Source organism: Coenobita brevimanus, chromosome 92 (assembly GCF_032717465.1).
Source record: "Coenobita brevimanus isolate Jiangsu-jjx chromosome 92, ASM3271746v2, whole genome shotgun sequence".
NCBI classification, from domain to species: Eukaryota; Metazoa; Arthropoda; class Malacostraca; order Decapoda; family Coenobitidae; genus Coenobita; species Coenobita brevimanus.
The window spans coordinates 9,319,486-9,391,574 of record NC_137045.1 but is presented as its reverse complement, the minus strand read 5'-3'; the positions used below and the strand labels follow the sequence as shown (position 1 = coordinate 9,391,574).

The following is a 72,089-nucleotide window of genomic DNA, read 5'->3' as shown; positions in this document are numbered from 1 at the left end:
TTTTTTTTCTGTAGAAGGGATCTGTAGTAGTGAGGTGGTTAGTGAAGGCCATATCTAACTCCTCCAGTCTTTAAAATCTGTAAGCTGAATAAAATCGTCTGGTGGCTCAATCGGTAGAGAGGTGGCCTGCAATCCTACCGGACCCAGGTTCAAATCCCTGCTGGGGCAGGGAACAATTTAAGGATTTGAATTTCTTGTAAAGCAAACTTTACCGATCTACCAGAAGACCCGCCGACATGTAAAAATACCCCCGCTAATACCAATACACCAGTCCTGCATGAGACAGCCCTAGCATGTATTCAGTATGGACGGTGGGTGAAGTGGTGACATGTAGAGGTGTATGATATGTAGGAGGACTACTGGGCCTTGAGAGCAGGCTGTGAAGCCTATGCCCAGAGTCGAGCACAAAAAAAAAAAAGTCGCCGTATTCAAGGGGTTAAGAAGACAAATGGCCTAGACGAGAATACTGAAGTGTAATATTAAAGATAAATCGCCAAGGGAAAGGTGCTGGGAAAGCCACCTAAGCCCTCCATATTACGAGCGTAACTCTTGGCGGGAATTCTTATGTGTGTGGGTAGGCTTGTAGTTGGTGGTACGTTATGTCGCAGTGTGTGGGCAGATATTTACTCGTGTTGAGTTTACTCGGATTTTATTTATTTGTTTATGTGTGCATTTATTTATTATAATTACGGTATTACCTATTTTATTATTATTATTATTATTATTATTATTATTATTATTAATCATCATCATCATCATCAGCAACAGTAGTAGTAGTGTAGTTAGTAGTAGTAGTAGTAGAAGAAGAAGAAGAAGAAGAAATAGTAGTAGAAGTAGTAGTAGTAATTGTAGTGATATGTAGCCTTCATTAGCCCTTTTACTGCCAACTGACTCATAAAACGGAATAAAGTCGTTTGGAGGCAGCATGAATAAGAATAAAAGAAAATTCTGGTTCTTGTGTGTCTCGTTTGTATCGTGTTAGGATATGGTGCCGAGTGTGGGGGCAAATCTACACACGAGTCGCTTTTACCACACCATTTTATTTTTTTTTTTTTTTCATTTTTTCATTTTATTTTTGCTTTTCTCGTGATGCTTGTGGTATTTAAGACCCTTTGTGTTGCTTGCAGTCACAGGCCACTCCCTTGATGCTTGTGAATAGGCACACACACACACACACACACACACACACACACACACACACACACACACACACACACACACACACACACACACACACACACACACACACACACACACACACACACAGTCGTTTAATGTGTGTTGTTACTGGTATCACGTCATGTCCCCGAAGGTAAGGTAGATTTTTTTAACCCGGTTTTTTGTTTTTATTTTTACTTTTATTTATTTATTTAGTTATTTATTTGTATTGTGATCAGTGTGGGATACGGGTTCCTTGTAGTGCTGGCAGTCACAGATCACTTCCTTGTTGCTTGTGGGTTTGTGTCAGGTGAAAAGTACAAATCTTAGCAGCTTTTGTGGATTTGTGTCATGTGAAAAGTACAAATATTAGGCATTTTTGTGGGTTTGTGTGAAGTGAAGAGTACAAATCGTAAATACTTCTACTTTCCAGCAGCCTCGGAGCCCTTCATACAGATGACGTATTTTTTTTATTATTACATTTATAGTTATTACAGCTTTATGTAGCTTTGCAGAATTTTCAGACTGGAGAGATTAGAGATAACCTTCAATTACCTCTTCAAGAGTTGTCTTGAAACTTAAATAAATCTTCTGTAAGTAGCAAGAATAAATAAGTAAAAATCGTATACATTAATTTTATAAAATGAATGTATCATCGTATTAAGAGGTTAATGATTTCCAAAGTGATACACAAGTTTATAAAAAGTGATGCAAGCATATGGTAATGAAGGCTGAGAGAGAGAGAGACAGAGAGAGAGAGAGAGAGAGAGAGAGAGAGAGAGAGATGCTAATAAGTAGAAAATAATATGAAACCAGGGTGTGCAAGTGATACGGAAAAGAGGGAGAGCTTCCAGATTTGAGGGCGAACTCTGAGCTTGACAATGCAGCGCTCAGACAACCAGGAAATAAAGTCGGGCGCTAGTTCCTGCCCTGCGTGGGGGGAATTTACTGCCCTGGGAGAAGAAAATACCAGAAATTTTTATTCACTCTGGAAGGCTGGTGAGCGCTTCCATCTTTGCCTTGTTTGCGAAGGGCTTGGTTGACTTTCTGTTAAGGTAAGAAAATATATTCTCCTAAATTCATGGCATGTTGTGTGCTCTCTAGGAGAGCGATAATTTTCATCTGTTTTGTTTGGTCGCTGTTACTTTTTTTTTTTCTTTCAGAAAGAAGGTAGCTTTAGATCCCAGAATAAAATACCTTAAAAAGTTGCAAGTAGATTACTATTTTTTTTTTTTTTCAAGCTCAAAAATTCTCCAAATTCATGACCTTATTTGCCCGTTTAAGAGCAGAAATCTTCACCAGGTTCATCCAACGTATATATTCGCTGAATTACATTTTTCCTGAAAGAATGTACCATAGTTTTTAGTAACTGATTTTTTTTTTTTTTTCAGGATTAATGTAGCTTTTAGTCGCTGCATAAAATACACGGAAATCTTGCAAGTAGCTTATTTTCCTCCCTCAAGAGAGCCTGATGCGAGCGTTGTTGAGGTGGCGAGCGGGCATTGTTGCCGCATCAGCTGACATAATGGCGGGAAAGGGACAGGCGAAGTGCAACCTCCTGTTCGGGCTTTTATTGCACCATAAAAAAGCCCTCTCTCTGCGCACAGACCTTGCTCGTCGTGGCGTGGCGAGGGAAACTGGCAAAAGCAAATTGGATTATAGGCGGCACAAGGAAGAGGAGAGAGAAACGGAAAGCCTAAGATAAATACCGCGGGAGGGAAGCAGTCCAGAGGGCTTTTTGGCGGGAATCTGCAGTTTATGTCCCATGTCAGTAACACTCAGTCTTGTCGCTGTCTCTCTTGCCGTGTGATTTTAAAATTACTCACGTGTTTTGGATTCCTGGAACATCCCATCATAGACGCATTGTTTATTAGCAAGTTGATTTCTGGTTTATTTTTACTTCTGGTGACGTCGGAAAGCCGCTAACAGGTGTTTTAATACGCGGCTTGTTATTCGGGAGGGAGTGTTGCCACTTTACTGACCTTCAGGCAGCTGGAAATTTGTGCTGTGAAATTAACAAAACTCTACACTACGATCACCATTTTACTCGTTTTGTTGCATTACTACGCTTACCATTTTATTCGTTTTATTCTTGCTGTACTACGATTACCATTTTATTCGTCTTATTCTTGCTTTCTCCAAACGTATTTATTCAACGTATGGAAGGTCCCTCGCGCTTATGAGGATAATAAAGATTACAGTAGGACTATATGTAACCCCGCCAGATGGAAGTCTCTCCTAAACAGAACAGCTTAGAGAGGAAGAACAGGGGATGAAGATGGCCGACTTTAATAGTTAGATTATCGCATGGTATTGTTGTGAAGTGAAAGAACAGAGAGAGAATTTTTGGTGTTTTTTTTAATTTCGTTTTGTCCATCCTTCTAATAGGACTGACTCCCTGGACATTAGTGATGCAACGTTGGACTTGTTCCTTTCAGCCCATTAGAGAGGCAGGCCCAGGTGTGTGTGTGTGTGTGTGTGTGTGTGTGTGTGTGTGTGTGTGTGTGTGTGTGTGTGTGTGTGTATTTACCCGTGTATGTATGAAGTTTGTGCATGTGCGCTCGTGTTCGTGTATGAATGAATGTATGTATGTATGTATGTGTGTGTGTGTGTGTGTGTGTGTGTGTGTGTGTGTGTGTGTGTGTGTGTGTGTGTGTGTGTGTGTGTGGAGGGATGTGAACGGATGTGTGGCCATAACTCCTCCTGTCTCGCCTCTCACCACTGCCAACACCACGCCACCACCACCAGTACCACCGCAACGCCCAAATACTTCCATCACTGTCCCCACCACCACCACCACCACCACCATAACAGCAACACCAGACTTCACAATTACATCCGTACCACAACTGCTACTCTACTACAATTACTGTCACTTCACTACCATTGCAGCCACATCACCAACACTTCTGTCACCACTATTTTGTTAAGACCACCAAAACAGCAACACCACATCAAGAACTCCGTAATAACAGCATCACAACAACTGTAAATACTGCATCACATCAGCATCCTTGCAGCAGCATCACGACATCACCATCCAAAGAAGAACAACACCATCGCAACCCTAGCACCACCACAACAATACCCACCGAAAAGCTCCATCAGAAGACCAACTTCATAACACCAGCACCATCACATCAGCGCCATACCACCAGCATCTTAACACCAGCACCATCACAACCACAGTACCCCGGGAAAAGCCCTATCACAGCTAGCCCGTATTTCCAACAACACAAGAGCACTGCACTCACTGAGGTTCTCTGTCATGATACTTCTTACCCCTCCTCTCCTCCTTGTACCCTTCGCCTTCCTCTCTCCTCCCATCCTTCCTCTTCTTTCCCTTCCTCCATCCTCTCGCTCCTCATTTTCTTCCTCCTTCCCCTTGCCCCCCCCCTTTCCTCCTTCTTTCCCTTCACTCTCAAATTCCCCTTTATCATTTCCCCCTGTTCCCTTCTCTTCCATCCCTATCTCCCACTGTCTCCTGCCTCCCCCTTCTTCCTCCAACCTCCCCACACCCCATTTACCTTCTGTCCCTCCATATTCCCTCTGCCCTGTTCCACTGCACCTTGTACCTCATCCTGGTAGCTTCTTCCTCCTCCTTCTCCCTCTACCTCCACCTCAATTCATCCCCATCCCTTTTCCTCTTCTTATCTTTACCCTCCCTTTCCCTCTCTCCCATTCCCCCACCCTCTGTCTTCATCCACCTCCTTTCTTCCCCCTGTATCCTTCATCTCGCCTTCATCCGTCTCTTTTCCTTTCTTTCTCCCCCCCCTCACATCATCCCCCTCCTCATTCATCTTTCTCTTTTTTTTTTCCTCCCCCACCTCCTCCTCCCCCCTTCTTCCCCCTCCTCCATTTCCTTGTTCAGCCTGTTCTTTCCTCCTGTCTCATTCATCACCTCTCCCCCCCCCCTCTCTCTCTGATGAAAGCAAACCCTAATACTGTTAAGAGTGAACCACCTAATAGTGACCTATGTGTGTGTGGTCTGTGTATCTTAATACTTAGAACTGACTACACACACACACACACACACACACACGCAGAGATAGGTCGATGACGCTTGCTCGGCCTGGAGTGTATCGGCCATTAATTCAAACTCAGTGTTGGTAGTATAGTTGGTATAGAAAACAAAAAAGACATACAGTCGGACAGATACATGTTTACATAGACAAAGTAAGGATGGATGTGAGCAGGTAGTGAAATGTGGGTTACGATGTACGTCGAGTTTCAGCATTCGCGGGTGCTCCTGCAAACTCTCTCAGAAGACAGCAGAACGGACCAAACTGGAGTGTCAGCTGTTGAACCCTCAATGGTTGCATGTGCAGAGATGCTTTAAATGCGCTTATAGGATCGAGATTTTGTTAGACATTATTAATTAATATTTGTGTGCAATTTTGCAGTGTTCAGTATAATAATTTCAAAATAACAGCGCTGAATAGTATCAAAATTTTAAAATGTAGCGTACATCATTATTGTTCTGATGGTGAGAGACAGTTTGAGAGTTGTGTGATATAGCCTACTGAAAATAATTCCCATTAGTGACGAAAAACAAAAGAACTGAATACCGTCGCCAGTATATGTAATGTTTGTATTCATTATAATGGATGGAATTTTTGCATAAGAACTCACGTTATATTGAATCGAGTAGGCTGAGAGTGTCAGAAAGGTACGCCAACCTACATATCAGGATATGACAATGAATAACTTAAGGATTGTTATGATCATTGTGACCTGTGTTAAATAATATAAAAACTGTATAACGTTGCCTACATTCTAAAGATTGCATTTGTTTAGAGTTACTGAACTGTTCAGTATTCTTATTCCGTAGAATACACTGTGATGATTCCTTAATATTGCACAATATGAAACCACACTGCACTGGGGAGAGTTTCGAAAAGGTAAGTAAGAAAATGATTTGCTAAACGATAATGAAATTAATCTGGGAAAGAGATTAGTGTGACACGCATTTATATATTTATTTTTAACACCAGAATCTTTTCCGTAGGGTATATATATTGGCGAGAGTCACGTGCAGCCACTGTCCTTTACCATAAAAGAATGCTGAGTGAAATCGATCAAATATCATTATTAAGGCCGTATGCATAGGAAGCATCGCAGCACCTTGTTCTTAGCGATATTATTGCACATTACACTTAACATTGTCTCTTTTGTTCTTTATGTAGTTTTAACATCAACATCTTTTACATTAGTACATTACAAAGTGGTGCTGAGGTGTAGTGTACCTTGTAAAATGCTAAAAGTGGTATTCTGAAACATCCGAAGCCACTTAGGATATTGACCTCAGATAAAATTTAAGTAATGAAGTAGTGTAATACAGTACTAGTTGTGTGTTGAGCCACACAATGCGCATGTCATTCTCAGGCGTGTTGGGATGAAGCATGGGCTGGGGAACCTCGGGCACGGCCTGTGACCGACTCAGGTCTTGTTTTAGCATAGTTTTTTTTTTTTTTTTTTTTTTTTTTTTTTTTTTTTTTTTTCCCCCGGGCCGTCTCAAGTCCGACGCAGGACAGGCTGAAGTTCAAAATGGGTCCCAAAGCTTGTATTCTTGTCGGTTAAGGAAGCTCCTTAACATCTTTTCCTGAGTGATTTATTTCGCTTATTGCACCGTGCTGCCCCATTTTGTGTTATAAAAATCCTTCATACTCTACATAAATAACGTACAAAAGGATGTTGACGAGCCATATCCAGAAATAAATCGCTAAGGAAGAGTTGTTGGGGAAGCTTCCATAACCACGAGAATACGGACCCAGTTCTCGTTTTATAGGGTGATTCACTATTCTAAGGCCTCAGAATAACGCCAATGTATCATCTGTTAATGAACGGGTTTACATGTAACTTCGTTTTTATAAACTTCCCTCTGTTAGTCTTTTACTGCATTTGAGAACACTCCGACATTTGAACTTTCAGAGACATATGCTGGAAATGAAATACGCTGTACTGTCCTCTCACTAGTACATCACTGCGTGGGCAGCATTTTGTCAATGACATTAATTCAGTGATCATGCCATACTTGCTAAATGACCACCCAATTTTTGTTTTCCTGATTTGGCTGAACATGTTTTCTTTGCTGTGTGGACATCTTGTGGGGAAATTATTTGAAAACCTGCCCGGTATATCTGATTAGCTAAAAGAAAACATCATGAAGGAATGTAGCCACACCAGAGGTTAAACTGCACCGGAAATTCGATGTTTTAGAATACCTGGTTTAATTGTGCTTCAACGCTGAATGAGACTGCTTTCAAATTTTTGTATAATTGTCGATAAACTTTAATATGAAACTAATTATCGAATTTCATGTATATCGATTCATTGATAAGGAAAATATTGGAATTATTTTTGGGTCTCGGAGTACTGAATCACCCTGTAGTATAAAGGCATATTAAGTCGAATTTTCGTGGGTTTATCGGTCGCATCATCATGTTCTTTTTTTTTTTTTTTTTTTTTTCTTTTTTCCTGTTATATATGAGCCACCTTGCTTCAATGACGTATTTTTATTTGTCATTTTTGTTACCTGGGGACATCTGCATTCAGTTAAGAACAGATCTCTCGTAGCAGACGAGTGAGTTTCTTTTAATTATTCAATTACCAGACATCCTCCCCGAGCTGAATAAACTAATATGGTGGTAGTTGCAGTGAAGTATGCTTGACGTGTTTGAGTTTAAGAGCGTAGGATGGTCGCTTGTATGTTATTTAGATGTATGTATTTATGTTTGGGCTATTTTATTTTATTTATTGCAGTATCGACAGAAATTGTTTGCTTAAAATACGTGGACAGCTACAGGAAAGGAGCTAAATTACGAGAGTACAATTCAGGGTGATAAAGTTCTGTCCACTTTAATTAACTCTAACGTAGCAAAAAAAAAAAAAATCATGAATGCTGAATTGTAACTGTAGATGAACGTTAGAATGATGCTAATCATGAAGAAGTGCTGTGAAAGAGAATATTGAGATATGGTGTGGTCGTAGTCCATTACTAAGCAGCGTGAAATAAGTCGCAAAACGACGAAAATCTGGAGGTAAAAAGAGTATAACGCCTTTACATTGACGTATTAATTATTCTGTATTTATATTTGACTGTCCCCAATTCAGTATATTGATTTTAGTAAAGGCTGCTCGGATTCTGGGCTTTGATTTAGTCCCCCCTCGCCTCTCCTCCCCCACCCCCCGTCCTCGCTCCCATTCCCTTGTCGATGTGGGGAATTGGCAAACCAGATTCACAAACGACGTTAAACTCGTTCTCAGATTGTGCCAGTGCGTCGCTGCTTCACACACACACACACACACACACACACACACACACACACACACACACACACACACACACACACACACACACACACACACACACACACACACACACACACACACACACACACACACACACACACACACACACACACACACACACACACACACACACACACACACACACACACACACACACACACACACACACACACACACACACACTGACGATCACGACCATCAGGTGATCCTGACCGAGCCGGTGAATTACACACCACTCAAAACACAACACCCAAGCGAGCGCGGGTGTAGTAAGCGGTGGACAGAGACATGCAAAGCTTATCTCAATCTACCAGTCTTTGCCAACATAGAAAAGTGAAAAATAGAAAAATTGAAGAGTATACGAACTTTTATCGCCAATTTACATGCAGTTAACACATAGCCTACATTGCTGTGAAGATACAAAATTATTTAAAAGACTAAAATAACCTGTGTTTTGCTAATCTTTCATTTAGGAAATTGATCCAGTTGGCAAAGTTTTGTTGTTTATGATTCAGAATAAGACTGCGTTATATGTACCTGGGTCTTCAAGGTGGGTAGGTAGACAGACAGACAGACAGATTGATAGATGGGTAGGTATAGATAGACAGACCAGTGAAGTGATTAGCAGACTTATGAAAGAATGGAGGAACAAGAAGAGAGAAATTATGAGATAGGAGACTGGAGATGAGAAATGGAGGAGAGAAATGGGAGACAGAATGAGTGACATGGAGGAACTAGGAAAGAGAAACCGAGAAACAAAAGAGAGAAGAAAAGAGATGGAGGGAAAGGCAGAGAGAAACTGAAAGACAGGAAGAGAGGGGAGGAGGCTAGTAGATAAGAAGCAGGGAGGAAAATAGAAGGAAACGTGATAGAGTGGGTTGTGAAGATAGACTGGGTGAAGAAAACTTAAGGGGGAAGGGAAAAAAGAAGCTAGAAAAAGATGAGTATGATGAAAAGCAAAAGTGAGAGAGAGAGAGAGAGAGAGAGAGAGAAGGGGGGGGGAGAATGTTGGAACAACAGAAAATGAGAATGGGGAGGCAGGGTGGAAGTAAAAAAAAAAGAAAAAAAAAGAAAAAGAAAATGGAGCATGAGGGAAATATGCGCTTACTAAGAGAGAGAGAGGGAGAAAGAGAGAGAGAGAGATCAGTGTAAAGAATAGTGTAGTAATGAAGAAAGGAGGGAAAGGGAAGAAAAACGGTGAAAATATAAAAGAGGAAGAGGAGATAAGGAAAGGAAATAATGAAAAAATACGTGAAGATAAATAGGTAAGATATATGAAGAATAAAGGAGGGATAAATAAGAGCGGAAGTAAAAAAAAAAAGTTGAGGTATGTAGAATGAAGGGAGGAGAGAGAGAAAGGAGGGAGAGAGGATGATAGACTAGAAAAATGGAGAGAAAATCAGATGAGTGAAAGAAAGATACGAGGAAGGAGGGGAGGAAGGGAACGCAAAAAGCAAGATTATGTGTAGAAAATTCAGCAGTCATTTAAGTGAAGAAGATTGAGCGGGAGGAAGAGTAAGGAAGAGGGGCAGGAGAAAGAGCGAGGTGGAGGAGGAGTAGGATCAGGGGAGGAGGCAGGGATAATGAAAAACACCTTGTAGAGGAGGAGGGGGACGAGGGAGGAGGAGGCGACACATATAATTAAAAGTACCAGCCAAGGGAGCATGGGAGGGAAGGAAAAATAGTAAATTGAAGAAAGAGCATGGTTAAAAACAAAGGTGGCCAAAATGAAAATACTGGAGGAAAAAATAGGATGAAGAAGGGAAAAGATACAGTGGGATAAGATAAAGAGCACGAAGCAAGGGAGAAAATGTGGAAAACATTAACCAAAAAAATAAAAATGAAGAGAGAGAGAGAGAGAGGCCAGGAGACTAGAAAGGCCACACCTCATCCCACAGTGACTCTCCGGCTAATTTACTACAGATTTTTTTTTTTTTTAATAATGAAAGAAGAGGGCGAGAAAAACACACGGAAAAGGTAGCGCAAAAAAATTAATATTAAACTCGCACTTCTTCCTCCTCCCTCCTAACCTCTCTCCATCCCTCCTCCTCCTCCTCTTCCGTTCTTCATTTAGCTGTGGACACGAAGATTAGAAGTGATGGGGTGGGAGTCTTGAGTCTGGGAACGATTAAGTATGTTTACAAAAGGGCCTTAATTGCCATTTTGCATATAATTTCTTCGAGGAACGTTGCATACATTATCTCCACTTGCTTTAGCCTCATGTACGATGGGCTGAACAACACATCCATTCGTTAGAGAGAGAGAGAGAAAAACCTACAGAAAGTTTTACATCATATTTCTCTGATGAACATGGCATACATTACCTAATTTAGACTCGTCGACGATGGATTTTAAAAAATCATTTCATAGGTTCGTGTTTTGCGCTTTAGTTTTAAGATATTGTTAGGTTCGTGCACGTTCGAGTAGTGGGAAAAAATACTTAAGGCTTGTCTACGATGGAGTAGAAAGTAACAGGTTCGTGTGCACAAGAGTAAAAAAGAAATCTAGTTTCGTTTACTCTGCTGTACAAAAAAAAAAAAGAAAGAAAAGAAAAAAAGGTCTACGCAACAATAAGAAAAATATTGAGCTCGTCTATGATGGATAAAAAAGGGGGGGGGGGAATTCTCCGGCCTCGTTTATGATGGAGTAAAAAAATCTTAAGGCTCGTCCGCGCAGGAGTATATGTATTAAAAAATAAGAAAGTAGGGTCCATAACTTAATTTTCTACCCGCATTTGATTAACTGAAGTGTTCCGGTAATTTATGTATGAAAGCTAATTTGTTGTTGGATTTTTTTAAGACGTGTTTGGTAATTCCCTCTGACAAGAAGAGTATGTTTTCACCTGTGTTTGTTTGTTTGCGTCTTTGTTTTTCTGTTTGGAGGAGTACTCAAAAACTAAAAGGGAGGATTGGACTAAATTTGGTGGGTAGATGGCCCATGCCCCAGGGAACAATCGGTCAACTTTTGGGACCGATCTGGATCTACTATACAGATTCTGGATCCGGAAAACATTTTTTTGCGAAACCCTAATAATTTATGAGAAAACCCAACCTATTATGAAGAGGGGTTTGGAAATTATGTTGCCCTTGTCTGAGAGATGCGGCCCACTGAATGCCCCTCTAGGAACTTGATTTTTTTTTTTTTTTTTTTTTTTTTTACATTTTTTCGCCCTTTTCTATTGTCCTGGTTATTGTATCTCCTTACCACAATTCGTGCTCGATTATTATCAAAACGTCCCGTATTCCCGTGGGAAGTTTTCTTGTTTTTGTCAGTAATATTATTATTCTAGGGAAGGTTTAAAAATCGCTGTCATTTGCATACCGTTTGAGCTACAGCCTTCAGTCTTTGTCATATTACAGTACTGGTTGGCCGCCTCGTCTGACCAGATATCATATTTATCCGACTACCAGAACCCGGATAGGATCGATAAAAAAAAAAAAGGTGACCCTAAAGCTCGACCACTTAAGTTTGAGGACTGAAATTTTTTATGGCATATACGTAGGACATGGCTAGAATACAATGTTTTTATATTTACGGTAGTCCAGATCGGATCATTATGTCTTCTAAGCTGACTAGAATCGTCAGTAGCAAGAATAAAAAACAAAATAAAATATTCTTGGTATGAGGTTATGAAGGAATTAAAGGTTCCAGAAGGACCCCATTAAAAACAAAATTCTTATTACGTTCCAGAACTTTGAATTAATAAAATGGGTGTTGCACTAAAGGGACCAAACGTAACCGTTAAAGTCTTACCTACCCTGTACTTTACACACACACACACACACACCTTTTTTTCCTTTTGCGCTTTTGTACTCTGTTCTCTTTAACTAGGTATGAAATATACATTGTTCTTGTTCTTGACTCTTGTTCTTGGTTTTGTTGTTGTTGCGATTGTGCCATGGCTTTGTTATCATAAATTGCTAATAAATTGCTGGTATTGTCGTTGCTGGTGGAGTTGTTAGTGGTATCGGCCTTCATCACATCAGGCCTGGCAACACAGACTCCATGGGGGATGAGATTAAAACTTTGGGCCACTGGGGCAAGAGTTTGGGGAGGGGGGTTGTTATTCAGCCCCCTCCCCTCAAGCGTTACTAAGTAGGGGAGGGGCAGGGGGAGAGGGGGTAAGGAGAGGGTGGGGGGTATGTTTCAGGCCCTCCAGTGTCGCTGAGTGTTTTTCCATGCAACACAACCCCTTACTGTGGGGTGGGATGAGGGTTGGGTAGGGAGTATTGTAGGGGGAGGGAGGTTGGGGAAAGTGGAGGGGAGGGGATAGGGTAGGGGGAGAGTGTAGCACAGTCTCTGAGAAATTTAGGCTTCCTTGTTACATCCTCTCCCCTCCCAGTTTGTCTCGTTTTTTTTTTTTTTCGTTTCTCCTCTAGGTTTTCGCTTTCCGTTTTCATTTGTTTGCACCCTTTGTGTCTTATTTTCTTTTCTCTTCGTTGGAAGTTTCTCCTCCTGTATCTTTATATATTCATGCCCTCCTGCCTTTTTTTTAGCTTTATTCTCTCTCTCTCTCTCTCTCTCTCTCTCTCTCTCTCCATTTTTTTTTTTCTTCAGAACTCCCATCCCCTCTCCTTACCCCGAACTTTACCCAGGCCTCTTAAAGAACTCGAGTTTAGCACGGCAGAGAAAAGCCACCCGTTTTAAAGCCGCAACGATCGTAAAGCCAGCAGCGAGTCACCCACAGTAACAGTAAACAATGTCGTATTTTTTTCCCCCGCCCTTCCCCTGCCGCGCATACTGGTGGCGGGGAAATTTCCTGGCTTCGCGTTTTTATCAAGGAGCCTAACCCGCCCCCTTTCCTTTCACTTCGATTTAACGTGTGTGGGTGTGGGGGGGGGAGGGGTTGTGTGTGTGGGAGGGAAGGTTTGTTTGTATGGGGAGGTTGAGGGGTTAGTTTGTGTGTGTGAGTGTGTAAGGGGGGGTTTTGTGTGTGTGTGTGTGTGTGTGTGTAAGGAGGGTTGTGTGTGTGTGTGTGTGTGCAGGGGGTTGTGTGTGTGTGTGTGTGTGTGTGTGTGTGTGTGTGTGTGTGTGTGTGTGTGTGTGTTTTATTCTAACCACTGCCAGTCGACGATTTTATTCAGCCTAGTCACTGGAGCCTCAGTGTTAACGCCGTGGCTGCGATGATATCCTTTTGAAATTCATTCCTGTCATCTCCAAACGATTTCTTCCAACCTAGTGAATGCCTCTGAAAGCTAAATCCAATCCCTTCAAATCGAGAAGTCTCTCACAAGTTAAGTAATATGTATCATGTTTGTGTTAATAGCGACAGTATTAACACTTTTGCCTCCTGTGACCCACTCTCAGATGAATAAAATCGTCTGGCCGCAGCTGGAATGCAATATTGAATTCTATCACGACCCGACCATGTATGAGAGGGTTAAGCAGTTTGCCGGATGTCAGAGTTCTCTCTCTCTCTCTCTCTGCAGCTTTGACGTACGGAAATTTTTTCTTTATTCATTGTACCTTCAAAGGATTTTGTTTTATTTTCCATACATCACAATTCAAATACAGGCTTCATTAACCCCTTCCCTACGAGAAACCTCTTCAGAACTGCCAAAGAAAAGTCGTCTGTGGGCAGCAGGTATAAAAGGAAAATCGTGTACACAGGCCGAGAGCTGGTTAAGGTGAAGAAACTTTGTAAATATGGCACCTGGTTGCCTTGCCTGGCGTCATTTTCCTCGCCCGGGAAGCGTCCGCGCGTTTCTGCCAAACTTTCCCCTAAAGAAATCATAGGAGGGTGAAAATGGGAAATAAATGGCGGCATGACGCGGGAGAGACGCAGTATTTTCGCCATTCCGGGAGCCGATAGAGTGTTGAGAGAATTCTTTAGCCCGGGAGTTGCTTTTGTTTATATATAGATTAGCGGTTGAGGCTGTCAGGTGGGGTGGGCGTAATTTTGTAACTATTGGACTCTGGTGGCAAACTTAGCACTCGTGCTTTCAGGGGAGAGGCGGGGAGGCGTTTTTTTTTTTTTTTTTTTTTTTCCATGTGACGGATATTGTTTTAAATGCAGGGTACGCTACGCAAAACATTTTTACACATTTTGGTTTTCTTGCAGTGCAGTAATTACAGGAAGACAGAATGTATACATTACATACGAAAATTAAGACATTTTGCAATAAAGTTTGTATAGTAATGAAACTTAACTAAAACTGTTACCACCATTAGTTTTGCTTCCTTATGTAAAAAAAAAAAAGAAAGAAATAGCTTCACATATGTAAGCTACTTTAGTTGTTTGCACTTTGGTAGATATAGTAATTTATAGTTATGAGACTTAAAAATTGTAAATATTTAACAATATTATAGCCCAACAAAGCTTGACGTATCCTCGATGTCTTGAGAGATGTTATAGTTTTACGGGCATGTTGGTGGAGAGGGACGCCTTCACGTGGTGACACCGACATAACCGGGAGGCTTAGCAACCTGATTACACGAACGCCCCTCAACTACTTCCCTGCCCCCCGAAAAGAGAATGATGGACTGTAGAGGAAGGGAAGAAGGGTAGATTAAGCCTGCAGTCCACCGAGGTGTTTCTTTTTTCTTTTTCTTTTCTTTTCTTTTGTTTTTTTTTATTGAGTTATTATGTCTTGGTAGTTATGGAAGGCTATACAAGTGAGCTAAATAATTACCCTGTCCTTCACTCTTGCCTTTTTCCTCCCGTCTTTTCCTCTCATTTTGTTCCTCTTTTGTTCTTCTTGTTTCATGTCATTTTTTTCTCCGTTTTCCTCTCCTTTGTATCACTTTTTTCCCTTTTTCTCTTTTTCCCTCCCCTTCTCTCTTTCCATGTCCCTCCCCACTTTTCTCTCCTTCCCTTCTTCTCTCCTCTTCCCTCTCCTACCTCTTTCACCCCAGTTTTCATCATCCCTGTACCTCTCTCCGCACCTCCTTTCGCCCATGATTCATTTTTTTTTCCTAATTTTTCTCTCCTCCCTTTTCCCCTTATCTCTGTTGTCTCCCTCTTTTCTCTTCTCTTTTCTCTCTCCCTCTTCTTTCCTGTGTCTCTTGTTTCGGCATTTCTCCTGAATTTCCCTCCCCCTTCCCTTTTCCTCTCATCTCTACTCTCATTCTCATCTCTCTTTTCTTTCTCTTTTGTCCATGTTTTGGGATTTTGCCTCTCTCTCTCTCTCTCTCTCTCTCTCTCTCTCTCTCTCTCTATCACACACACACACACACACACACACACACACACACACACACACACACACACACACACACACACTTCCTTTCATCTCCACTCTCTCATTTCTCTCTCCTTCCTCCACATCATCAGCTTCCTCTACCCCTTTCCTCCCCACCTCCTGGCCTTTACTTCGCCTTGTCTCCTCTCTTCCGCTCCACCGGCTATATTTCCGCGCCCCCGCCTACCTCATTCTCCATTTTCTCATTTTTCTCCTTTCCTTTACTCCCGAATAACCTTCCATTCATCATCCGCATGATCAGTCTCTCCCTCCTCCTCCTCCTCCTCCTCCTCCTCGTACTGTCATTAAGGTCAGTTCAGTTTTCCTGCTTCTTAACTTTGGGTAAAAAAAGAAAAAAAAAATTGTTTACCCCTTTAGTCCACTGACGTATTTTTCCACTTCATTCTTACTATTTATAGACGATTTTAATGATCTTCGGAGTGATTTTGGAACTGGGAAGGTAAAATATATCTTACTTATCCCTCAGTAACAGAGTTTCTAAAATCGAATGAAATTGTCTCTAGCAAGAATAAAGTGAAAAAAAAAAAAAAAAAGTCATCGGTTAAGCAAGGGGGGGGGGGATCAGGAACTTTGGCTTCCTTGCGCACCGAAAATATTTCTACTGTTCACTTGGCCTCTGGGCGTCTGAATAAGGAAATCTATACGCTGTTCACTTTGACCAGGCGTAAAATTGCAGTCTTTCCATCTTACAGTGTTGCAGCAATAGAAACACTAGGATATGATGCTCGTCACGAAAAAGCGCCATAACAAGGATCTACAGCCCTAGTTTTGTCGTATTCTGCAGTCTAGCTACGTGAAATAGGCTGCAACAGGACGAAATTCTCCGCCAAGTTAAGGTGGGTGAACTGAAGGAATATGACGCATACGAGTAGAAGGCAGAGATCCTTAAGTGTCCATATTCTTCTTGGCGTGAGTGGCTTCCTAGCTCCTCATTCGTAGCGACTCTTTCCACATACTACATTTCAATATTCTGTTGGATTTTTATATTTTTTTGTTGACACTGCGTGGGTGGCAGCGCAGGGATACATAATGGTGTGATGAGAGTAATCACCGAGAAAGAGACACTTCGTAACCACAAACAGAAGGTAATTTGACGGGCGGGAGTGAACAGCGTTGTTTTGGTGGAACGGGTCTCCTATACTCTGTTCACCTTGCCCCAGATTGTCGTCCTGGTGCATATTTATCTCGCGCAACTCACTGGCAAAATAAGACAATATTGTGGCTCTACATCCATTCCATATTACTTCTTCGTGACTAGCATCATATTCTGGTGTTAATAACGGTACAGCTCTGTATTCAAGATGGAGAGATGGCGGTTTTAAGATAAGTTAGAATAAAAATGATATTGCCAGGCCCGACCTTTCTCGGGGTAAAGTAATTAGCAGTTGGTAGTCTTAATGGAGAGGTAGACAGAGTACGTTGAAGACAACGTCAAAACCAAGTAACGTAAATTTGGTGAAGATCGAAGGTATTGGTAGGGTATACAACGCGGAAAAACAATATAGGCAGTAGTTTTGGCGGGCTGCGGACTGTACCGTACTTTCAAAACAAAATCGCCATGACCCCGCAGCAGTTTGCCGGTAGAGGGAACTGTATGGAGAATCTGTTAACTCTTGCTATACATGTGAGGACTGTGCGGTAAAAAGGTGAAAGTGCTTTTGTGATTGTCCTGTGGTTGTGCGAGTTGCTAATGAACTTATGTGAGAGAAGACGAACTTCCCCCTTCCTCGTTTGCTGCGGCCGTTTCCCATCCCGTTTGAGTTGGAAATGGCGTAGTATTGTTCGTCTCATAGATAGATAGATAGAGAGATAGATATAAAATTTGTGTGTGTGTGTGTGTGTGTGTGTGTGTGTGTGTGTGTGTGTGTGTGTGTGTACCATTCCGTGTGAGTATTAAATAGTGTAAGTTACCTGTTTCATAGAGAATGCTAACCTCTCTCTCTCTCTCTCTCTCTCTCTCTCTCTCTCTCTCTCTCTCTCTCTATGTATGTATGTATAATATATGTCACATATAAATATCTATATACGGTATATATTTTATTTTTCATGTGTTTTTAAAGAAGTTACTGGTTATTTATTATGCTTTTCCTCTATTCGTTTTGCTATCATCCCCACTGCTGTACACTCCTTAATCTCGTCGTTCCCCCACAGAGGATGAACACGTAGGGGGTCGTGAGTCCTGTTCCACCTGCCCCTACTTCCTCAACACCCCCACCTCCGTCACCACCTCATGGGGCAGACCCGTCAACCTCACCTGTGGCGTCAGGAACATTGGCGACGGACAGGTGAGAAAGGGAAGCGCATCATGCACATCATTATGTGCTTATAATTTAGCCGAGCTCGTAGTGGACACAGATGATATTCTTAATGAACAGGTGAGATAGGGAGTTCAAATTGGACAGGTGAGATGTATAATGATACACAGGTGGAAGAAAAGAGTACTTGTACCTGAGCTCATAATGGACACAAGTGAGAGGATGGATATATATCAGAAAATACCTTTTACCTGAGTTCATGATTTCTTATCTGAGATCATTTAATTGCCTGAGTTCATAATTTCTTACCTGAGCATATTATTTATTACCCGAACTTATGATTCATTGCCTGGGCTCATAATTTCTTAACCTGAGCTCATAATTTCGTACCTGAGCACGTAATGGACACAGGTGTTATAATGGACAGGTGAGAGGATGGATTTATTACCTGTAACTCATAATTAAACACCTAACCACATAATGTATTGGTGATGAAAAAATATATATATATATATATATATATATATATATATATATATGTGTGTGTGTGTGTGTGTGTGTGTGTGTGTGTGTGTGTGTGTGTGTGTGTGTTTCATTCTTGCTACTTCTAGATGATTTTATTCAGTTGAGACACATTTTGAACTAGGGGGGGTTGGAAATGGCCCTCACTAACCCCTTCACCGCAAAACCTATCCACTAAACTTCACATAATCGTCTGGAGGTAGCATGAATAAATTACCAGAAAATATCAATTGATTTATTAAGGTTAACACAAACCTTTTTTTACCACGTAGAAGTCTAGTTTTATTCTGACAACCTATTTATTCTGCCAGCATCAAGTAGTTTAGTTTGTGACGCCAATCTTTGCGGCACGTCTTGCATTTCGTGACGTCATCCGTATCACGTCATGTGCTTGCTGTGATCATAAACCCCTTCAGTACCGTGATATATTTTATAATATTCCAATCGCCAGACGATTTCGTTCTGCTTGGGAAGGACGTATGGTAGTGAGGGTGTTTGCATAATACTTCCTTTGATATCATAACTGGTTTATCTTGCGACCTTATATGCACCGTTACTTATGTACTTTGACAATTCATATATACATTGCCTTCATTATATACACTGATTTTTATGCTATGAGTTACTCTGATATAATATACATCGTGACATGTATTGTGACATACACCCTGATTTATACTGTGACTATTCTGTGACCTGTATACTGTGATGTATTCATTAATTTGTATGCTACTGTTTCTGCTGCAGCGTCATATACATATATTGTGACAGGCATATGCTGTACTGTACATTCTTCTCAGTTCCTTCCAGTCTCCCAATCCCCTAGACCCCCAGTTCTCTCCTTATCCCTAGGCCCCTCCATCCTCTATTAGTCTTTACTCCCCCCCCTCCGGCCCCTCCCATCTTTCATTCCCCCAGTCCTCTCCTGTTTTTCTAGTCCCAAATCCCCAAGAACCCAGTCCCCAAGTTTTCTCCTAGTCCCCGATGCCCCAGTCCCCTCCTAATCCCCAGTCTTCCAGTTCTTTCTTCATCCCCAGTCCCTGTTACCAAGTTCCCCAGTCCTCCCAGTCCCCAATCCTCCCAGTCCCCTCCTAGTCCCCCACTCCCCGTGCAGCAGAGGACTGGAGTGCTCACTTAGTTTGACAGGCGGCCCAACTTTACACTCTCGCCCTCTTTTTCCTCTCCACCATCCACTTCCCCGCACTCCCCACTCTTTCCCTCGCCTGCCCTATCTTGTTTCCCCAACCCCGCTTTTTCCCCACTTTCACCACCTATTTCCCACTTTCTATACCTACTTCTCCCCACCTAATTTCCCCTGTTCCATTCTTTCTTTTCCCTTTGTCCCCATTTAGTCTTTTCCTCACGTAGCCTACCCGCGTACATGCCCCACCCGTTCCTTCCCATTTCTCACTCTTTTCCCCCTCCCCACCCTCTCTCTCTTCCCGCTTTCATTATCTGTCCTCTGCCCCTCTTTTCCCACACCCTGCTCTTTTTAAGCATACCTAGCCTCTCCCTACTCCCACCTGTTTCCTCCACCCTCAAAGTCTGATCATTCTCCCTCCCCTCTCCCACCTCCTCCCACTGTCTCTGTCCGTCCCCGTCCTATCTCTCCAGCCTCTCATCCCGCCTATTTTCGCCATTTCCCGTCCTTTCCCCAAGCTCCTCATCCCTCTTTCCTCATACCCCCACTCTGTTTCCCCGCCTCTCTTCCAAAACTATACACTCACGTCCATTTTGCCCTCTCCTCCCCATTCTCTCTCTCTCTCTCTCACACACACACACACACACACACACACGCACACGCACGCACGGGCGCGCGCACACACACACACACACACACACACACACACACACACACACACACACACACACACACACACACACACACACACACACACACACACACACACACACACACACACCGTTTCCTCTTTCCCTGGCTCTCGCTCTCTTTCCCCTCCCTCCTGTCAGTTTTCCCCCCACAACTGTCCTCTTCCATCGCCCTCCCCACCGTCTTACCCCCATTTTTACCGCTCTTCATCTCGCCCTCTGTTAGTTTTTTGTCACCCTTTTTCCGCTTTCATGTCCATTTTTTCCATCTCTCACCCATTTTTCCACCGCCTCCACCCCCACCCTCTTTTTCCGCACCACCACACTCTTTCCCTACACCCCAACCCTCTTTCCCCACACCTTCACCCGGTTTCCCAACACTTCCACCCGGTTTCCCAACACTTCCACCCTCTTTCCCCACACCTCCACCCTATTTCCCCAAACCTCCACCCGTTTTCCCCACATTCCCTCTTTTCCCACACCTCCATCCTCTTTCCTCACTCCCCCACCCCCACCTAAAATCCCCCCCCCCACACACACACCTTATTTCACAACCCTCACCCTCTTTCTCCTCACACCCAACCTGCTTCCCCGCCCCTACCCCTCTTCACCCCCACACACACACCCACTCATTTCCCCGTAGTACCCCTTTTTTTTTTCTCTCTCTCTCCCCATACCAGTCCATTTTCCTCGTCCTAACCCTCCCCCCCCATTTTTTTTCCCTAATACGCCAGTTCTCTTTTACTTACTCTTTCTCCTACCCTAGACTCCCCCAATTTCAAATCCTCTACCCTTATTCTTTCCGTCAGTCTGTTTCCCCCGTCTCAGTATGTTCCTTTTTTTCTCCCTGACAGTCGTCCTCTCCTAAACTACCCCGTCCCAGTCTTTTATTTATTTATTTATTTTTTTTGCCAGGTTACCTTCCTTCCTTCATCCATCTTCGCTCGTCCTCCCTGCTTCCTTCCTCTCTGTTTCCTTCCTTCAGTCCCTGCTTGCTTTCTTTCCTTCTTTTTCCTTCCTCCTTCCTTTCTCCTCTCTTTCATCTTTCCAGGTTGCCTCCCATCCTTCCTTTTCCCTCCTTCCTGCCTCCTCTCTCTCCTCTCCTCTTTTGCAGATTGTTATCCTTCCTTCTTTGTCCTCCTTCCCTTCCTTCTTCCTCTTTCCCTTTTTCTCTCTTCTCTTCTTTCCCAGGCTGCCTTTCTTTTCTCTTTGTCTTCCCTCCTCCTTATTCATTCCCTCCATCCTTCCCCGTCTCTCTAGTCCTGCTTCCCTCCTGTTCTTCCCCCTCTCTTTTCCCCTCTTTCCATTTTCATCTTTTTCTCTCCTTCCTCCTTTCTTTTTCCTTTTTCTCCCCCTCTGTTTCGTCTCTTTCCTTCCTTCCCTGTATACCTCTCTCTCTCTCTCTCTCTCTCTCTCTCTCTCTCTCTCTCTCTCTCTCTCTCTCTCTCTCTCTCTCTCTCTCTCTCCGTATCTGTATCGCTTATCCGTTTTCACACCACACCATATTATTGTCATGCATATTAGAATAGAGTGCACTTTATTGCTATTTGTTTTTCATCTTTTCCTACAAGGCTGCCGGGATAGCATTTCTGCACAGCTTGGTTGTTCTCACTTTTTTGTGCCGGCTTTGGCTCTCATCATCATCATCATCGTCGTCATCGCAATCCTCCTCCTTCTCCTCCTCCTCCTCCTCTGATCTCAATACATCACCGTTCTTCCTCCCCCCACCCCTCCAATAACCCGCCTGGGCTAAAGGAGCGGGTAAAATGATATGTAAATGTACACACGCGATTAATTATGTTTGATTATATTATGAATGTAATTATGGAAGCAGGAGAGGTGGGGAGGGAGGGGCTAGTGACTGCTTTTGTTGTGGAGGAAGAGGAGGGAGGGAGGAAGGAAAGGAGGGAGGGAAGGAAGGAAGGAAGGAAAGAGGGGAGAAGTAAGGGAGTATGAAGAAAAGGAAGGAAGAAGGGAGGCAAATGAAGGGTATGAAAAGAGAAGTGAGGAGACAGAGAGGAAGCTGAGAAAGAGGATGAGAGAGGGAGGGAGAGGAGAAATAAGGGGGGATGAAAGGCAGGAAGGGAGAAAGGAGAAGGCTATCAAGGGAGACAAATGAAGAGAGAAAATGGAAGTTGAGGAAGTGAGGAAGCTGTGAAAGAGAAGAGAGGAAGGAATAGGAAGGGTGAAGTAGAGTAAGGAAAAGAAAGTATTGTTAGGATGCCTAAGAAAGGAGAATAAAGGAGAGATTTGGGAGGAAATAAAGAGAGGAAGATGAGGAAGGAAGGTAAAAAGATTGTGTGAAGATGAGATTCTAAATGTGATGCAGATAGGTGGATAGAAGTTAGGGGTAGGAGGGAGAGAAAAAGTGGATGAAAAGATGTAAAAAAGGAGGGAAGAGTTGTAGAGAGAGAGGGAGGGAAGACATGAGGGAGGTATGTAGAAAGGAGAGAGAGAGAGAGAGAGAGAGAATACTTTGGGAGAATAACATTCTTTCATTAAATGTAAATCTTCTGGCGTCCTTAAAGCCAGAGTTTGGTATTGCTATTCTCTCTCTCTCTCTCTCTCTCTCTCTCTCTTTCTCATATTTAGTAATTTGCATATTCCTCTGATGCTGAAACAAGAACTCAAAATTAAGGTCAAAATTTAATAAAAGATTATATTACACCCACCGGGACAGCATACTTTCATCACTCCATCAGATCCCACCTTGCCTGTGAAAAATTGCTGCGGGTAGAATTAAGACAGAATTAAGATCACGTTCCTCATCTTAACTGCTGATCCGTTAGATCCGAGTTAGGGCACACTCCACCATACTCTACAGTAGACAGAATTTAAATCAGTCTTTGTTAACTTGAATGGATTTGATACACTTGAAGGGACCTAAAAAAAAATGAAAAACCTGAATTATCTTATTTCAAATGTCACAGCAATTTTTAATGCTAACCTTTGGCTCGCGTCATATTCCCATTCCTTACCTTCACTTGCATCCCTCCTGGGACCCGTCATTCTTACCATCCATACCATACCCCCGCACTTACCTTCCTTGTCTTACCGCTCGTCTACTATTCATACCAACCTCACACCTACCATTCATGTCATCTCTGTCTCATCCCCACATCTACCAGTCATACCATCCCTGTCTCATCCTCACACCTACCTTTTGTATCATCCTTGCCTCACTCCCACACCTACCAGTCACACCATTCCAGTCTCACCCTCACACCTACCATTCATACCATCCTTTCCTTACTCACACCTACAATTCATACCACTCCAGCCTCACTCCACACCCACCATTCATACAACCCCTGCCTTACCTTCACACCTGCCATTCATGCATCCTTGCTTCACTCCCACTCTTACCTTTCATTCCACGCTTTCCTTACCTACACACCTGTCCTCATTCCCACACATACACTGCATACTGAACCACCCCTGCTATTTCCACCCCTAATTATTTACCTGCACTTAACCCCGTACTTCCCCTGCTGTCCCTTCCACACCTTCGAACATACCTTTCCTTCCACCCCAGTTTGTATCTCTAGTCCCCTTGACACTTGTCCTTCATACCTCCCCTCCTGGTTCCCCCACTCCTTCCACCCCTCCCTTCCTGCCGCTCATGTTGTTCCCTGTCTTTTCCATAAGATGGAAGGGTGCAAGGAATAAATGTGTTGGGAGAGTTGAATGATTCTTTGATCATGAAGGAGGAAGTGCAAGAGACAGTAAAGGAGATGAAAAAAGGGAAAGCTGCAGGTATGGATGGGTGTGCTGTGGAATGTCTGAAAGGTGGTGGAGCGACTATTGTTCACTGGTTAGTAAGATTGTTGAATGTGTGCTTTGTGCAAGGTATGGTGCCAACTGACTGGGCTAGGGCTTTTGTGGTTCTGTTGTATAAAGACAAGGGTGATAAGTATGAATGTACTATATAGCTTTAGGGGTATAAGTCTGTTGAATGTTGTAGGTAAGGTGTATGGTAGAGTGTTAATTAAGAGAGTTAGAGGGTACAGAGGGAGTGATTGGTGATGAGCAGTGTGGCTTTAGGAGAGGGATGGGATGTGTGGATCAGAATGTTTGCTGTGAGACAAGTGTGTGAAAAGTATTTAGCTATAGGCAAGGATGTGTTCTGGGCATTCATGGATTTAGAGAAAGCATAAAATAGAATTGATAGGGAGGCTTTGTGGACTGTTTTAAGATTGTATGGACTTGATGGTAGGTTACTAAAAGGAGTGAAAAGTTTTTATGTAAATAGCAGAGCGTGTGTAAGAGTGGGAAATACCGTGAGTGATTGGTTTCCCATGAGAGTGGGGCTGCTGCAGGGATGTGTGATGTTACCTTGGTTGTTTAATATTTTTATGGATGGTGTTATAAGGGAGGTGAATGCAAGAGTTTTAGGTGGAGGTCTGAGTCTGGTGAATGTTGATGGTACAGTAGAAAGTGGAATCTGAAGCAGCTGTTGTTTGCAGATGATACTGCACTGGTGGCTGATTCAGAGGAGAGATTGAGACAGTTGGTAGAGGAGTTTGGAAGGGTGTGTGATAGGAGGAATTTGAAAGTAAATGAGAATAAGAGTAAAGTGATGAAGTGTACGAGGTCGATAGATGGTAGGAGGATGAATATAGTTTTGAATGGTGAGTTGCTTGAGGAGGTAGAGTGTTTTAAGTATTTAGGGTCACATGTTGCTGTGGATGGAAGAACAGATGCAGAAGTGAAGTTTAGAATGAATGAAGTAGGGAAGGTGCTGGGAGGAATGAAAAAAGCGTTTAGATGTCATTCGCTTAGAATGGATGTAAAGAGAAGCCTGTATGAGGGTGTTGTGGTACCGACTGCATTATATGGGGCTGAAACATGGAATATGGGTGTAGCAGAGAGGAAAAGTTTGAATGCAATGGAGATGAGGTGTCTGAGGAGTACGTGTGGAGTGATGCTTATGGATCGAGTGAGAAATGGTGAAGTGCGAAGGAGAACTGGAGTTGTTATGGCGATGGCTCATCAAGTTGAGCAGAGGGTGTTGTGATGGTTTGGGCATGTGGAGAGAATGGATAATGAGCGATTGGTGAAAAAGATAACTAGATCTGATGTGAGAGGTGCAAGGCTGAGAGGAAGACCACAAATAGGATGGATGGACATTGTGAAGAGAGCGTTGGATGCGAGAGGGATGTCTGTTGAGTAAGGAAGAGTGGCTGTGCATGACAGAAATAAATGGAGAGAAATTGTGAATGAATAAATGATGACACAGCCCTGAGGGGATATTCTCCCGCATTTGGTCTTAGATAATCAGGTCAGGTGTGGGTAAGGGGATGGGTCTATTATGATGTGGCAGGGGTAAACCAGCTCTGCTGTCGGGCCCTGCTGCGGATGTCACTGACTGCACTGCGCAGTTGACCCTCGTGCGGTGAGGATCTGTCCCTGCTCCCCTTTGGGGCTAAGATGCAAATCAATGTGTTTGAGCGGATGAGTAAATTGGGAGTGTGTCGTCCTGTCTCGGCTATCTCCCCTTCCTTGGGGGAAGCAGCCTAGGTATATAGATAGACCTACCCCTTATCCCATCCTTTCTCCACACCTGCCTGATTATTTGTCATACGTCCCCTGTTTGAATCATCTGTTCCCCCACACATACCTGCTCATCATACCACTGTTCCTGTCACCCAATGTTATTCTCTTCCTCATATACTTCTCACGGTGGATGAAGTTCACATCAGTAAAGGAGGCTTCCTAGACATCTTCCTGACCAGTTTATTTCTGCATACATATCATTATTCTTTTGTCTTTTGATTATGCAATTTATCTAATATGAAATACAGTACATGAGTGAAATAAGAGGGAATGTTAAGCTTTTTATGCAGAATAACCACTCAGGAAGAGATGCCAGAAAGCTGCCACAGCACATGAAAATTCGAGTTCTGCTATTTATACCGTGTTCTCAGTCTTCCTCTTCTCTTTCCATCCATCAGGTGTCATGGATCAGGTGGCGAGATCTACATGTGCTGACGACAGGTAACTTCACCTTCACCTCTGAGGGTCGCTTCAAAGCACTGCATGTGCCTGGCTCACCTTTTTGGACACTGCACTTGGAGGCACCACACATAGAGGACTCAGGCAGCTACAAGTGTCAGGTGTCTACGCGGCCCATGATCTCTAGGCGCTTCACTCTCAGTGTTGTGGGTGAGGGTGCCATAGAACTTACCTGTGTGCCGTGTCATGAGTGGTGTATACAACTTTTTACTCTCATCTAAGTATTACACAATCATTTTTCGTTTGTGATTAAAAATGTAATTCATACGCCTTTGCTTCTTACTATCTGGACGGTGTTCTCTGCTAACCAGCCTTTCAGGAGTCTTTTTCTGTTCACCACGATTTTAGCTTATGCATTACGTATCACACATATTTGAGCACACCAGCTCCTCAGTGGTCTTCATGTTACCATCCCTCATTGTACCCTGTAGAGAATAATTGTTTTTGTACTCTTTCCTGTTCTTCATCATCAGAAAAATTGTTAGGAACAATTCTGTTAACATGTCTTCCCAGCTTTTCAGTATTTCATAGCATATCCCATTTCCAGTAGCTCTAAGGAATCTTTAAACATGTTTTTTATAGCTGCTTTTCAGTCAGTAATTCTGTTTACTTTTTGCAGGAAAAAGTTGCCACAGATTAAAGGGGGGAGGGGGGTAGACCCTGAACTCTTCCACTAGATCTACCACTGAGCAATGATGACTATGAAGCAAGACTTGGTACTGGTAGTACAGTGTGGTTCAGTTGTATGATCCATGGATGAGCTGGCCAGTGTCCTTATCCATAAATCTTGAGAATAGCCTCTGGGTCCAGGCAAATCTGGGAATGATCAGAAAATAGTATCCTCAGTGGAGGCCTCCAGTGTTTGTGTTGCTGTACATTGCCATGTCCATTTCATAGAGTTTATTCAGAACTTATCGACTTATCAGTGGAGAAAAAAAAAAAAAAAATGCAGTGAGGTGCACAAAAATCTCCACAGTCAAGTAAGTAAGTGGAGTACTTTTCTTGACTGTGGTTTATGTAATGGACTAATGTCTCGTTACCTGGGTTCAGTTCCCCCATGCTGATATTAAGTTGTTAGGTTTCATCATAGTTATTAATGTAGTTATTAATGTAATGTACTGTACTGTGGTATTCATTCTTTAGCTTCCATTCATACTTGCAGCATATTCTGTGATAGAAGAAGTGCAGAGGTCATGTTTTGTACAGTCGTTAGTGTGTAATAAAGTATTCCAATACAGATACAGTACACTCAGATACACATAATGTACACGTTAAAAGTGGGTGCACTTATGGTAGTGTTTGAAGTCTTAACCCCTTCAATTCAAATGATGTGTTTTTTATTTAGTTCTTGCTACCATGAGGTGACTATTCAGCTGAGGGGGATAAATCAGTCTGTGAAGGGGTTAAAGGAGATTATTCCATCAATACATATGGTATCTCCAGCATTAACAGTATCATCAGAGAGTAGCAATAATAAGCTAAAGATATATGTCATCAGGTTGAAGAGTCAAATAATGTTATTTTTACCAGTGGCAGAAGCTGTGATTGAAGGAGGTGATCGTGTGTACATGAAGGCTGGGAGTGACATCAATGTGAGCTGCCTGGTGGTGGGTGCAGTGAACCCCCGCACCCCAGTCACGTGGTACCACACGCCGCTTTCACCACCACACACATCCTATGCTGCACCAGCAAGTATGTACAGTATATGTATGGTACATGAAATCCCTCATTATATGCTATAAGTGTTTTTCTAACAGAAACTTTTTTCCTACATGTGGTACTGTAAATTGTGGGAAACTGGACAGTCAGCTCAGAAGGTAACATTTTAACATTTGATGTAAAGTTTTTATTAATATATTATGGATCAAATAGATATTACTCCCACACTACACATTTTTTTTCTTGAGTCCAGGTAGGGGCATACACTTGGTAGCCTGTTCCCAAAGACCCAGCAGTCTTCCTACATGCCATACATTTCATATCACCATGTCAGAGAGAACAGCTGACAAATTCATTCTACTGTATACAGGCCACACACTAATATACTCATAGAATAAAACCTTTTTCATAAAATCTTGTATAGAACATGAGAACATGATATCCAGTATTTTCTTTTTTTTTAATGCGAGGAAGAAGGAACCAATGGCTAGGAGCCCGCAAAACAGTTCCTTCCAAGAAAAGAACAAAAGCAATACAAAAGAGCCAAATTCAAGATTCGTTCATTTTGGGATGCCTGGACACACTGCGTTTGAAAGACTGGAGACCGTAGGAAGTAGGAAATACAGACAGAGGGAGACAGTTTCAGAGTTGACCTGTTGCATAAATGAAGGACTGGGAATAACAGTTAACTCTTGCATTAGAGAGTTGGACAGAAAAGGGATGAGAGTTTGTTGTTAGACAGGTGCTACATGCCCGTCATAGAGGTGGAGGGATGCAAGCAGACAGTTCAGAGGAGCAGTGACCATTGAAGTAGCTATAGAAAAGAGATAGAGGCAACAGTGTGGCAAAGAGACAGAGGTTGAAGGGAGCCAGTAAGAGGAGGAGAGTTAATGAGATGAAAAGCCTTTGACTCAACCTTATTGAGAAGAGCTGTATGTGGAGAGTCTCCTCACACATGAAAGTTGTACTCTACACAGAGGCGAAAAAAAACCGTTTCTAAAGTCAACAACTGTGCAGGGATAAAGAAGGTATAGAGTTGACGTAGCACACCTAATCTCTTGGAAGCAGATTTTACAAGAGATGTAATATGATCTTTCCTAGATAAATTCCGAGTGAATGAAACCCCAAGCATGTTCAAGGATGATGCAGGATTGAGCTGGATATTATTAAACATTAGTGGGTACTCCTGTGGAAGATTTTGTCGGGTTGATAGGTGTAGAAACTGAGTCTTTGATGCATTAAAAAGATTATTTTTACCCCAGTCAGAGATATGGGCCAAGTCTGACATTAGGTGTGCCATAGCCTCATCCTTTCTTTACTGAAGTAACTGCTGAGATGGACAATGAGGGAACCGAATGGAAAGTGAAAGGTGAAGGGTGGAATCATCAGCATACGAGTGGATAGAGTTAGATGTACAGCTTAGAAGATCATTGATGAATAAAAGGAAGAGAGTTGGTGAGGAATTGGAAAATGTGAGTACGTTTAAGTATTTGGGTAGTGTGATGAGTAAGGATGGAGGTTTGGAGGGTGAAGTGCTTGAAAGGGTACAGCAGGGAAGAAAGGTTGCTGGTTCCTTGAAAGCAGTGATAAGAAACAGGGAAGTGAGCATGGAAGTGAAAAAGTTACTACATGACAGTATTGTGATACCAACTCTAACGTACGGAAGTGAAGCTTGGACATTGTTGGAAGGACACAAGTCAAGAGTGAGAACAGTGGAAATGAGTTATTTAAGAGGAGCCTGTGGAGTCACGTGGAGAGACAGGCTGACGAATGAGGATATAAAGGAGCGTTGTGGTGTGGATGTGGATGTGATAGGAAGCGTTATGAGGAACACACTGAGGTGGTTTGGCCATGTGGAGAGGATGGAGGGCGAAAGACTGACGAAGAGAGTGTATGTGAGTGAGGTGGAGGGGGGAAGAGGGAGGGGGAGACCGAGGATGAGATGGAGGGATGGGGTGGAGAGGTATATGAGAGAGGGGGGTGTGAGTTGGGAGCAGGGCAGTGAAATGGCGGGGGACAGGGCGACTTGGAGGCGATTTGTTTGTGGCCACCCCAAACGGGATTGAGGCGTCTGGCAATAGATAGATAGATAGAGTTGGTGATAGGACAGAGCCCTGAGGAACACCACTGTTGATAGATCTTGATAGATCTAGGACAAGAACGATGGCTGTCTGCAACAGCGGCTGTAGAACGACCAGAAAGAATGCTTTTGGTGAAGGCACAGACAGAAGGATAGAAACCGTAAGAGGGCAGTTTGGAAATTAAAGATTTATGCCAGACTCGATCGAAAGCCTTAGAGATGTCAAGTGCAGTGGCAAAGCTTTCGCCAGAGTCCCGAAAGGAGGAGGATCAGGAGTCTGAAATGTAGGTGAGAAGATCACCAGTGGAGCGTCCCTGACGGAACCCAGACTGACGATCAGAAAGAAGGTTGTGATAGGAAAGAAGCTGTTATGAACAGACTCAAAAACTTTTGAGACACAGATGTTAAAGCAATTGGACGATAGTTAGAGGGTTGGGAATGGTCACCCTTCTTTGGGACTGGCTGATTGAGAGCAAACATCCAGCAAGAAAGAAAGGTACAAGTTGAAAGACAAAGGCGAAAGGGTTTACCTAGGCAGGTTGTAAGCACGGGAACACCATTCTTGAGGACACCAGGAAGGACTCCATCAGGCCCATATGCCTTGTTAGTATTGAGGCCAGTGATGGCAGAAAATACATCAGCTGAAGAAATTGTAATGTCAGCCATGAGGAAGTCAGAGGGGGGAAGTGATGGAGGAACAGCACCAGAATCGTCTAAGGTGGAATTGGAGGAGAAAGTCTGAGCAAAGAGATCTGCTTTATCAGAAGAAATAGCTGCAGAGCCATAAGAGTAGAAAAGAGGAGGGAAGGATGATGAGGTAAAGTTGTTAGAAAGGTTTTTGGTAAGGTGCCAGAAAGAGCAGGAAGAATTCGAGTTGGAGAGTTGAGAGCATTTAGTACGGATAAAATTATTATTAGCAGAGCGAAGAGCAGATTTAGCATGAATCTGGGCAGAAACATAAAAATGTGATTCAGGGGTGGGTTGGCTCTGGCACCTCTTATAGGCCCTCTCCTTGTTGCGGACAGCATTAGAACAAGCCTGATTAAACCAAGACTTTCTTGCATTGGTCAAAGGATATGAGTAAGGAATGTGTGCTTTCATGTCTGAAAGAATAACCTCCGTAATGCGCAAGGCACATTCAGATGGTTCCCAGCCATGGAAGCAATAATCATTCCAGGGAAAATCAAAGAAGTACTGTCTGAGGGCCTTATGCTTCATTACCTGACCATTCAGTATTTGTTGAGTTTCCCTAGTCTATCTGACTGAGCAGACCCATCAACTGTAGGCAAACAACCACCATTCAGGGCCTTCTTGTGCAGTGAACTGATGTTCCCTTGTGGTGGAAGGTGTTTTGCCACAGTGAGGTGCAGGGAAAAATGTGGAGGCTTGGTTCGCAGGTAGATACTGCATTTGCATCTCCATCCAGGTAACATGGGCACCATACTAGGCTCCACATCATCCTGCAGTTTGGTTATATGATTACCACCCTGCATTGTGAATGGTTTCCCGAGTTACAGGAAACCAATAGGCTTGCCGTTCAGTATAGAACCGCTTCAGGTGGAAAGATGAGTAATAAAAAGTGACAGGAAGGCTGGGAGAAGTAGGGAGAGAGGAGGGCAGACACAGAAAAAAGAAGATAAAGGTGAAGGAAGAAGTAGGCAGCACTACATCAAGTAAGTGGATAATGGTTGCCACCATCTACCACCTTGATCATTCAGTGTAGTATTAATGTTGTGATGTTTTCCTTCCTTGAAAGAATTCATTATTCTTGTTAAAACCACGACACATTGTAGGCCTTTCTCTCCCTCTCCAACCATCACCACCATATCGCCAAGTTCAGTGTTATGGTTGCTAGCATATGCACCTCTATATCCTTGTTACATAGCAGTTCAGCTCCCATTTTGGTACCTTGCTAGTTTGAAAATACTTTCAATTCAGTTAGATTATCTCAGCACATAGAACAATACACTATATATCAGTGCCGTAGTATCATTTATTTCTTGATAAACTTCTTGATGGGTAGCATAAGAATAGATTGTGCACAATTTTGATTAAAAAATAATTTCAGCATGTTAACTGGCTGTATCTACCATATCCTGTATAGTACCTAATATTTCTTTCCTTGTTATACTTTCCCTGATTTCATTTCCCTTCTTTCTCTGTCTCCTCCAAGGTAGCGTGGGTGTGGAGAGAATTAATTCTGGTGGTCGGGGAGGTGTGCAGGTTGTGACTGACAAACGAGCAGGCACCAGCTGGCTGCTAGTTACTCGGGCCACCCGAAAGGATGCCGGCAATTACACCTGTGCTCCAGATCTTGCCAAACCTGCCTCTGTCATCATACATGTGCTGGATGGTCGGGCACCTTACTCACTTGTTCCCCAGAACTTTGGGTCACATTCTCATTGGCTAAAGAAGCTCACTCTAGTCTGTTTGTTTTCACCTGGCAGATTTGAGCCACTTCCACTTCTTCAATACAGTAGCTAACTAATGGTTGCAGGAAATCTGATGAGCCTTAGTTATGAGGTAGGAATGTCTCCTTGGTTACTAGTGAAGTTGACCCTCCAGTCTTCCTTCACTTAGCAACCAACTGAGTTGAAAGGAGTCGGAGGTTCTTGTCAGGTGAAAATAAATTTGCTATAGTACCTCTTTTGTACCATTATGTTTCTGCCTTTGGTGTAGTTATTCTCTTCCATGCCATTTTTCAAAACTGTCTACCTGTTGCCAGATGCCTTAATCCCATGAGGGGTGGCCACAGACAAATTCCCTCCATGGCCCCTTGTCCCCCGCCATTTCACTGCCTTGCTCCCAGCTTACACCCCCCACTCTCATACTGTATACCTTTACCACTCCATCCCTCCATCTTATCCTTGACCTTCCCCTCCCTTGCCCCCTTCCACCTTGCTCACATACACTCCTCTCGTTAGTCTCTCACCCTCCATCATCTCCACATGGCTAAACCATCTCAGTGTGTTTCTCGTAACGCTTTCTATTGGATCCACAGCCACACTACAACACTCCTTCGCTTCCTTATTTGTCAGTCTGTCTCTCCATGTAACTCCACATGCTGTATTGATACTAAATAGCTACAGTTAACATAGAAGCAATTAATAATGTGTAATGTGCTAGAGAAACTACAAAGGAAAGCATGTTACAAAACCCCATAACCAACAAAAATACGAGTCTTGATTACAAGGAGTCCTCTGATGAGGATTTGTTAATTATTTTTGTGGTTGCATATATCACCTCAAGATATGCAACCACAAAAATACAAGACAGCATTCAAAACACATGCAGTCCTCATATAAAGTCACGCATGTGTTCCAAAATTTCACAACTTTTCCCATAAAACTGATGCTGTGGATTGGTAGAGATTGGCAGATCATCTGTACAGGTAGCGATGGAACTTTATTATACAATTTTCTGTAGTTTACCATGGACTTGGTAAGAAAGGATATAAAAAAAGGAGACTAATGAAGTCTTACTACTTAAATACAAGCATGGCTACTTTGTCTGGCATATATATTTATTTTTTTTAGTAACAACAGAGGAAGGAAGAACAAATGAATAAGAAGAAAAAAAAAAAAATCCACCAGATTACTGGCATCCCTCATTCATAAAATATATCTGTAACAGTTGGACTTGAACAGCTGTAGGTTGAAGTTTGGGGTAAACAACTCCGGGGAGGCGAGTTTCAGAGAGATGCAGTTCGGAGAATAAAAGAATTCTGGCAGAAGTTCTGCAATATGGCTGTGTGACATTCCAGTCTTGAGCACTACCAGATGCCCATGTAGCACAAGGGAAGGCATGGAGAGGTGACACCTTCATCTGAGTATTTGCCATAAAAGTATCCTAAAATAAAGCAAGGGAGGCAACATTCCTTCTTATTTGTAGGGGAGGTAGTTTATTTATGATAGCAGGGTTATTAATAATTCCAACAGCTCTGTTCTGAATTTTGTCTAGTTGTTTTAGTGCAACCTCTCCACATCCATTCCACAAGGGTGAGCAATATTCAGGCTGAGAACGCACGTGACTCTAATTATAGCTAACTGCTCGTCAGTGAAGAAGTTACGGACTCAGTACAATAATCCAATTCCAAGTTTCTTTGAGGGAGTTTTAGCAAGTGATCTGACATGAGAGGTCCAGCTGAGGGCATTGCTAAGTGAAACACTGAGAATTTCAGTACTTTTGGAGATGGGAATATTAGTGGCATTGAAGGTAATATACAAATCTGGCAATATCTGTCTACTAGTAAATTGTATATACCTTTATTTGGTTTTACTAGCATTGAAACGAGACAGGGTTATTTTGTCCCCATTCATTAATCTTAGATAAGTCTTGATAGGTGGAGATGGCCGCACTGAGTTGAGAGTTAGAGATATTTAACTTTGTAAATGGGTGTTTGAGTGTGAATGAACTGTGAAGTGTTGAGTCATCTGCATATGAATGGGTGGGATTATGGGACAGATAAGAGACCGTTAATTTGAACTAGGAATAGGGTTGGCGTCAGAACTGATCCTTGTGGCACGCCGGCATTAATTGAGTGGAAATTGGAATATATATCATCTACTTTTACTCATATTTTTCTGTCGCAGAGATGTGAGGAAAGCAGAGGAACAAAAGACGGTAGTCCATAGCAAGGGAGTTTGGATAGCAGGGAACAGTGCCACACACTGTCAAAAGCTTTAGAAATGTCAAGGGCTACTGCATGAGTTTCTCTATGATGGTCAATTGACTGATGGTTGGTACGAGTCAGGAGATTGTGTACATATTTCAATAGTGGATCTTTCGTGTTGAAAACCATATTGCCTGTCACTGAGTAAGTTGTGGGATTCAAGGTATTTACCTATGTGATTATTACTTTCATTCATTCATTCATTGCCAGACGCCATGTATCCTAGACGGAGTGGCCAAGGGCTTAGAGTTAATTGTTTTACAGGGAGGGGCACTAATCCTCCACCAACCCCACTTGACACGTAGGGATGCCAACAGCACCTGGTGTTCCCAGGCGGTCACCCATCCAAGTACTAACCAGACCCAACGTTGCTTAACGGCCATACCACGTTGAGTACACCGCTTCCCATCCGATCAGCGAAGTTAAGCAACGTTGGGATTATTACTTACAGCTTCAAATACTTTACCAAGACAAGGTGAATGTAGGTGATGATGTAGGGAAGAGTAAAGTGATGGTCTTTGAGAGAGGCGAAGTTAGTGAATGTACAGCGAGGTTGGATGGTGAGGAATTGGAAAATGTGAGTACGTTTAAGTACTTGGGTAGTGTGATGAGTAAGGATGGAGGTTTGGAGGGTGAAGTGCATGAAAGGGTACAGCAGGGAAGAAAGGTTGCTGGTTCTTTGAAAGCAGTTATAAGAAACAGGGAAGTGAGCATGGAAGTGAAAAAAAAGTTACTACATGACAGTATTGTGATACCAACTCTAACGTATGGAAGTGAAGCTTGGACATTGTTGGAAGGACACAAGTCAAGAGTGAGAGCAGTGGAAATGAGTTATTTAAGAGGAGCCTGTGGAGTCACGTGGAGAGACAGGCTGATGAATGAGGATATAAAGGAGCGTTGTGGTGTGGATGTGGATGTGATAGGAAGCGTTATGAGGAACACACTGAGGTGGTTTGGCCATGTGGAGAGGATGGAGGGTGAAAGACTGACGAAGAGAGTGTATGTGAGTGAGGCGGAGGGGGGAAGAGGGAGGAGGAGGCCGAGGATGAGATGGAGGGATGGGGTGGAGAGGTATATGAGAGAGGGGGGTGTGAGTTGGGAGCAGGGCAGTGAAATGGCGGGGGACAGGGCGACTTGGAGGCGATTTGTTTGTGGCCACCCCAAACGGGATTGAGGTGTCTGGCAATAGATAGATAGATAGATAGACAAGATGTGACAGCTATTGGTCTGTAATCAGAGGAACTTCCTTTCTTTGGGATTGGGTGAATATTGGCTTCTTTCCATGAGTTAGAGAATAAAGAAGTACATACGCATAGTCCGAATAATTTAGCTAGAACAGAGGAAAGTTCTGGGGAACACTTTTTCAAAACAATTGGGGGAATTCCATCTGGGCTTGGAGCTATGTTAGTTGGTAAATTGTCTATATAGAAGTACTTGTATAAAGTATAAAGAACATTTATAAAGGTACCAGTAGGGACAAAAATGTAAATGGTTAGGCCTGTGAGGTAGAGCTAGTATTCTAGGGACTTGAATAGTAATTGAATGTGTCAAACCCATTTAAGTGGGGATGCAGTTGATAGTTTCCCCTCTGTCATATATATATATATATATATATATATATACTGTATATACACACACACACTCCATCCATAGGTGGGAGAGATCATGATGATGGTGATGATGATTATGATAATGGTAAAGCCACTGATTTTTTTTTATTTTTATGATAATTGTAAAACCATGTATTTTTTTTAATTTACCAGTATTTTTCAGTAATCAGTACTGTATTTAGTTCTTATTTCAATTGAACCCCTGTCCATTAACCACTCAAGCCACTTCTTCCCCTTTTTCTCCACTGCTTTCTTAACCTCTTCATCCCACAATGTCATACTTTTCTTCTTAGTTTCTTTTGCCACATCACACACTGCTTTAGCATTCCTAACTAAGCAGTCCCTATATGTATTCCACAGGCTCTCCAGATCCATTTCATTCCGATTTCCTGGTTCTAACTCCTCCCCTAAATTGGTCCTGTATTCATCTGCCATTTCTTTGATCCTCAGCTTCTTAACTCTCAGCCTTTCTCCCTGACTGTTCCTCTATATCCTTGTCCACCTTACTCCTCTCAGCTTGATCTTGCATACCACAATCATATGATCTGACAGACCTCCACATCATCTCACGGCCCTCGTATCAGCAACCATTCCCAGCATCAACCTCCCTATGAGTACATAATCGATCAGGCTCCTTTCAGCACAATCCCTGTTCCCTCTATACCGTGTATTTTTATGTGCATCTTTGTTTGAAATAAGAGTTACAAATGTACAACCTCCTTTCCAGAGCAAGAAGCACATAAAGAGACTAGTGAAGAGGAAAAAGAAGGAGGTAAATGATGATCTAGGAAGAAAAATGAATGCAAATTAGTGTACAGTACTCTGAAAATAGGAAGTTATTCCAGAAAGGTGTGGAAATGTATAAGTGACAGCGGAAAGAAATGTGAAAGTGTGAAGGATGTAAGCGGTATATTATTAACCCATGGGGATGACGTAAGGACCAGATGAAAAGAATATTTTGAAAGCCCGATGAATGGGAATAGAGCAGAGCGGCTGTAAACATCATTGGTTTTGGGGGTGTGCAGAGAAGGAATGCAGTGCCAGTAAACATGACACTCACACATGTGAGGAATGCTGTGAAGTGGCTGGAAAATGGGAAAGCAGCTGGGGCTGATGAGGTATATGGAGAGATGATTAAGTCTGGTGGAGAGAGCGGAATGAAGTGCTTGTTGGAGATGTGTAAAAAGGCATGGATGAGTGAAACTGTGCCAGCAGAGTGGAAAAAAGGCTGTGATTGTACCCCTGTACAGAAATAAAGGTGAGCAAAGTGAGTGCAAGAATTATCATGGCATAAGTTATTGAGAGTGGTAGGGAAGGTATATGGAAGAATTTTTATAGAGAAAGTAAGAGGGATATCAGAAGTCCCAGTGAGTGATGAACAGGGTGGCTTTAAGAGTGGCAGAGGATGTGTGGATCAAATATTTGTGGTAAGACGGATAGTGGAGAGGGCTTGTGAGAAGGACTATAAGGTGTTTATGGCATTCATGGATCTGAAAAAAGCATAAGACAAAGTAGATGGAGAAGGACTGTGCAAGGTTTTGCACATGTAAGGTGTAGATGGTAAGCTGCTAGGTGCTGTCAAGAGTTTTTACGATGGTAGTGAAGCATGTGTAAGGGTAAATGGGCATCTATGTGAATTGTCCACGATCGGTGTGGGCATGCGACAAGGTTGACTGATGTCCCCATAGTTCAATATATATATGGATGGGGTGATGTGATGAAAGAAGTAAAAACACGAGAAATGGAGAGAGAGATGACGTTGGTAATGAATGGCAATGGATGGAATATCTCAAATTAGTTTTATGCTGATGATACAGTACTACTTGCAAATACCACACAAGAACTTGGTAGACTTGTGCAGAGTTCTGCTAATGTCTGTGAGCATCATGCCTTGAAAGTAAATGTAGAAAAAAGTAAAGTGATGGTTATTGAGAGAGAAGGTGAATCCCAGTGTGATGTTACAGTGAATGGAGAGAGACTGGAAATGGTGAGAGAGTTCAAATATCCAGGTACAGTGATAGAAAAAAAGAGAAAAATATGCAAAGGAAGTGGAAAGTAGTGTGACACAAGGAAGGAAAGTAGCTGTAGCTATGAAGACCTTGATGAGAAACAGAGGCTTGAGTGTTGCAGCTACATGAGGCTTACATAAAGGAGTTTTGGTTCCAACTTTAACATATGGGTGTGAGACCATGGTGGCATAAAAATGAAAAGTCAAGAGTAAGAGCAGTAGGGATGGGACTGCTGAGGAATGTACGTGGAGTACAGAGAGTGGATAGGATACGAAATAATGTGATTCGTGAAAAATGTGGAGTGAGGAAGTCTGTGGACATAAGAATCAAAGAGAGTGAACTGAGATGGTATGGCCATGTAGAGAGAATGAATAACAACAGAGTGGTGAAAAAGGTATATCTGAGCATTTTAAAGGAGGAAGGAGAAGTAGGCTAAGAAGTAGGTGGAAGGATATGGTGGATGAGTGTGTGAGGAAGAGAGGTATGGAAGTCGGTGAGGCTAAGAGACTGACAAGAGATCAAGCTGGCTGGATGAATGTTGTGAGAAGTGCATGATCAGGGATTTGGCACCCCTTTTCAATGTGACAGCATCCGGATTGACTCTGCCATATACATTTGTGAAGCTATAGAATGTGGTGAATGTTTTTGGTGTATCAGATAAAGCCAGGATTCCAGGGGCTTGAATGATGAGTGAATGGAAGCGTGGCCCATTGAATTGGGCAAACTTAGGCTGTCTGGACATTGCTGCTCCTCACCCTGCCCTAGGGTGGGAAAGGAGGACCAGATGACAATTAATATTTTTATTTCTTTTTTTTCAGAGGAGGTACCAGCAGCCATGCAGCATGATGTACAGCCTGGTGTGAGTGGTGGCCCTGGATGCCACCCACCTTTCCCTGTCATCCTGCTGGTACTTCTATGGTGTTGTTCAAATCTTCTTACAGTGTGTGGTGTAGATGAGGGCAGGGATGAACTTGTGAAACTAGGAGTGATGGGAACACTAGGATTTAATGAAATTATAGGAGACATAAACACTTTTCTTGTAGTTATGATTCTCCCAGGAGCTTTAAGCTGGTTTTTGATTAACACTGACCATCAATGTCCTCGCCTTTAGCCTTAGAAAGGGCTCAAAGACAGATTGTACAACAATGGTCTTTTAGGTTTGCTTCATGGAAGCACTGCAATAATTCATGGCCATGCCATAAGCTAGCCATGCAGGCTAGATTTAATGATATACATATAATACTGTATATATTATACAGTATATTATGGTAAATAACTTTCTTGTAGACCACCTCCACTGTGCTTCCCCGCCCCCCCGATGAACATTTTATATTTTAAATCTAATATACATCAGAGGAGTTCAAATATATATATATATATGGTATTCTGTTATACCTTCAAGGCCTGGCAAAGCATTCCTGGGAATACCTTTGTCTTTTCTCTGTACTCTCCAGAAGTTTTGCTTCGGATCATAGTGGATCTGGTACCAACAGCAAAGACAGAAGTCATACTGTCCTTTGGTTTAAATGGAAGAACTTTTCTCCATTCCTAATACAGTACTGTAAATCATGAGTGTCTCATGGTAAATGTACAGCACAGCATGTCTCCACTAGAAATCTAAGCATATACCATATTAACCAGAGACCTGAGGAAGAAGAAATACATATGGAATTAAATTATGATGATGATGTTGACAGGGTGTTGCAAAGAAACCTGTATTGAAACATTGAGCTACAGATGCAAAAGTTTAAGTTTTTAGATAATTTGGTGGTTTGTGGAGCTTATTCATGTGTTATTTTTTGATGCAGTTGCCACAGTACCTTGAGTGGCCAGTTTTGCTGGCTACAAAGCTGCCAGCCCAGTAGCATCAGGGCTTAAATCCTGGTGAATGTAGCTAGTGCCATGTGACTTGGGTGTCCATCCCCCCTTTGTGAGTTGATAGGTTAAATACTTAGGGTAACACCAAAGGAGATATGGTAACTGATAACCTGAAGGATGCAGTGGCCTAGTATCCCAGAAGAGTGGATGAACAACCTGCTACAGACTCAAAGGCCAAAGTTATAGAGATGAGAGCTGCAGTTAAGTGCCCCAGCATCATCCCCTGCCTCTATCCTACTTTCCCTGAAATGTGAATCTGGAAACATGACCTAGCTATGTTATTGTAGATATTACCTTGAGACTGTAATTTTCATTTTATTTTTGTTGCTACCATATGATTTTCTTAGTTTTAGGGGAAATTTCATGTACAGTACTAGTACAATCATGCTTCGTTATGCAGTGGGGTTACGTCAAGTGAAAACTCATAGCACAACAATTAATCATATACCAAGGCCGATATAACATGGGTTCAGTGGAGATAAGGAGAGGCCCAAGGACCAGGTAACATAAAATCTGAAAAAGACTCACCCTTTTAGGCTTGCCCTTGGTACCCTCAATAGCACAGTGTGTTCTGCTAGGGGTAGCAACCTTGTCAGACATGATTTCACAAGTCACAATCCTTACGATAAAGTTGTCACTCCACTTATTTGGCAATAGCAGTGATGTTTTAATGGCCTTGCATGCAGGAAAGGGCGACAGTCTCAGCAAATGTAGGCGGCCATCTTAGCTCGAACATCTGACTGCTGGCTTGTGTGGGAGACACAGTGTATGCACAGTACTATTGTACAGTCGTCACCTAAGGCGTGGCTAATTGGTTCTGGACCGTGCCCGTACCACAGAAAACCATGCCATACAAATAACTGACCCTATGGGAAAAGTGGAATTTGGTTCTGGACGTTTGCCCAAAGTCCCCCATTTCACCCCACTTTTCCCCGTTATTCCCCACTTTACACATGCACACAATCAAGCAATCAGTCAGTGCATGTATTACATGTAACAATAGGCACAAAAAACGGGAGGGTGATCAGCCTTGTGTCTACTTGGGCAATATCACGCGCTGCAGATAAAGCGAAAAAAAAAAAAAAGCTCAGCCAAGTAGGCCCAGATCAGCTGACCGACCAAAACATTAAAGATGGCGGAGGCTGCCTGGCCAAGCACTGACTGAAGAAGTTTATTTGATAAAGTTTGTATGCTCAGGTGTCAACAAAACTTACATTTAACACATTACAGTAAGACCTCACTATAATGGACCAATTGGGGCCCAAGCCATCCCGAAAAATGCGAAATTCCGATAAAAGCGACATCCGGGCTTTCCCCTGCTAACCCGGACTTTTTCCGATATATCAGATATTAGTCCGGATCGCATGAATGGTTTTTAAACTGTTTTGACTACCATTGCAGTACTGTACTGTGTTATAACTTCACTGCATTAATCAAATGGTATAATATATATAATAATACTGTACTGTACACTGATAAACATGTCTTTAATTTACCTTATTGTGGTGAACATACCTGAAGTGGTCAGGCAATCCGGACTGCTTCTGGCTTTATCGGACTTATTCCAATACAGTACCGTATTTAGAAATTTAGTCCAGTAGCTCCTCAAGTCCAATAAAAGCGAATTCTGGTCTATTGAAGTCCATTATATCGAAGTTTTACTGTAATAATCATTCTTATATACGTGATGATGATAATGGAGATATTATACTTTGTCTTAGCTCAGAAGCAGGGCTTCATCACTAACCCGTTAATAGTGGTTTTACGAACAAACTATAAACTAGTCACAGTACCCAAAGAATCTTTAATGTTTCATTACTTAACACAATGAATTTGGTGAAGTTTAACCTCCTCATAAGGGAGAAAAAAAAAAGTCCACAGTTGGAGCACTTGTAGTATGGAGCTGAAGTTGTTGCCATCTTCTTTGTTTACAAACAGGGGAGCGCGCCACCAGGGGAATTTGCCAGTGTGTTTCAAACCTTGCCACGCCTGCACCATAGGTAGTTTACGCATGTGGTTCATTTTTGGGGGGTCTGGTACCTTTCCATGTCATAAAAAACCGTGGCACAGAAGTCCGTGCCATAGGTGACTTGACTGTATGCGGCTGCTGCAGTTACTGCATGATTAATTTTCGCCATTGTTATAGCAAAACTGGGTATAGTCTTTAGATCCTTGTTCTATCGATTTATCACGTACTGAACAAATATATAACGAGACCTGACTGTACTGAAGCCGTCAGTAAAGGCTATATATAACCATTGCAATTAAAACAATGAATCCTAAGCTAAATAAAACTATGGAATTAGCAAAAAAAAAAAAAAAAAAAAAAAAAAAGTGGAGGGAGGGAGAGGTAGGGGAAGACTGAGGATGAAGTGGAAGGATGGAGTTGAGAGGTATATGAGGGAAGGGGGAGTGAGGTGGGGGGAAGGCAGTCAAATGGTGGGTGACAGAGCGACTTGGAGGCATTTTGTCTGCTGCCACCCTTTGCGGGATTAGGGCGTCGGACTATAGATAGATAGAAAAAAAATAAACATAAATACATCACCAAATTGAAGATGTTAAACTCAGAAAATGAATGAGCAGCCTTTGATTTTGATTTTGTAGAACTATTATGATGTTCCCAGTGCATTTTGAAGCTGAATATCTGGGCAGCTTATGAAAAGAGTGGATTTAAGGTGTTTCTGTGAGGACTAAGCTGAGATTCAGAAGGATGAAAAGTACATTAAGGTTACATGACACTCATCACAAGAACTATGTATCATCACCACAGGCAGTATTTTCGATGTTTTAATATTAAATTGCTAAATACAGCTGACGTATTTAAGTGATTGTATTGTATTTAAGTGATTATTAAGTTCTACATATTTTGGGAAGTACTGTATCACATTCTTTGTAAAGTTTAGAAATAAAAATCTAAGCACAGTAATTGTGTGTCTTTGGCTGAAAGTAATTTACAGTAGGATCTCACCAATAACATCTAATTGGTGCCAGAAAAATGCCGTTATTAGCGAAAACGTTATTTGCGTGACATTAAAATACATGTATAAAAGGTTTATTGGTGCTGCCACTCCAGGACTTTCATCCAATTTTCCCATCTGGAGCCCTCCTATCACTACTTTTTTTTTAGCTGAAATAATAAGATTAATTATTAAATCATCATGAGTAATATAAAACTCACCTTAAAGGAGTTATGAGGTGTTTGGTATGATGATTGTTTCGAGGCTTGCGCATGGACGCTACTGCATCGTACCCCCTGACCCCTCGCTCGCCTCGTCCCCATTCCTGCCTCTCACACCAGGGTCACCCACGTCCATCAACACTTCATCAAACCCCATAAAGTCAAAATCTTTAGGAAAATCTCCAATGTCATCATCTACTCAACCCTTCTCTGTTGTTCTTCCTCAACTGGCTAGCTTTGTGAAAGAGAGTGAGTGATGAGTGACTGCTGGCGGGCATTCACTCGATCGTGATACTGTTTCTGGTATTTTCATGAAATCTGATTTACAAGTCCAATAATTAGTCATTAACTCTGATGGCCACTCTTTCTCTGTCTCAGCAGACTTGAGTTGTGGCTGAAGTGCCAACCAGGCATGTTTAATGGTTGCCAATGTTGTATTATTCCAGGCATTGATGAAGAAATTTACGGCCTGCTGAATGTTATATTTCTTCCAGAATGCAGCAACAGTCATTGTGTTGGGGGTTGCAGGTATGACAGGTGGAGCAGGTGAGTCAAGTGGGACTGTGGAGGGGGAGGCAGATTGTGAGTCAGGTAGGGCAGTGGAGGTGGAAGGGATGGCAGTGGGCAAGTCAGGGGAGGTGGCGAGGGGAGGATCCTCCATCTCCTCCTCACTATTGCTCACATTTTAGGCAATTTCCTTCATCTTTTTTTGTTTGTCTGTTTCATCCCTCATCTTTTTATGGACATATTTGCAGTATAGCAACTTGGCATTCATGAAATAACCGTTATTCAAGTGAATCCAAACGTTATCAAAGAAACTGGGTAGCTATTCTAACTTACTGTTATTGCTGAAAACATTATTGTCGAAATCATTATTGGTGAGATCCTACTGTACATACACAGTACAGTAATCCCTCAGTTATCTAATAGAGCCATCGGTATATCTGGATACGGACGAAATCTGGATACAGAGCAATATTCTACCTATCAGTTCCCTAGCCATACTCAACCTTTACGTACAGTACCCCACGTAATTGTGGCAGTGTTCTTTGGTCTTTCAGCTACTGTACGTCAGAACACACATAGGAATATCCAGTATAATGCTAGACACTAAGAAAGCAATGCATAAACAATAAAATTCCAAAAAAATTCACATTACAGTATTTATTGCCCAGTGAATGGCGGACAGGTTTTATAACCCGCTAGCCCCCAGTTGGTGTTCAACAAATGTCAAACACCTCCTCCTCCTCCAATCGCTGGAGCTGGGCAATGAGTGGGGATGTGTGGCAAGGGGATGGAGGCCTACCCACCTCAGGAGACTCTGAAGACAGCTGCAAGCTCACGTCTAACAGCGACGCAATGGCTGTCGACGTGCTTGGTTGTGGGTCCAAGAGTGAGGACTGGGGACAAGGTGGTGGTGGTGGGGAGAACGGACTGGCACACGTGGGAGTGGCAAGCTTGAAAAAGGAGTCAATCTTGGTCTGACGATATATGTGACGATTCTGACAGAGGATGACAGTGTCCCTGACTGCATGCAAATCAGTTGCCAGCTTCAGTGACACCAACTCCCTGTCACAGTGCGGGTGCTTGGCATATTCGAGCATGTGTTCAATACCAGCACTTAGCACACCAAGACGAGGGAGTGATGGAGCAGTGGGGTGCTCAGAGTCAGGGTCCTCATGCTCATCCTCATTTCTGTCCTCTGTCTGCCCTGCAGAGACAGAAGTGGTGATCTCTTCATCAGACAATGTCTGATAACTGATATATATACAGTAATCCCTGTACAGTACTATCCGGATGCCCACTTACCGGACATTGTGGGCCTGGACCTTTGGAACCCAGAAATGGCCAAAAAAAGAAAACATCCCCCCAAATTCCAAATTTTTCCCCACTCGTAATTTGAAATTGCCGTGCGGTGCCGAACAGGCCAGCTGCGTTTACACACGGCCCCTTCACTCCTTTCTTCCTCCCCCCTCACCAGTTACCGCCTAACTGCCATCACGAGTAGATGTTCATCGCAATGGATGCCGCACATGCTCGTTTTTGTGAATAAACAGTGAATAAACTGCAATACCTCGCCACTAGACCTCATGGAAATTTACAGTGTTGTGCAATGTTAAGAAATTAGAATTCAGAGTGCAAAGGATTAACTGTGGAGTGCAAACTGGTGGTTGAAACTGGCGTGGTGCAATTAAGAACAGAATGTGCAATGTTAAACAATTATAACTCACAGTGCAAAGAATTAAGTGCAGCACAACACTGGAATACTGTATGTCCTTCAAGAGCACTTTCACCACTGCCAAAGCCTTAGAGAAGGAAGCCACAGACGTGCTATAAGTACTCTGTACACTGCTAAATATTTTCCACAACCACTTCTAATTCCTCATTCTCTGGTTCCTTTTCATTTATTTCATGCTTTATGTCCATTATTGGTGTGAATAGGGTCTTAAATAGGTTTCAGTGGGTGCTATGCATGTCTGGTAGGGAGTTAGTTAGGTGACTTTCAAAGTTAGGCTGGGTTAGGGCCCTTAAGTACCAGTCCAGCAGGCAGGGGCCCACTTTCTGGACGGGACTACTTTTCGGGCATGCCTTTGGCTCTATTACATTGGATAGTGGAGGGATTACTGTATATATATATATATATATATATGTATTTGTATATTTTTTTTTTCATGCCACACGATAGTCTCACATCCATATGTTAAAGATGGCACTACCACTCCTTCGTGTAAGCCTCACACAGCTGCAACACTCAAGTCTCTGTTTCATATCAAGGCCTTAATACCACCAGCTACTTTCCTTGCTTGTGTCACTCTACTTTCCATTTCTTTTGCACATTTTCCTCTCTTTTCCATCACTGTACCCAGGTATTTGAACTCTCTCACCAATTCCAGTCTCTCACCATTCACAGTAACATAACACTATGAGTCACCATCACTTTTCTCTTTCCTACATTTACTCTCAATGCATGACTCTCACAGACATCAGCAAAACTCTGCAGTAGTCTACCAAGTTCTTGTTCGGTATTTGCAAGTAGTACTGCATCATCAGCATACAACAAATCTGTGATATTCCATCCATCACCATTCATTACTAACGCCATCCCTTTCTCCATTACTCATGTTTTTACGTCTCTCATCACCCTATCCATATATATACAGGCATACCCCGGTTTAACGATCTTACTGGTTAGGTAAAGCCTCGTCAGGTGGGGTACTTTTAACAATGATTTCAACATGCGCCATATACCAACCTTGGGTTTCCCCCCAAACCAAGTCGAAAACCCACCAAGGTGAGCCCCAAAACAGGTTTAATCCCTCCATGGCCGAAGGCCGGGAATTTTCCGTACACGCCAGGTCAATGATTCTCAGTGTTGGATATTGGTAAGGGATATTTATGAGGGGTACCCTTTGAAACATTAATCTTATCCTTCAATGCCCTAAGCATTGAGGATACTGTACTGTATATCCTTCATGAAATCTTCCAGAGCACTTTTGAAAGTGTTTCAAACTTATCAGCCATTTCAGCTTCCTGACCTGCTCCAGTAGTGCTCATTTTAAATCAGCTTCACCCAATCAGCTGCCACAGAACCATCAAAATCCAGGTAATTTTATCACCATAAAGGTATCTTCCTCAAGATCAACACACGGAATACAGTACTAGGCACTACAATCTCAACACTTCAGTGCCATAGCCATCTTGCCAACTGCCCTTGTGCATTTAGGACACATTGCTCTGCCCATTATAACTAAGCTAATGAACTGGTAGGGAAACCCTGAGGCAGCAATGAATGTTAAAAACAAACTACAAGTTAAAATATTACAACAAATGGGATACGGATTGTAGCATGAAAACCAAAAAAAACTGATTGCTCTGCAGCATCTCTCTGTTGGTTTTATATGCACAAAGTGTACTAATGGTGCATAGCAAATGAGAGTGGAGATAGGCTACCCTACTTTCAATGGATATGAATACAATTAGTTGCTAGAAAGCTTTTCCTAATTTTGCTTTACAAACAAATGATGGAGCTTTATGCAACAGCACTCCAGACAAACCTCATTGGTTAAAAAGTGGTCATGTTCGCTGTAGTCCTAGAGTTGTACAACAATCGATATTCACTAATATGGAGAATCTGGTGCAATTACCTCTGGACTCTGAAGGATACTGCATCCCATAAATCCTGTACCGGTAATTCTAAGTTTCCATCATGAACTAAGGAATATTGTTAGAATTGCATGAACATTAGTTACTATAAAATTTATATACTAACTTTATTCTGATGCCAGCTTGGAGTGAAGTGCATTGTTCTATACAGCAATTACAAAAATTTTATCCTTGATATATATAACAACAACCTGCAAACCTCTGAATCTTAATTTTGCAGAAGGGAAAATGGATATCAGTAATGCACAGATGGACACATAAATGAGATTTTAACATACAGGAGCTGGTGTATGAAACTACACAAAATTTAAAAACTAATTGTAAGGGAACGGCTAAGCCAATAAACCATTTTTCAGGATAATAACCCCTTCATTCAAGTGATTTTTAGTTTATTCCTGCCATCTTCAGGTGTTACTGTTGTTTTGCTGATACCATCTGTTGAGTCAGAATTAAAAACAGTCTCCATTAATCATTGCACAACCTGATTTTTCTCCCTAAGTTGAATGAATCTGTCTGCCAGTACTGAAATTAATATGTCTAGTAGGTAGGTTAGCGTGCGTTAGAGTTTGTGTGGCTGGCCAAGAGTGCCTCAATAGGGTGGTGTTGATTGTTGAGCACTACCTGGGCAACATGAGCAAGGTTAGTGAGATGGTGTGTGTGTTGCTGGATACTCTGGCTACTCTGACTCAGTTCTGGAACAATCTCTTCCATCAGACCTTTGAATCGTTCATCCAGCTGATCTGCTCCTTCACCTATCTCCAATGCAGCTCGGGGTGGAAGGGTCACCTTTAGGGCCTCCTGTTGGGTATTGTACAGAATCATTACTGATGTAACAACACAGTGAATGAGTAACAGTTTCATTCTTAAACTACAGGACTTCTTAAACTGATTTTTTCAAACTGTCATTAGCAGGTTTAACTGAGTATGGAATGTTTTAATGGTTTCATTATTCACCAGTTTCATCTGCAGGAATGGAAAAAGAGCAAGTGCCCCCATAGATATGGGGGGGGAGGGGGAGGAGTGTATTAAAATACAAAGGCTGGGGGAGGACTGAATTACAGTACATGCAAATCCCATAGTGATTATGCTTTCAACCTGATTTTGGTGAATGAGACCCAGCCAAGGTAATGTACTCATTGATCTAAACTAGGTTACTAGTTCTGTACTTGCTCTAAGGTATCACAAAAGATGACATGCTTTCTTGGTTATAACATTTAGAAAGAATCTTGCATCAAATGGTCCAGTTATACTTCATGTAACAGTAAGTAGTAGTAAAATAGTTGTATCCATCCATCCATTATCCAATCCTACATTGCCCCATGAGGAGCATAGGAGCCCAGGGCTAGGCAGTTAGTCCCAACATTTAACATGAGAGTGACCAGCCTCACTCATCCCTGAGTGGCATTACATGAGCAAACAACCCCAACCACCCCTTGGATATAAACCTGCACCGGCTCAATGTGATTGGAGCGCAATAATTACCCACTAAACCAACAGGCGCCAAAATTTGGTTATATGGTTACCACCCAGATTAGTAAATGGTTTCCTGGTGCATAGGAAACCATTTGGTAGTAGTACAATAGTTGTAACCTCAGCTTAATTGAAATGTGAACTCACTGAACTGCAGGCTGAAGCTGCCCTTAACCATTAACCTTTTGGGGTACTGGGATGGAGCTGAAGATATCTGTAATATAGTAACTCGGCAGTGAAGCTGCCTACCATAGTTATACTGATGCCACAAGTGGAGACATCCTTCCTCATCACTGCTGCAGCTATATTAGTTAGATATACAGTGTTGGTAATTAGTAACTCCTTCATTATGGTGATGCCTTTTATTTTTGCTACTGCCACACAAATGTATTCGACTCAGAGAGAGAGAGAGAGAGAGAGAGAGAGAGAGAGAGAGAACATGGAAGAGGTTAGAAGCACTCCCTCTAAAGTTTCATTATAATGACAACTACCATAACGGTAATTTATTTTTGCACTCACCAGGCAATTTTATTTAAAAAATAAAAAAAATAAAGGGTTAAACCAACCAAAATTATCAATCTATAGTATATTGTATGTCAGGCAACATAAGAATATCTCATCTACAAGTCAGGAAAAAAACGTGTGCTGTACCACAGTATTCTTCTGCAGTCGTATGGTCTTCCCCATCAGACCTGCAATATATGCTGGATACTCTTTGCGCTTCTTAGTGACTGCAAGCAATGTGCCTTCATGGCGAATTTCAATGTCTTCCAGGCTCTCACAACCTGTAAAATAATGCAGAATGAATGACAGGATTTAAAACATTTGTCTAGGCAAAAATCCTTGTTAGTTTATTATTGCTGTTACAAACAATTTTCTTCAACTCGGCAAAGGCTTCTTGTACTGAAAGAGTTTATTAATACTATATCTAACCCCTTAAGTTCAGAAAGTTTGTCCTAAGCTTAATAAATTCATAAGAAGATGGCAAGAACAAGGCGAAGACATATGGGGTTCAGTAAATTAATATTCATATCTCTGACAGCTATCAAAGTACAGTATACATAACCTCAAAATATAGGCATCAGTGTCAACCATGGTAAGGCTGCCTGTTTAATTCCTTTGCTCATTCTGGACATTAAGTTACAGGCAGCCCTAGTTTAATAGTAAAAATGTTTCAAAATACAGTATCACATCTTTCTACACTACTGGTACTGTATGTGAAGTGGCCTTCCAGGGAAAGTATTGTTCTGTAATATGGTCATAAGTGGTATGGTAAGGAAGAGTGTGATGTTTTTCATGAGTGGTGCATTGATTCAGGGTAATGCAGTCTCTTGTGATTCTGTATAATGCTGGGTTCAAAGCAAATATAAGACCATTCCACCAGAGTACAGTCAGGTCATTTGTGTGTTTTGTGTCATTGCTGTTGTAATTGTTTCACCCAGGTCTGTCTGGTCAAGCAGTCCTATTGATCACAGGCATGCAACAGCTTCTACAGGCCATCTCTTAGGTACAGTACAGCACATACATTGTGTAAGGAACCAGCAACCCCTTGTGACAGACAGTGCTTTACCAGTATCAGATCAGGGTACTTCCCCACATCAAGCTGGGAAATATGAGACACTTTGGCTGCTGGGTGAACACTGCAGCTGCTATGCTCCAACTAGGGTACACAGCACCACCACGTGTATGCTCCATGTCAGATAACCTTACAAAATGGTCATTTTCACAAATGTGTTTTCCACAGTTCTATACAAGGTAAGATTTAAAATTAGGAAAAGCAAAATGCAAGGGTAGAACTATGATATCTGTACTGACCACAGAAAAGCACTAGACATTCATTTCTTCTTTATCAAACTCATTTTTCCTGCTGGCCACAGACTACTCACCTAATGTTTACTTACACTATGCATCTGGCCAAAAACGGGTATCTGTTTCTATTATCATTAACTTGCAGGAATACAGGTATCCAGTGTTGCCTTGGTAAAGCCCTGTGATTGTACATACTGGTACAGGTATTGCCTGGGACCATGGATGGCCACTTCCCCTGTGGGAGAAGTCCCCCGTGGTCCCACTTTATCCACTGAGCATATCTTCCTCGTTGGGTCCATTTCCATAGGGATATATTCTTCACAGACCTATTTTGCCACTTCCCACCTGCCCTGCCCTGATGATGATTAATCTTGGAAACCCCCTGTGAATAATATGTATATACTGTACTGTGTGTAAAACTCTAGTGTCAGTATCAATACCATTCTATGATTTGATGTTAAGCACAAAATCACTTTAGCTAGTATGGCTCACATCACACTGGTATGTACTAATGTCAGAAAGTAATGCAGGTCTTGACAGTGCCACTGTACTATACCTATTTTACTGTAGTATGTATGTCACTGTAACTCCAAACAAGAGTTTTTAACTCAAAACAATTGCTTAACCTTCTTCTAGTGTTTCTTGGATATCTTTTTCCTTGCTTTCTACCTCTGGCTGGTTTGGTGACTGTGGGTGTTCACTGACTGGCTTCTGTAGCAGGTGTTCTATTAAGGGCACCATCTCTCTCAGCACAGCACCATACTCCTGTTGAACAGCAATGCAGAGGAAAAGTAACCACAATTTTGTACTGTAATCATTATTGAACAGAAAAGCAGATGTTGAAAACAAGAGGAATACAATAGAACATTAGGAAATATGCTTTCAAATTCCTTACACTACCAATACATTAGATATCTATGCAGTAAGATATTAACTCCAATAATCAACTTCTTGCTATATAAAACTTATTCTATGGCTATTAGCCTATCCTTTTCAAGGTAAAGGCACCCAAGGCTATGCTACTGTAGTCCAATAAACTGTACTTAATGGTTGATGACTAGTCTACTTGATGGGATTACATGACTAAAACTTTCAGGTACTTCTCGGTGATCAAATCTATGCAAGGCCTTCTTCTTTGCTATCCTTATCTCATTTTAGCAGTTCAGTTACTCTTCTAGGAGCTGCCTAGCATGAGCCATCTGGCCTACTGCAGTTATCCTCTCTTCTTATGTTCAACTAGGGCATTCTAACCACTCAATCACCAAGCACCTCCATTTCCTGAGGGGAGGAAATCAATAGGTGGATCACTTAAACAGCAACTTAATGGTGTCCATACAAGGTTAGAGACATTGAGAATGTCCAATGGAAGACTACTAAACTGACCCCGACTCTGCCAGACCTAACATATGAGGAGGGACTAAGGAAGCTGGAACTAGGGTACCCCCCCTGGCCTACAGAAGAAAAAGAGATTATGACAAAGGTGTTTAAGATCATGATAGGACTCAATGATAGAGAAGTATGTAATAATATTTTTGTTCAGTAAAACTCAACGACAAGAGGACACAGCAAAATAATACACAGACAACAGGTTTGACTCAATATCAGGAAATACGCCTTCTGCGGTACAGTTGTTGATGTGTGGAAGTCTCCCAGCAACAGTGGTCAATGTGAATCTTGGCTAAATTTTGTGAAGAAATTAGACAGAGCTTGAGCAGGTCAAGAAAGGAAATTTAAACATAAGGCAATTTTTTCAACACAATCACCCTGACCAATAACAGACCATGGTGTGCTAGCAATATACAGAGCTTGGGCAGGTTAAGAAAGGAAATTTCAATACAAGATAAGGAAGGTTTTCCAACACAATCACCCTAACCACTAAAGTGACCATAGTGTGCTAGCAATATACAGCCGCAAGTTCAGGCTTAGTAAGAGCCTACGTTTAGGAATCCTATGAGTGAGGACAGTCTAAACCCAGCAATCCATCATGCATCCTGTTTAGCTATGAAACCATAAGTGCCAAGTGAATAGACCCAAACAGTTAGCTTTAATCCCTCCAAACTATAGACAGTTTATTTAGGCCAATGCTTGATATTATTGAATTGCTTTTGAAGCGATGTCTGAGTAAAAAATGTTTACCTTACCTGCATATATTTGTTTTTAATTTTCAATTTATCTTCATCACTCCACCCATCCTGTTTAGCAATAATACTGTCAATCTTTGATGAAACTTCGTTTTCAATGGTGTTCAATGTTACAACTTCACCAGCCATTGTATATATACCTCAGTGCCCTTTTTAGTACTACTGTAGTGGTATACGTCAAAGTAGGTGGAGGCTGACTTTCAACTCCCGCGTCAAATTAAACAAATGACGTCAACATGAAATGATGAAACGCATATCAGATCAAATTAATGCCGTGCAACGGTGCAACCAACGTAAAAAGTCTTCGCTCCCATCATTAGCTAAGATATAATTACTACATTTTGTTGTAATTTTCTCTATAGTCCAAATTGTACGAAAGAGAGAGAGAGAAAAAAAAGGGACACCGTTTATGTGGAGTAAAGAAAAAAAAAATAGGTACGATAATATTCAGGCTCTTGTAACTGATAAAGAAATATATTGGTAATAAACGTATAGAAATATAGTGATTGGTTGATTGAAAATTCTCATATTGACTGAAATACCGCAGAGAAGTTTGAAATGGGCCTTGACAAATATTGGAAAAACCAAAGTCAGAATTTCATAAAGAACAAATAACTGCCGCACGTGCCCGCCACCTAGATCAAAGTAATTCTGACGATGCCCTAGGAGATCCGAATACCCTCTTTTGTTGTATAAGCACTGTGTACATTTTACAACAATAAATATTTCAGTTCCATCTGTGGTAATATTAACGTTAACTCACGACGCACGTGCGCATTCACTTTTTTCATGTTTTGAGACAGACAGCGCCTCTAGCGGCGTGGGAGCGGTCTTTCTTTCCGTACGGGCTCGAGGTGAGAGGGTAGGTGATGTTATTCTGTATAGCCAACTAATTCCCATTCATCCATTTTTACGGGAACTCGCGTTGATTGTCAGGCAGTTTTGAAATAACTTAGGTATACAATTGTTCAATGACTTGTTTGAATAATTATCTGAATTTAAGGTTTAACCGTGTTTGAACTCAATGCAGCTTCTCGTTTACAGTGACGTCCCCGTCAGCGGCGTGATATTTCGAGATGTTGATGCCCAAGACTAATCGTGTAGCCATCTATGAACACCTCTTCAAGGGTGAGTACCAAGACGGTATATCAGTTAGTAGTAATGGGGAACACATATGATAAATTGTTGACCAAACGGACGCGGCCTTTCCATGATTTCCATCGAGAGTAGGCAATTCATAGGTTACTTATCCTGGAATTCCACAGATACTGGAGATTTTTATAAACTTAACCCTGAAAGCTATAAGTGAAGATTTAGTTAGAATGCTTACATGTTCTGTGGACATCTGCCAGCAGCCAGCCACATTTGACATTCTTAATTTTTTTTTTTTTTTTTTAATATGAAAGTAGTCTCAAATGCAGGTGAGGTTAAGTTGGATTGGTTAGGTTTGGTTAGATCATAAGTTTCCCATTGGTTTGACACGGGGATACACTAATGCGTCCAGTTGGATGCTCAGTGATGGTTGGTAGACTGCAGCGGTATTATTTTACAAGTTGCCAATATGCAGTTCAAGGATATTACCACCATAAACACATAGTATCTCACCTAAGAATGCTATTGAACCCCCATAACCCCATTTGGAAGTCAATATTTACAGAGTTAATGAATTTAATTAAAATTACGGTAAATTTTTACTTTAGTCCCACCCTGCCATATTTTCTCAAGAGTTTCAAAATGCAATGTTTTACAATGTTTCTCATGTGAATCTGATAGTCATTTCTGTCGCTAATCACTTGTTTTGTGTAACCCTCCCCCCCACTGTACCAAGGTTATTGGGGGAATACGACGAAAACGAGTAATTTTCACTGAAAATGACCACCAGAATCACATGAATAACACTAAAACATTGCATTCTGAAACTCCTGAGAAAGAATAATGGGGGACCTGTGGGAAAGCATGGTTTTGGGTGGGGGAAACATGGAAAATCGAGTGATTTCCGACTGGAACTGGTATCCAAATCAAACGAAAAACACTAAAATCCTTCGGAAAAATATAATTTTCAGCTCCTTGACTTCGTGTTTCCTAACTGGGGGGCTTTGCCCCCCAGACCCCCCAGCCCTGGCCGTGTTTCCTAACTGGGGGGCTTCGCCCCCCAGACCCCCCATTACATTAACCTAACCTAACCTATCCTAGGGTAATGCTTACCTAGAGATCAGATCCTAGGGTAATGCTTACCTAGAGATCAGAAACGATGAATTTGCACTGCACCTTCCCCTTACTCTTCCTACTTTTTTTCCACCGGCCACAGTACCACTGATGTCTGTCTTCCCGATATTTGCAGGGCAAATCACACTCTTTACACTGCACTGCACTTGGCAAAACCCCGTGTTTTCTTAGTAGTTCAATAGATGTTTCGTTATTACTGTGATAGTCCTAGATAATCTGCCAGTAGTCCGTCTTACACCCGATACAAGCTTTGAAATCGACAACACGTTCTTCAGCACCGGAGGCCATGACTGTGACTGACTTTCAAATCTCGGGCGTACTTGCGTCACCCACAAATACTTCAAGCTGATTGGCTGGTTTTACTTACGACTGTTGTGATTGGCTAGTTTCAAAAGTCCCTCTTCCTTTGTGACGCCTGATTGGCTGTTTCTAAAGCTCGCATATACGAATTACCAGCCGAGTACACTCGAGTCCAGCCGACTTAGAACGAGTGAACGTGCCCGCACCAGCGAATATGTTTACTCCACCATGTTGGCTCCTGATCCTTCAGATAATTAAGAAAAATAACATATCTCGGAAAGTATTTATTTGCGACGGATGTTTACTGAGAAGAAAATGATGTATTGTACTCAATACACCCGACATATAGAGATAAGTCACATTTTCCAGCGACTGGGTGGGATTAAAGTAAAATAATACCAAAATTACCCCCAAAACCATACCTTGGATCTTGACAGCCAGTCTGTGTAAAAAGCACATGCGTTCATATGTGTGTTTCTCTTCTATTGACTCTGCATCACAGGAAAAGGTCATTTACCACCCTGAAAATACAGGTAGTTAGGAAAATACAGAGCACAGACTTGACTATGAATTGAATTGGTAAGGTTTTTCTGCTGCCTCAAGTAAAGCGTACTTTTACCAAACAAATGAGTCAAGCCATTTTAGGCATGAAGTTACCCAAACACCACTAAACCTAGTCTAGATCCATATCATTCGAGCCTACCAAGACGAATTTCCAATCTTATCCGAGGTCATCTGTGGAGTCCATTTCAACCATTTTCAAATGTGAAAATACAGGACAAACCCACTTCTGGTTCTATGGATGAGTTAGGGTCATAATGCACAATCAAAAACAAAACCATACCACCGGTGACCATAATGTACCCAGGAGAATCAAATGAATTTCCTTTGCGGGATTAGGGCGTCGGGCTATAGATAGATAGATAGACAATCATGTATATATTGTATGTATGAAAGACCCCTCAGTATGGTATCATCTGTTTTTAATTTGTGAAACATCAGTGAAGAAAGGTGACTGAGAACTGTACACAATTGCTTCCCACTGTGAATTAGAGCCCCCACAAACTCCTGAAGGTTGCCAGTGTTCGATGGATCATTAAATAGCGTGGTGTCACCTCCTGCTCAGAGTTGGTGTACCTTCCTTTTAAATAATTCCTGTCGAGATTATTACTCATTCATAAAGCATTATATCTGTATTATATTCATCTTAGATATTTCACTGATGCTCTAAGTGAGATTTTCACTGAAAAGTTCTTCATAGCGTTTACTGAAAGCCAAGAAAGCTTATTGTGTGTGTTTGCCTTCTGCAGATTTTTACCAAGTGTTATGAGTCTCAGTCGCTGGAAAAATTTATCATACCCGGTACAGTTTACAAAGATCATTATCTTTCATTTGGCAAAACCTGACCTGATTCTGTGAATTATACTCTTAATAATAGTAAAAATTATACTGCTGAAATCTTACGGGGCCGAAATCAGCGACCTGAATTTTTAAAGGCATTGTATTCCTCCTGCTTTGAGGAAACATCACTGTTCTGCCACAGTCTGTTTTTTCACATATTTTAGCTGTGCAGTGGACCATGGCACTATATTTTCCGGATTCATCAGTTGATTTCAAAAGGTACGGGCGTCAGGTGTGGTGTATACACATCATCAGCACCGCCCTGGGCCCCTGGCGACGGGCACACAAACTAAACGACTCTACCCATGAGAAAGCGTCTCCATGTGAGCTCAGTGAGTCCATAATTATGATCTTCGATTGTTTAAGTACAGTACCATATATCCCGGTCCTTCATTTGTTATGTAAGATACAATTTCGTTATACCTATTTACCATTTTTCCATACAGATGTACACCTAACTCCTTAAAATATGACAGTGATCAGTGCTTAGGCAACTTATTAATAATTGCATGTAGACTGTCCCTAAATTGAGATGGACGTAAATGACAACCTTCTGTTTCTATTATACTGTATTTGGATGAATAAGCCATTTTTTTCTCCAGTATTATATGTAGATAAATCAATAATTATCCAGTTTTCAGTGAAGTGACACAAAAATTGTATAATGGTATTTTAAGTTGACCCCCACTTTTCCATTTTATGTTATCTGACGAGTGGTGGCATCTTTTTCCAGTTTGTGCGGGCTCCATTTCTCATGGATCTGGTGTTGGAGTATTTTAAACACCCAAGATTTTTTTTTTTTTTTTTTTTTTTTTTTTTTTCCCCCACATTAAATACTGTACCTTACTGATTCACATCCTCCTCTCTCAGATTTTTTTCTGTATCATTCTAATTATCTTTATGATGGTAAACGATTTTTTTTTTTTTTAACCCATGATTCATAATTTATTTTTTTAATGATTTATGTAGTGCATTTCAGTCAGTTTCTAAGACTTATTTTTGTTGCAAGTGAACCCTACTCCTTCAGAGGGATAAAGTCAGATAACAGAATAAAATCTCAATACAGTACTGTACATTAAACAAATCATAAAATAACTAACAATGAAACATAAAATACAGTACAGTACCTGTAACCCCAGAACACTAACCCTCATATCTAGTAACACTATCACTAATCCCGGGTGTCTTACACTTGAAATTGGGAATTTTAAAAAATTTATCAGATGCAATCCTTTATTAATATAAATGTACATGAAGAAACTTCAGGCTTTGTACTATGAGTTACCATCACAAAGGAAAGAAAATAATTTGGGTATGTAAATGATAACCAAAAATATTAAAACTACAAATTTCCTTGATTTTTTCATGAAATAAATAAATATATATATATATATATATATATATATATATATACAGTACAATCCCAGCAATCCGGTATCCAGACAAACGGAATACTCAGAACAACGGGAAAATTCAAGGGCTGGTAAAAATGTCAGTAAGTTATAACTGTGCGCCAATTTGAATGGACCGCCAAACCGCCGTTTGATAGTGTCACACGAGGCTGGGGGAAGTCAGACAAAGCGAGGTGGAGGCATTTCCGGCTGATGTAAATCCCTAGCAAATCCTCTTAACCACCCCTCCTCTCCCCCTCTTTCCCCTACTTGAATTCAGTCATCCTCCACACCTTCCAAAAATCACCAGTCTGCGTTTTGCCACCAGACAGTAAACAAGGTCTCTTACTATTGTGTTCCTCTGATAGACGGTAATTTGTACACTCCAAAATGCCTAAAGTGCAAACTAAACGTAAGCGTATCGTGCTTACCTTGAAACAGAAGCTGGACATATGCAACAGACTTGAAAAGGCGAACATTATAAAACACTAATGGCTGAATATAAATGTTAATAGAAATGAAAGTTTACTTTGTTGGAAGAAAAATAAATAAATAATATGCCTGCATTTCATACATACATCATTTATTTTATTTTCTGCAAAACAGCTGAGTGGCGGGTGAGGGGTGGAGTGATGGAGGTCAGGTAGGGAAGAAGAAGAACAGTCGGAAACGTAAACAAACTCACGTGGGGGCACAGGTGTTGTGATAATTCTACAGTGCAGTCTTAACACATCATCAGTTCACTAATAAATGTTCAAGCTTTTATTTCTATATTTTATTTTTCAATTTTTATGAGTACAGTACATATAATGAATACAGTAATTCGGTAAACAATGGACTGGTGTAATTTGCAGTACTGCTAGTTGCTAGACATTGCACACGTGCGTTATGACCATGGTGTGTGTTTACAAGGCAGTTTTTCAGGCGGAATCTCTTAGTGTAACCCCTAATGTGACTGGTGAGTACCTGAACTGTATTTACTGCTGTGATAGCCTTTGTATAGATTTGACTTGAAAATCAGAAGTACGGGAAAAATCTGTAACCGGGAAGGTAAATTCCCCAAGCCACCCGGTTAACTGGGATTGTACTGTATATATATATATATATATATACACCTACCTCTCAACTCTTACAATGGAAGAGTTGAGAGGTAGGATGGGACTGGAGTGTATTGGTGTTGTGATGAGGAGAGGTAGATTGAGGTGGTTTGGACATGTGGAGAGGATGGGGGATGACAATTGGGTGAGGAAGGTGAGAAGTGTTAATATTGGGGGTGGGGTTATGAGGGGTAGACCGAGAAAGACATGGGACGAGGTCATTAAGTGTGACCTTAGGGTTAAGGGACTGAACAGGGAGGCTGCAATGGATCGTGCAGCATGGAGAGCCGCCAGTAGGTGACCAAGGCTGACACATGCAAGCATGTTGGAGCCTTTAAAAACGAAAACTATATATATATATATATATATATATATATATATATATATATATATATAATGTGTGTGTGTGTGTATATATATATATATAAAATTGGCAGATGTCTTTGATAATCCTCCCACGTAATCCCAGGCCCTTTGGGCTACCTCTGAAGAGGTTGCCATTTACCTGCTGTTATGTCACCTATAAGGAGGAGCATTGAAAAGTGAGGTTCACACACCCAAACCAAGTCCTACAGCCTAAACCCACAAGCACAGAACAGTGGTTTAACCACCCTCTGCCATGACTGGGACAAACCTGAAGCTACTGGGAAACTGGCGACCCCAGGAGCGCGGGAACCCTACACAATGACAATTAGATCATGCGCGTCTGGCGTTCCAGGATTAAATACAGTATGTATTGGCAGTATTACTTACACAAGTAACACACACACTCCCTCCATTCAAATGTAACACTCAATAGAAAGACTAGGGTGAAAGGCTTAATGGATTCGATGCTAGGGAGGTATCCGAGGCCTTGGGTTCCACATCAGTCAACTGTGCCTTCCTGTGGTAGAACACCCAAAAATACAGTACAGTACACTTTAATTCAATATGTATTGGCAAGATTATTTACATGTGTAATACACACACTCCTTCCATTCAGATGTAACACTCACTAGAAAGGCCAAGGGTGAAGGGCTTAGTGGACTCGTTGCTAGGGGGGGTATCGGAGTCCTTAGGTTCCACATCAGCCGACTGTGCCTTCCTGTGGTAGAACACATGCTTGACTTTGGCCCTGCTTTTTGAACCTCTGCAGCCAACCCCATGAAGCAGTGAATTCTGGGAGTAACGTAATGTTACATTTCTTTGCAACTGCATCATAAAATAGGTGGGCCTGGCCGTGACACGCTGACACCTTCCTGGGCCCTCATATTCAACCTCTGTAACAAATAATGTTCAACCACTAGCATTATTGAGCTGTACTCGGTCACTATTTTCACTCATCTACCCCTGGTGCCTGGTTCAAAATACTTTTTCACAAAGGCTAGATTAGCTTTTAAGTTTACTCACCTGCTTTCTCATACTACATAGTCATTTTGCATATTTCAGAGTTATGAGTACCTTTCTCCATTTCCACCACAATTATTTTTCACCCCTTGCAGTAGTCATGCTTGGCCATCCCCTTACTGCCTGCTGTTCCAGGTTCACTCCATCTTGTGCACCATTTCCACTATCACCTGGTCCACCTCCAGCCCCACTTGAAGCACAAGATTGCTAATCAAGGATGCGAGAGTGTAACAGTCAACTTGTGGACACACTGAACATGTATGGGAAGCAGGCCGAAACAGTGTGTTGGTGCTTGTGTTGCTGTAACAAAAATCCGAAACTTGTGGTGCTGGAGGGCATGAAAGTGCATTTTTTTGTCACAAATGTTCAATCACGGGAATACTGTGTTTGATGGTCATCGTGAAAGTGCGTTTCACCAATCTGAATGTAATGAAACCTGGTGCCCTACTGTAGTCTGGTCCAGTCAAGTCAAACCTAACCATACCCAGTCTAACATAACTGAACCAATGGTGGCAACCAGACATGCCAGTGGAAAACCAAATTTAAATACATTTGCATTGCTTTTAGTAAGTATACCATTATCCTCAGTCGTTGGGGAAACAAAACATGGATAAAAGCAAGAAGAAAATCACTACAAAGCAATTGTTTACCACCATAAAATTAATTGGAAAACTATGGAAAACAAACTAACAATTTTTTTTTTTTTTTTTTTTTTTTTTTTTTTTTTTTGTCCGACTCTGGGCATAGGCTTCACAGCCTGCTATCAAGGCCCAGCAGTCCTCCTACATACCATACACCTTTACATGAATTGGTACAGTAGGTCTTTCTTCAGCATAAACTAGACCACACATTTACCATGTTTAGTTTTGGTCCATATTTAGTCCAGATAATTTTGAGTTTGTTTCATAGATCTTACCTGCACAGACATCTTTTATGAGCTGAAACTCAAAAAAATTTAGGTACTTTGTATTCATTGCTGCAGCTAATTCTGCTGTCTAGTGTGTACCACAGTTATTTGTTCTGTTGTAAAATGGAATCACAGGTAGCTGTACTCCTCAATACCATCAGCCTGCTTAGGCCACCTCTGAACCAAAACTTTTCCAATCTACACCTGTCTTGCCTTAGATGTTTCATTTTATTTCGTTTATAAATGCTCCAACACAATGTACTTGCGTGCACTGGCGTTGGTCAGCTAATGGCGACTCCCCATTCTCCATTAGGTGTTTTAATTTTAATGACTCATGGTCCCAATTGCTTAAAATCAGTGTGTAATAAACTAGGCAGTTTTCTAGATTACAGTACTTCGAGGTGGTTCTGCCTCAAAGTGACTCCATTCTTCAGCATCCCCTGTGGCAAGGCTGCCACCTTTTATTCCTGTTTATGGTAGGTGTTTGATCTAGGAAGGTGCCCTGGTAAGCGGACATCAGGCAAGTTCACTTTTTTCATTATAGAAGTTTCATAATATTGATCATAGTAGTAGTGTTGGAGGTCAGATCCCAAAGGCACACCCTTGTCATTAGTTTTGGAACTTGAAGTTTGTAACATTGTGGCTGCACACATAAATAACATTACAGTAAGACCTCACTATAATGGACTAATTGGGGCCCAAGCCATTCCGAAAAATGCGAAATTCCGATAAAAGCGACATCCAGACTTCCTCCTGTTAACTTGGACTTTTTCTGATGTATCAGACATTAGTCCAAATCACATGAACTGTATGGTATTTGTACTTGGAACAACCTGCCATGATTCAGAATTTCCCACTCGCAACTACAAATTGATATATAAGCTTTATCTGTATCATGTTGTCCGTTTCAGGGGGGAGATGTAATCATCTCTGCCATTTCCACACAGGAAAATAAGCTAGATGTCCGACCAACTTTGGTGTGACTAAATACTGTACTGTAGTATATGCAGTAGCTACTTACCATATCTTGATGCAATCATGATGGATTTTATTGCAGAGGGTGTGATGGTGGCTGAGCGTGACCTCTTCATGCCCAAGCACCCTGAATTGGAGAAGATCCCCAACCTTCATGTTATCAAAGCTCTCCAGGTATGTTGATAATGTGTACTCACGATCTGTTTTTAGGACAGGCTTCAGTGTGTGTGTGTGTGTGTGTGTGTGTGTGTCTCATTGATATGTACTGTACAGTGCATTATTATATATGTTAAATCATTTGTATGATAATAATGATCAAGCAGTCACAGTGACTTTATGTCCAATACAGTACTATAATTAGATCAGAGAACATTGTCATACTGTACAAATAATCAACCAGTGGGGAAAATTATTTAGACCAGACAACTAATTTAGGGTATGAAAATCCCTAGAAGGAATTAGACAGTGATAAGCACACACACAAAAATGCAATTTGGCATGATAAGAGCGTTTAACACAAAAACGAACACAGTGGTACCGACCAACGCGCTATTGTGGTAAGTCTGCGAGCACGGGGAGACTGAGGCTTGGTGATGCCTTGCGCAGACTGGGTTTGATTGGCCGCTCTCCTGGCCAGTGCATGCTCTCGTTGGCTGTGGCACCTCAACTTCCGGAATAATCCCCCCCCCATTTCAAGCAGTTTTGTGGAAGAAAACCATACTAATGTTAGTGTCCAGTACTAAACTGATTTCTTTTTTAACCCGAGGCGTCCTGTCGACATATGGGCATGTCGCAGTGTTTTGTCACAGCTAGTCCCATCGACATAGTAGTATGTCGTGCAATTGCAAGGTTCATAATTTGCACAATTTTCAACTTTCGCTTGTGATTTTTGGTACGTATACACGGGACACGTTCCTCTACAAAGTGCCAGGCAGGGACAATGCCTTACCCTGTGCCCCCCCCCCATGCCATTTCCTCAGCAATTCACGTGTTATCAGTGACCTGGCCAGTAAAGACATTCAGAGCCAGAGTGATTCCCCAATCGATGACAATGTGGAGGACAAAGTTTACGTAGCATTAGAGGAAGAAACAGTCAGAAATGATGATCAGGTAATGTCGCCAAAAAAGGTCAGGTATGTTGATATGTTAGTGAGTGAAACAATGCTCATATTGCCTATATTACTGTGTGAAAACCAATATACTCTCGTACTACATATAATTTTGTACCAAATAAATGAATAAATACTGTTTATGAGTGGTGTGGAATAGTTACCCTCCCATAGAACTCGTTTTCTTTGGAGTCGGCCCGATAGAAAACCCAGTAAGGTAAGGAGTACTGCTAGCCTTATCAAGTATTTTAAATTTCAGGTGAGCGATTTCTCTATGAATTTTTGATGTTTCTCACCAAAAGCAGAGGTTTGAGCCAAAAAAGAATTTTTCCAAAATTGGTCGGGATTGGGGGGAGTCAGTGGTGGAAAATCGGTCGGGATGTGACAGGTTAATGAATATTTTTGAAAGTCTACCATATTAAAGGTGGTTAGTACTACAAAAATGTGAGGCCATTGTACTCACATCATGATTTCTCGTAAAATGATACCTGTATTGAGGTTGGCTGTGATACAGCTTATGTTTTGTATGGACTGGAATCTAAACTTTGTGCCAGAAGCAACTAATTAATTAACACTTGCCATTTCACTGCCCTGCTCCCAACTCACACCCCCCTCTCACATATACCTCTCCACCCCATCCCTCCATCTCATCCTCGGCCTCCCCCTCCCTCTTCCCCCCTCCACCTCACTCACATACACTCTCTTCATCAGTCTTTCACCCTCCATCCTCTCCACATGGCCAAAGCACCTCAGTATGTTCCTCATAACGCTTCCTATCACATCCACATCCACACCACAACGCTCCTTTATATCCTCATTCGTCAGCCTGTCTCTCCATGTGACTCCACAGGCTCCTCTTAAATAACTCATTTCCACTGCTCTCACTCTTGACTTGTGTCCTTCGAACAACGTCCAAGCTTCACTTCCATACGTTAGAGTTAGTATCACAATAGTGTCATGTAGTAACTTTTTCACTTCCTTGCTCACTTCCCTGTTTCTTATCACTGCTTTCAAAGAACCAGCAACCTTCCTTTCCTGCTGTACCCTTTCAAGCACTTCACTCTCCAAACCTCCATCCTTACTCATCACACTAGCCAAGTACTTAAACGTACTCACATTTTCCAATTCCTCACATCCAACCTCGCTGTACATTCACTGACTTCACTTCTCTCAAAGACCATCACTTTACTCTTCCCTTCATTCACCTTTAGATTCCGTTTCTTACACACACTCCCAAACTCATCCACCAAGCCTTGCAGCTCCCCTTCGTCTTCACTCAACAACACAGTATCATCTGCAAACAACAGTACAGGGAGTTTCCAAACACTATCCTCTCTCACCAGGGCCACTCCAACATCCACTGCCCTGTTTCAGCCCAACTTTCAAAGAGAAAAATTCACTTAGTTCACCATCCACACGCACTGCAGCCTTCGCACCATCGTACATACTCTTCATAGCATTCAACAACTTCCCATGTACTCCATATATTCTTAACACTTTCCACCTATGTTCTCAAGGAAAATTATTTTAGTATTATACACATCTTAGATGATTGACATTTGAAATATTGGAGAACAAACAAAATATATCCATCTATCCTTCCATCCTCCAATCCTTCATTGCCCCATGAGGAACGTAGGAGCCTGGGGTTAGGCAGTTGGTCCCGACATTTAAGATGAGAATGACAAGCCTCTCTCATCACTGATGAGTAATCAACCCCAACCACCCCTTGGATATAAACCTTCACCGGTTCAATCCAATTGGAGCGCAATAATTACCCACTAAACCACCAAGCGCCAAAATTTGGTTATATGGTTACCTCCCAGCGTAGTAAATGGTTTCCGGGTGTACAGGAAACCATTTGGCTTGTCACTCAGTGTAGAATCACCCTCAGGCAGAAGGAAGAGGAAAGAAAGACAAGAGAGAGTGTAAAGTTACCCCTAGGCAGGAGGACGAGGAAAGAATGAAGAAAAGTAAGACCAAAGAGGATGGAAGGATGGAAGAGAGGAAAGGGCAGAGACCCGAGAGCAGCACAACATCGAATGAGAGGATGGTGAGAATGAAGGAAAGAAAGACAGAAGAGGATGGAAAGAAAGAAGGATGGAGGAGAGGAAAAAGCAGACAGCCAAGAGCAGCACTACATCAAGTGAGTTGATGGTGAGTGTGTTTCACAAATAACCACAAACAGTAACACGTATTGCAATGCACTTGTAAAACTTATGAAACACTTCATAACACTTATTAAATATAACTCATAACCTTACATTTCACTTATGTATTAAAAAAAAAAAAAAATGCATATCTGTTTACTATTTACAATTTCCCACACACCTGCTTAGTCACTGAGCCCTTTCCCCGACGGTAGGGGCAGAACTTTCGCGGGGGTTGTTGATACAATCGGCCCACACGTGGGGGAACGGAATCAGACGAGGAGGATGAGGAAGACATCACTCCACACACTATCAGTGCTGTGTACAGACTGAACTTTGCATCAGTGGGGTTCCTTGGGTACCTACCTACCCTGTGGTTGTCATAGAAGATGGTTGTGGATTCAAAGGGAGACAGGAAGATGCTTACAGCTATATAATCAATCGGTGTTGTTCCACGCCTCAAATTGTGACAGTATAACACGTCAACCAGCACATAGGGGTTAAGGACGTTTTTGCTGTGGATCCTGAGTTTGTATAAATAGTTAAAGAAATTTTTGACCAGATTTAAGATAATTAGGTGTGTATGAACGAATGTGATAATAAAAATTATAATATTTTTAAATTGAAAGTGCCGATTTGGTTCCAGTTCAGTAAATTACTGCTGAATTGGTAGTTTGTCACACTGATTGGGCACTACATATGGTCAGTTACAGTATATTGATGTCACCATGTGAAGACATTCTGCTCCACCACCAAGAACAGTTGATAAATTTCTAACACAAGGTACTTCACTATTTGCTGTCAGTGATGATGTAGGTTGTTCATTACATGGGTATTCACATCCAGATTTTAGTAAGGCTGTCTAGGTGGAAAGGACTGGACACACCATCCAGAGTCCTCTTAATAGGGACAGAGCTATATCCCCTCCAGGGGAGGAGTAATGGTGTAAAACTTTGTTCAAAAACAAGCACAGGTATAGTAAACCGCAAGACCATGAGATGTCAAACTAGAACATGGTCACTTTGGAAGTTAACCTTAGGTATGACTGTCCAGGCTGTAGCTAAAAGCTGTCCGACAGTAGATTTGAAATTTAAAAATGTACTCTAATTTTGTTATAGGCCACTAATTCTGTTTTTACCTTAATGTGTAAGTGTGCTGCTAATATTATTTACAGAGTCTGAAGTCACGAGGATATGTTGAACAGAACTTTGCTTGGCGTCACTACTACTGGCGGTTGACCAATGAAGGTATCCAGTATTTGCGGGATTACCTCCACCTGCCTGCTGAGGTCAGTACCGTACCAGTTTCCACAATAACGAGTTTCCAGAAATAAAATGAGTGGGTAATAGTAATAGTTGTGACCCAAAATTCATCAGTGTGAACCCAGACTGCAACCCGAAGTTGTCCTCCTTTTGCTGGCCACCATCATCCTTTCAGGTGATAGGTGACTGATTATGCTGACTTCATTAACTTAATCCCCAGAATAAGGGAATCATTAAGTCTAGGACTTACCATTGCATTTGACAAGCATCAATTCAAAAATAGTCCATGAGCTGACATCGTCCAGGCAAAACTTTCCTAGCAATGCTTAAGGTTTTACGGGTGCAGTCGATACAGACACAGCCATATGTTTTGGTGTTGCCTTAAGAGTTGGACATGTGCTTGTATATTCCAGTCAATTTCCTCCAAAATGCAGGGCTGACTTGGATATGTTTGAATTTTGGTATTATTGGGCACTGTACACCTGCTAATGGTTTGATTTTGATATTATTGGACACTGTACACCTGCTAATGGCTATGGTGGAGAAGCCATAGAACTGAGCAGTTTTTTCCTCATTGGTTGCAAACTGGATCCTGACTTATTTTCTGAATGCTTCACATCTGCATTTGTAATGGATGTAACTTTCCTTACAGCGACTTGTGCTGCAGGTACTAGAGAGGCATTCAGGGTTGTCTTCAGTGTCTAGCCTTGTATCTGATATGCTTGCCAGATGACACTTTTTTCAGTCCTCATATTGCTGTAAGTGTTTGTCCACTGACCTTTGGTACAGATGCCAGAGTGTTATATTTTAACAGCGTCTGCTTAAGATAGAAACTTAAGGCTCGACGTAATGTTCAAGGAATCATCTAAATCTTTTTGTCTTCTTAATTGCAGCATGTGACATAACCTGGCTTTATTCATTATTTTTTCTCCATGACTTGTTGATTGCATAGAATGAAGGGAGACAGAGGAAAGATATAGTAAATGGAGAGATGGTATGGGACACATGGGCTTGGGAGTAAATGCAGATGGGTATCTAAAGCTGGTGGCAGTACTGTCAAAGAGGGAGATCGGCCGTGTGTGATTTGCCACAAGGACGTGGAAGTAATTCCATCTTGTGCAGTGTCTGTGATAAGTGGGTGCATAAGAGATGGTATCAAAGGTAGACTTAGAGATGATGCTGATTTCACATGTGCTATGTGTCGAGGAGAGCAGGTGGAAATTGAGAGGCAAGAAAGGATTGAACTTGCTGGTGAGTCTCTTGAGTGTGTGGAAGAGTTGTCTTATTTGGGAAACATTTTATGTGCTGAAGGTGGGGCTGGAGCTAGCCTTGTGGCTAGAGTGAGGAGTGGTTGGAAGAAGTTCAGGAAGCTGTTGCCTCTTGATATTGAGAGAGATCTCCCTTCATGCTAAGGGATCTTTGTATGCAGCTTGTGTTAGGAGTGTAATGCTGTATGGTAGTGAGACCTGGCCAGTAAAGGATGAGGATATTTGCAGACTCAAACGTACAGAAATGATAATCATTAGGTGGATGTACAGTGCATCCCTGAATGCGAGACCTGTGGGGGCTAGGTTCATGATGGAAGAGTTGAGAGGTAGGATGGGACTGGAGTGTATTGGTGTTGTGATGAGAAGTAAATTGAGATGGTTTGGGCATGTGGAGAGGATGGGGGATGAAAATTGGGTGCTGCGACTGAGGATCGTCAGTTTGCAAGTTTGCCACATAGAGTCCTATGACTGATGATCATAGGTGTGTCAGAAACTGCCGAGCACTAAGCCAGCCCCTTTTGTGATGTAAATGGTTCCTACCCAATCGGAACTAAGGAGTGAGGTGGTGGGAAAGTAGATTCCATCCTCTCACCAGGTCTGTGGGAGGACACCCCCTCCCCCCAGCTGCATTTTCACCTCCCTCTGGCTGATTGGATACAGCCAGCTCTTTCCCCTCCCACCCAAACTTATGACCAGTACCACATGTACATCGTATGGTGGTGGCGTCTCATGCCCCTCCCCCCTCCTCCATCTCCCCTTTAAATCGAATGACAGAGCAATTTCCCATCTGTGATCTCTGTGAGTGCTTCCTCCTGCTGGTGTCTTTCATATTCCATCACAGTAGTTTTTGCTATGGGAATATTACACACACACACACACACACACACACACACACACTGTATACAAAATAAGCTGTATTGGCCTATTATAGATTGAAGTGTGAAAGTTTGAAATTTATACTTATATATTTCATTTCACCTTTTATACTAAGTCAAGCAAGCAGACAAATATAGCATATCTGTTGGCTACTATCCATCTAGCAGGGGTGATGCAGAGCCTCTTACGGTGCTCCCCTAACTGGATATAGTGATGCAAATGTGACGCCCAGCCATGACCCAAACTTTTATGTCTTGTGGTGAGGAACTGTCTACCGTAAGGTAACTTTGATTGCCTGCTGTCACTGGATCTGCCTGGTTCAACAGACCTGAGCAGCAGAACAATATCAACAAGTAGTTGTCTAATAACTTATCCAGTCTCCTTACCCAGCCACTCCCCACATGCACTAAGCCTCAGCTAATTAACATCTCAACCTGACCTGACCTGGCCTTGCTTGACCAAAGTGTGCGTGTGTGTGTGTGTTTTATAGCAAAATATTTATGGAACAAAAATATTGTGATGGAATATGAAAGAAAATATCTTGGATACAAAAAGAATGAAGTTTAAAAGCATTTTAAAGAAAAGGAGTGACATTAAGATATACTGTACCTAAAACGTAGAGAGAAAAGAGGATGAATCATTCTCTCTCTCTCTCTCTCTCTCTTTGTATCAGTAACCCATGGGGATGAAGTAAGGACCAGATGGAAAGAATATTTTGAAGGCCTGATGAATGGGAATAGACATGTAGAGCCACTGTAAATGCGATTGGTTTGGGGGGTTTGCGGAGAAGGAATGCAGTGCCAAGAAATGTGACACTCGCACAGGTGAAGAATGCTATGAAGTGGCTGAAAAATGGGAATGCAGGTGGGGTTGATGAGGTGTATGCAAAGATGATTAAGTGTAGTGGAGAGAGCAGTATGAAGTTCTTGTTGGAGATATGTAAGAAGGCATTGGTGAATGAAACTGTGCCAGCAGAGTGGAAAAAGGCTGTGATTGTACCCATTAAAAAATAAAGGTGAACGAAGTGAGTGCAAGAATCATCGTGGCATCTCTCTCTCTCTCTCTCAATATTTCACTTAAAATGCTAGCCTGGACACAAACAGTTGAGCTGGGCAGCAAGCATTTTTCACACAGCCAAGGAAGCAAAATCTGAGAGAGAGAGAGGAGAGGAGAGAAATGAAGAGAAAGGAGAATGGTGGGGAAAGAGCCATTAGAGGCTGGTCCCTCTCCCTCCCTCCCACCAATACTCTACCCTTCTCTCTCTACACTTTTGTCAGATTTATTGGTAACAATGGAGTGACTGCGTAGGTTCTTTTGGAGCCAACTGGACATGCAGCATTTACTTGAAATGTACTTCTCAAGTTCTGAAGTACATCAGGGCTGAGTACAGATTCACTGACTTTCACAAATCCCAAGTTCCAGTACATACACATGTATTTGAACCCAAGCCTGTCCACATGTGTTGCAGGATGTTGACTGCATCTCTTGTGGAAAATCAGTTTTGTAACTTGTTACTCAATTTTTCAACTAGATTGTGCCTGCTACCTTGAAGAAGCCTACTCGTCCTGAGGGTCGACCACGTCCCATGCACACACGGCCAGAGGGTCCACGTGGAGAAGGGTCCAGGGATGCATACCGTCGTGCACCTGCAGGCATCGACAAGGCTGGTGATGCTGGACCAGGATCTTCAACCATGGAGTTTGTAAGTATCTCCCAGATTCACTGTTATTTGCATTCTTGTACAGGGTACACCAAACTAACATTTATGCCAAGGAGCAGCAAAACACTCTAAGTGCAGGTGTACAAATCCTGTGAACCTGTGCATGATGTTGTTATACTGATAGTGGTTGATGCTCGTGTTCCTATGAAAATTATCTTCTCTGACTTTACACTCCCTCTTCTGTCTTTCTTTCCCTTATTCTTTCCTCTTCCTTCTGACTGTGGTTGACCCTACACTGAGTGACAAACCAAATGGTTTCCTGTACTCCAGGAAACCATTTACTATGCTGGGTGGTAACCATATAACCAAGTATAGCACCTGGTGGTTTTGTGAGAAATTAAGACACTCCAATTGAATTGCAACGATGCAAGAATATATCCAAGGGGTGGTTGGGTTTTATTACTGCCATAATACCACCCAGGGATAAGTGTGGCTGGTCACTCATCTTCAGTGCCAGGACCAACTTGCCTAGCCCCAAGATTCTACTCTTCTCATGGGACAACATAGGATTGGGTGATGGGTGGATGGATGGATATGGTAAAGTTTATATTTGCAATTAGATGAATAATAATAATGCAGATTAGGTAATGGTTTCATATATTTGGAGAAAGTACAAGTATTTGATATTTCAGAATTTTTTACACAATTGTTTAGATGAATTTTTCTCTTTCAGCGTGCTGGTTTTGGCCGTGGAGTAAGAAAACCTCAGTAATTTTAAATAAAGAAAAGCATAAATTGATGGTTTCATTATCCATCTTTGGAATGGTATGGTAGTATTATGAATTGATGCAAACCAGAAAAGATTTACAGATGGTAAGTAAATGTCATTGCTTGTAAGCATCATTTTTTGACCATATTGTTATTCTGTACTGGGAGTTTGAATTTTGGCACTTACCATAACGTCTCTCACAGGCCTTGTTGCATGTTGATGTCCGGAGTGAGATGCTTCAGTGTTTCCCTGAATGTGGGTATGCTGTACAGTAGACACAATACTGGTAAGTTCATTTTAGATTACTGTATTTGTGGAATATATCTCACAGGCATGATGGAATTCCATG

General features: G+C 41.9%; 3 protein-coding genes across 3 annotated transcripts; 2 read left to right on the top strand and 1 right to left on the bottom strand.

Moving 5' to 3' along the window:
* The first annotated feature begins 17,229 nt into the window (after positions 1-17,229).
* LOC145412073 (zwei Ig domain protein zig-8-like) lies at positions 17,230-40,188 on the top strand. The gene is made up of 7 exons (XM_080281991.1): positions 17,230-17,251; positions 17,823-17,956; positions 26,233-26,443; positions 27,824-27,981; positions 32,223-32,385; positions 39,142-39,230; positions 40,132-40,188. Exons 1-7 carry the CDS (start codon positions 17,230-17,232, stop codon positions 40,186-40,188), a joined length of 834 nt encoding a protein of 277 aa, XP_080138117.1.
* Positions 40,189-47,671: 7,483 nt separating this feature from the next.
* On the bottom strand, positions 47,672-53,092 carry LOC145412072 (uncharacterized). The gene is made up of 4 exons (XM_080281990.1): positions 52,964-53,092; positions 51,449-51,587; positions 49,665-49,798; positions 47,672-48,341 (listed from the first exon to the last, which is right to left on the bottom strand). The coding sequence occupies exons 1-4, from the start codon at positions 53,090-53,092 to the stop codon at positions 48,093-48,095; spliced, it is 651 nt and encodes a 216-aa protein (XP_080138116.1). The 3' UTR covers positions 47,672-48,092.
* Positions 53,093-53,784: 692 nt separating this feature from the next.
* LOC145412248 (small ribosomal subunit protein eS10-like) lies at positions 53,785-71,766 on the top strand. Its single transcript, XM_080282190.1, has 6 exons — positions 53,785-53,825; positions 54,008-54,091; positions 62,729-62,820; positions 67,080-67,193; positions 70,843-71,013; positions 71,705-71,766. Exons 2-6 carry the CDS (start codon positions 54,040-54,042, stop codon positions 71,741-71,743), a joined length of 468 nt encoding a protein of 155 aa, XP_080138316.1. The 5' UTR covers positions 53,785-53,825; positions 54,008-54,039; the 3' UTR covers positions 71,744-71,766.
* Positions 71,767-72,089: the final 323 nt, after the last annotated feature.

Bases quoted from the DNA above. Each gene is read 5' to 3' on its own strand.
- LOC145412073 (XM_080281991.1), top strand. From the start codon at position 17,230: ATGACCCCGCAGCAGTTTGCCG. The intron at 26,444-27,823 runs GTGAGGGTGCCA...TATTTTTACCAG, and splicing joins CTTCACTCTCAGTGTTGTGG to TGGCAGAAGCTGTGATTGAA. The intron at 39,231-40,131 runs GTACTTCTATGG...TTTTTGATGCAG, and splicing joins CTTTCCCTGTCATCCTGCTG to TTGCCACAGTACCTTGAGTG.
- LOC145412072 (XM_080281990.1), bottom strand. From the start codon at position 53,092: ATGGCTGGTGAAGTTGTAACATTGAACACCATTGAAAACGAAGTTTCA. The intron at 51,588-52,963 runs GTAAGGTAAACA...GCTGTTCAACAG, and splicing joins TTAAAAACAAATATATGCAG to GAGTATGGTGCTGTGCTGAG. The intron at 49,799-51,448 runs GTTAAGCAATTG...ATTATTTTACAG, and splicing joins CCAAGAAACACTAGAAGAAG to GTTGTGAGAGCCTGGAAGAC.
- LOC145412248 (XM_080282190.1), top strand. From the start codon at position 54,040: ATGTTGATGCCCAAGACTAATCGTGTAGCCATCTATGAACACCTCTTC. The intron at 62,821-67,079 runs GTATGTTGATAA...TATTATTTACAG, and splicing joins ATGTTATCAAAGCTCTCCAG to AGTCTGAAGTCACGAGGATA. The intron at 71,014-71,704 runs GTAAGTATCTCC...TTTCTCTTTCAG, and splicing joins GATCTTCAACCATGGAGTTT to CGTGCTGGTTTTGGCCGTGG.